This window comes from Choloepus didactylus, chromosome 7 (genome assembly GCF_015220235.1).
Source record: "Choloepus didactylus isolate mChoDid1 chromosome 7, mChoDid1.pri, whole genome shotgun sequence".
Taxonomy (NCBI): Eukaryota; Metazoa; Chordata; class Mammalia; order Pilosa; family Megalonychidae; genus Choloepus; species Choloepus didactylus.
The window spans coordinates 5,690,328-5,762,416 of record NC_051313.1 but is presented as its reverse complement, the minus strand read 5'-3'; the positions used below and the strand labels follow the sequence as shown (position 1 = coordinate 5,762,416).

Here is a 72,089-nt window from a genome sequence, read left to right as displayed (position 1 = left end):
GGATTATAGTTTCACAGTTTCAGTCCTTTCCTTACTGTGAATTATAAGATATATACAGAAAGGTGATAACTTTCAGAGTGCAATTCAATGAGCAGCTATAGAGCAAATTTCAAAGAGTGCTGTGGGTTACAGTTCTACCATTCCAGCCATTTCCCTCTAGCCAATCCAACAGCCTAGCATCCAAATTTATATATTTATATAAAGACTCAGTCTCGATATTTGTAATCCTTTGTTAAATCCTATCTTGTCTGTTTCTACCCCTTGCCCTTGTTTAATCACTTTCTCAATCTTCAGGGATGTCCAGGCAGAGACGACCTTAATCTGTTCATGCTGAAAAGGGGGGTCAACATTGTGGGGTAGGGGGCTGCATCTGGTTGTTGTTCTTCAAGAGGCTTTTGCCTCAGGGTTTTATGACTTGTCTGGCATAGGAACACTCTGGTGGATTTAAGTTTCTGGGAGATAAACTTAGTGAGTGAAATTTACAGAATCTCAGATAGGGACCTAGGTATTTGGGGACTTTTGTTGGTTAGGGCACGGCATACTGTGGCCATTTGGGATGTCTGGCTGGAGCTTGCACAAGAGGAACCTCCAGGATAGCCTCTCGACTCTCTCTGAGATCTCTTAGTCACTCTAACCTTATTTTGTTATCTTTCTTTTCCCCCTTTTTGCTCAAGAAGGCATTTTCAATCCCTCAATGCCAGGACTAGGCTCATTTCTGAGAGTTGTGTCCCTTATCACCAGAGAGACTCACTCCCCTGGTAGTCATGCCCACGTAGGGGGGATGTTTATGAATTTATTTGCAGAGTTGGGCTTAGAGAGAGAAAGTCCAAATAATGAGCAACAAAAGAGGTTCTCAGGAGGTGATTCCTAGGCATAATTAGAGGTGGGCTTAGTCTCCCCTTTACAGCCATAAGTTTCACAAGAGCTAGCCTCAAGATCAAGCACCTGACTTATTAAGTAGAGGGTTCCTAATTTTACATAGCATATATTCTGTCCTAGGTATATAGATAGAGTCTACTCTCATTACTGTTCTTTTTCAAAATTTTCTTTCTATTCTTGTTTATGTCCTCACATCGCCTTTATACTCAGTCTATAAAATTCCCCTCCTCTTCAAAAAGGATGATAGTGAGCAACTCATAAACTGCTGGTAGGAACACAAAATGGAACAAAAAAATATGGAGAGGAAATTGATAACATCCAGTAAAACTGCATACACTTTTAACCTTTGAGCAAGCAATACCACACCTAGGGATCTGTTTCAAACAGTCATCAGCAAAAATATCAAAAAATATATTCACAAGACAGTTCATTTCAGTGCTATTTATAATAGCAAAAAACTGGAAAAACCCAAATGTTTGCCATAGGAGGCTGCTTGAAGAAAATATGACTGTCCACCCAGTGGGTTACAGGCAGCTGTGAAAAAGATTGAGGACACTCTCTATACTCTACTCTGGAGTGGACTGAGTACAGTGGTGTCTTTTTTTTTTTTAATTTCCTTTGTTCTTTTAGTTTTTACCCCTTACTACTTCTTTTTGGTGGATTTTCTCCTTCTCTTTTTGTTCACTAAGTTAGATGATTTATCTATTTTTATTCCTCAAAGAGTTTTCTAGTTTGCTAATGCTGCTGGAATGCAAAACACCAGTGATGTATTGGCTTTTATAAAGGGGCTTTATTTGGTTACAGAGTTACAGTCTTAAGGCCATAAAATGTCCAAGGTAACACATCAGCCATCAGGTGCCTTCACTGGAGGATGGCCAATGGTGTCCGGAAAACCTCTGTTAGCTGGGAAGGCACGTGGCCAGTGTCTGCTACAAAGTTCTGGTTTCAAAATGGCTTTCTCCCAGGATGTTCCTCTCTGGGCTGCAATTCCTCAAAAATGTCACTCTTAGTGGCTCTTCGGGCATTCGTCCTCTCTTGGCTTCTCTGGAGCAGGAGTCTGCTTTCAACGGCCATCTTCAAACTGTCTCTCATCTGCAGCTACTCTCTCAGCTTCTGTGCATTCTTTGAAGTGTCCCTCTTGGCAGTAGCTCCTCTTCAAAATGTCACTCTCAGCTGCACTGAGTTCCTTCTGTTTGTCAGCTCATTTATATGGCTCCAGTGATTTAATTTAGACCCACCCTGAATGGGTGGGGAAACACCTCCATGGAAATTATCCAATCAGAGTCATCACCCACAGTTGGGTGGGGGCGCATCTCCACAGAAACACTCAAAGAATTACAATCTAATCAACACTGATATGTCTGCCCACACAAGATTACATCAAAGATAATAGCATTTGGGGGGCCATAATATATTCAAACCAGCACTTAGAGTAAGGTTGTATATTGATTTAGCCTATAGTTTTTTGGTTTCTATGACATTTTGTCTTCTTTTTATAAATTATGGATTCAGATACTTTTGTTTCCAATCTACTTTCTTGTTCATAAAAATATTTAAGCCTATTTAAACCAACTCCTTTCTCTGGACTTTACTCTGCCTTTAAAAGCCATCTTCAGTTTGAAACTTTTTCTTGCCATCCCAGTCAAGCCCCTCCAGAGAAATTCCATGTAGGGTATGCCACTGATTTGGGCAGTTACCGGATCCCTCCCTGTTTTGTGAATTACTTCCATATGCGAAGATCTATTTTTTTCCACAAATTGAAACTACCAGGAAAATGGCACTTCCTTCTAATTCCACAGACACATACATTTGAGCAACGTTCAGCAGCAGAGAGGAGAGACCTCACTGAGAGTTTGTTTATAGTTGTGAGCAACATTGAGTGAATTGCTTTTCAGTTTACTGGTTTTAGTGCAGTGAGAAAATGAAAATGTGAGAGCCAGAGGAAGAGTCATTTCAAGAGAAACTAATGGAGAGATTTAGTGATGAGCAGAAAGCTCCGGAGCACTTGGAAGCAGAAGCAGACAGGAGGGAAGGAGAGGAGAGTGTGGTGGCTGGGAGCTCCGTACCCCAGAAAAACAGGTTCTTACACTGAGTCTGTTTCTGTGGGTGTGAACCCTTGTAAGTAGGGCCTTTTGGTGGGGTTCCTTCAAGTAAAGTCTGGCCCAGGATGGGTCTTAATCCTATTACTGAGGGCTTTATTAGGGAGGGTTACAGAGAGGGGAACAAACCACAGAGGGAGCAGCCAGAAGCTGAAAGTCAAGGGAACCTGGAAGAGAGTCCAGGAGAGGCCGCCATGTGCATTGTCATGTGACAGAAAAGCCAAGGACCAAGGATCACCGGCAGCCAGCCCCAGCACGCCAGCCCTCTGGAAGAAAGCATCGCCTTGATGGTAGCTTGAATGTGGACGTCTCCTAGCCTCAGAATCGTGAGCCAATAAATTCCCCTTGTTTAAGCCAACCCATTGCATTGTACTTGCTTTAGCAATGAGGAAACTAAAACATGGAGAAATAAAAAATGGTGGGGCAGAGATAACATATTTTCTCTAATTCACATTTTCATTGGGGCAATCTTCTTATGCAAGGTTCAAAACCGTAAGCCATAGGACACCTGATGAATACGTGCACTTATTTTTTTTCTTGATATCTTATGAAAATCTTCAAATATGCAGCAAAGTAAAACAATTTTAGGGCAAACACCAGTATTTCACCTCCTAGATTCCACCACTCCCATTTTACTTATTTTTTTTTTTTATCACATATCAACTCACCTATCCATTTATCAATCTGTCTTATTTTGGGGTGCATTTTTAAGTGAATTGCAGAATCTGTACACTTCAGTTAAGTACTTCAGAATGCTTATTATAAACTAGAACTCAACTTCTTAATGGTTTATTTTCTTTTCATGTAATATTTAGTGTGTAAGATAGTGTTACTTTACAGCTAGACTGGGATAGCTCTAGGCTTGTCTCTGGAGATGCCAGATGACTCAGATCCAGGACAAGAATGAGTGAGCTAACTAAAGATTCACAATGTGCTGTTTAAATTTCAAACTTTAAACTCAAGTCCAGGGCCAACTTGTTCACGGATCACTAACACTAGTGTGACTGGCTGACCAGCCTGGCATGGCTTCCTGACTAAACAGCTAGAAAAGACTCCACTGGAAATCTTCCCTCATGTTCTTCTGAACTTCAGACTCCTCACTCACGTGTCGGAGGCTCATAATCCACAGACGAAGTGCATTCTATGAGATCGAGACAGGTCCCTGCGGCTCCACACCTGGAGACCCTAACCTCTGATCCTTGCCTACATTTTTGCCCTCCTGCTGTGCCCTGCTCTTTGCCTTGACCAAAGCCTGGTGAGTCGTGACCCTTTCCAATACCCAATCCTACATACGATGAAATACACAAATATTAAGTGTATATTTACTGAGTTTTGGCAAAAGGATACACCTGTGCAATCCATACTTCTATTGAAACATAGAATCTTATTCTTACCCCAGAAAGTTTCTCCACATCCCTCCCCAGTCATTCCCTGGCTCACCTCCAGGGCAACAATTGTTCCATTTGTTTTTATGGTTTTATTTCTGTTTCCATCATAGATTGATTGGTCTGTTGTAGGGCTTCATATATACGGAATCATGCAGTTTGTGCTCTTTCATGCTTGGCTTCTTTTACTTGGCATGGTACTTTTGAGGCTCATCCTTGTTGTGGCACCTATCAGTACACTGATCCTTTTTATTGCTGAGTACTATTCCATTGTATTAATATACCACAGATTCTTTATCTATTCTTTTACTGATGCTTGGAATAACTAGGAATAGAGTTATATCAGCATAATTGTAAAGGTCTCATTGTTTTCACTTATTGGGGAATAAGCACCAATAATGAGAAATATTTAACTTTAAAGAAACTGCCAATACTTTTCCCAAAGTGCCAGTTGTGTTTTACATTCCTATTAGTAACGTACAGGAGTTTCATTTACTCTGCAACTTTACTAACATTTGATGCTGTCAGTCTTTTTTAATTTTAGTCATTTGTGGGAGCCCAGGGCCCAGGCCTCTCCCTGAAACTCTGTGAAATCCAAAAAGCACATACCAGCCTGCATGACCTAGGTCAGCTAATGTTTAGGCTGACCTCCCGAAGGAGGAGGGGTGTGCAGATGGTTAACGTAAGCCAGGCACCAGGCTCTCCTCTGCATAGGATGGTAGCTGTGCCTTGCACTTCTCCAGAGTCCTTGGAGTGACACTCTGAAGATCATCTTTCCCCCATGTCACAAAACCCCCTTTCATGTATCTATGTCCTCATGCTCTTTGGAATGTCTTTGTTCTGAGCCCCTTTAACTGGCCATGCTAATTCCAGTTTAATTGTGGAGAACTTTCACACTGACCTCTGAACCAGCTGCCTTCAGAGCAGCTTGACTGACTTCCCGCTTCACTCCTGTTAGTTAAGTTCCCACAATAAAATTTATGTCACACTCCATTCTTAGTGTTTTCTTTGGGCTCCCAGCTGGACCAGCCCCTGCAGGCCAGACACCAATACAGTGGCATATAGTTGTTTTCATTTCCTAGGCTGCACAAGCAAATACCATGCAAAGGAATGACCTAAACCAAGGAAATTTAATGGTTCATGGTTTTGAGGCCAGGCAAAAGTCCAAAACAAGGTGTCATCAAGGCGGTGCTTTCTTCCCAAAGACTGGTGTTCTGGGACTGGCTGTGGTGATCCTTGGTCCTTGGCTCCTCCACCACATGGGCATGCACATGGCAGCCTCTCTTGGCCTCTCAGTTCTCTTCTGGGTCTTCTGAATTTCAGCTTCTTGCTTTCCATAGCTTTCGCTTTTTCTGTCTGAATTTCATTCTAATTATAAAGGACTCCAGTAACAGGATTAAGACCCATGCTGATTGAGGTGGGACACACCTCATCTCAAGTAGCCTCATCAAAAAGTCCTACTTACAATGGTTTCACACCCACAGGAATTGATTAAGTTTAAAAACATATTTTTCTAGGTACATACAGCTCTAAACCATCACACTAGTGGCATCTTATTAGAGTTTTAATTTTTATTTCCCCATTGACTAAAACTATTGAGCACTTTGTTGACATTTGTATAGTTTCTTCCATGAAGTGTCTACCAAAATATACTGCCCATTTTTTATTGGATTGTTTGTCTTTTCATCCTTGACTCATAGGAGTTATTATCTTTTCTGGAAGCTAGTCCTCTGGCAGTTATATGTTTTGCAAATATTATCACCCAGACTAGTGGTTTGCCTATTCATTTTTCTTAATATCTTTTGAAGAACATAGATGTTTAATTTTAAAGAACTCTAACTTATCAATCCATAGAAAATAAAAAAAAATCATTGTTTTAAGCCATGAAATTTGGGGTGGTTTTTTATTCAATAAGAAATAGTGATGTATGCCAACTTCCATAGGCTAAAATTAAAACAAAGAAATTGAGAAAAGGATAGCCCTAAACTCTTCCTCATCTACCCCTAAACACTACTGGGCAGGAACAAAATGGAAAACCTTTGTTAGAATAAATATGGATTGTGACTTCCTGATATATTCCCCCATCCATGTATGATTACTATGGAATTCAAATCCTTTATGCATTATGCAAAATTGACGTTCTTGTAACCTCACAAGAATGGAGCTCCACTTTATCATTTTGATTAGTACTTTTTATAAAAGTGCTGGCTCTTGACAATTTGCTTCACATATCAAACAATACCTCTCCAACTTGAATAATCAGTTGACTAAAATGATGTGAAGTACAAAAAATAATGAGTCTAGAGTTATATAATTATGGTTGTCCTGGTTATAATGTAAAACAATCAATTTAAAAGATTGTTAGAGGGTCTTTTCTCATTCACCCCAGGAGATAATACTTAATGATATGACAGGCTCTTACTGAGGGTATTAACTAACGTCAATGAGGATTGTAATTTTTTTCCCTGAGAAGACAATTGCAAAATATAAATCTTTGCTTGACTCATTTATATTTTAATACAAAGAGATTACCATAATAAAAATGCTTTAGACAGACATTATATTGTTTGTTAAAGCTCTATGCATTTTGGAGGAGAAAAAATTTTAAAAACAGAAGGACAATCTAAATTTCAGGAAAAGGAGGCAAAAGTTTAGTCTCTAGAATAATATCTCTTTAAAATGTGAAATCATTGACTATATATACTCCAATTTTCATATTGTATATTATATTATTATTATAATATGTTATTATTTTATGATGAAGATAAGTTATTAAAGATAATTCTTTCATTCAGGCTAGATTGGTCCTCTGAGACTAGAATAGTCCTTGCTTTTTATCCTGCAAAGATATGCTAGGATCCATGTCCATTCATTCACTCATTCCACAAATATTTATTAGATATCAACTACATGACCGATGTAACTGAAAGCTCTGGAAAGACAGCAATGAGAAAAAGCATAAAAAGTCCTTTCAGTCATGGAGATCAGTGTACAGTGGAAGGAAAGAATTAATAAATAAATGCTATATGTGGCAGGTAGGTGTCCTAGAGAGAAATAAAACAGGGTAAGGAAGGGGCCAGCGGGAGAAAGAAGGAGTGCTATTTTGCTTAGGCTGGCCTAGGAAAGATGAATCTGAAAGATGATGCCTGAGCTGACCCTTGAAGAGACTGAGAGCATGCCGCTTAGCTCGCTGGGTGGAAGGAGAAGCAAGCTCAGAGGCCTTGAGACGGAGATTGCTTCCATCTTAGAGGAATCCAATGAGGCTGAGCAGAGTGACATTAGGGAGAGGGCGCTGGGGCCAAACAACAGAGTGTCTTTTAGGCTGCTGTGTTTTTTTCCTTTTTCTCTGATTGAGTAGGACAGCCATTGGATGGTTTTGAGCAGAGACGTGGCATGATATGACTGCTTGATAATTCACTCTGTCTGCCCCATGGGAAAGCCCACCAACGCTAATAGCTAAAGCAATCACACAAGTTAGGAGACTATCTGGTAACAGCTTCCTTCTGTCCTCCCTTCATTGCTACCCTTTGCTCTTGGTTCTGCTGCCACCTTTCTCGGGTCACTTCTAGGCCTGGTTGGTTACTCCTCGTTGCTGATCTCTGGCACCCTTCTCCAGAAATCAATGCTCAATCCTCCTCTTTTGCCTCTGCCAAACATCCCCTCACCCTTCATGAGACAATTTCAGAACGTTTTCTCTTCATTGTCCAACTGTGTCTTCACTCTATTTGGGAATCTCAATAGTCTTAAGCAGGATATTTAGTTAGAAGCATTTAATTTAATTGTGGGTGTCTACTTTTGCATTCTTTGTAAGAAAACGCTGGGTTACAATCTTACTAACTTTACATCCCAGAAAAGAAAATGTATTTCCTCTTTAGGAAATTTTGAGATCTATCAGATGACCTTTGAGAGTACACATTAGCTTTCCCAATTTTCTAGCCTCTCCTTTCTTACAGTCACCTCTCTGCCTGACCACAGTTTGATTCCTTCACCCTCTTTTTTGACAAGAAGCCCTTCTCTTATAAAGGAATAGGAGTTCACTGTCAAAAAGAAATACTAGAAAGTATAGGAAAAAATAAAAGAAGAAAATTGCTCCAATTCCCACCAGTCAACTCTGCATATTAGATACATTTCTGCATTATATGCAATTTTTTTTTTTTTTTTTTTTTGCAAACAAGAAACTGCACCTAAAATTTGGACTCAAAATGACACAATCACTATTTGCTCATGATAATAGAATGCCAATTGTTTTAAATATTTTATATGATTTCATTGTGAAATATTCCATAGTTGAGTTAATGATTCTCACAATATTAGTCATTGTTTTAGTTTCTCAGCTGCTAAAACAAATACCACACAATGGGGTGGCTTAAACAAAGGGAATTGATTGGCTCCTAGTTTTGACACAAGGAGAAGTCCAACATCGAGGCATTGGCAAGGTGATACATTCTCCTCAAAGACTCCAGCATTTTGGGGTTGGCTGCCCGTGATCCTTAGACTTTGGTTTTTCTGTCACGTCATAACACATAGAACAGCATCTTCTTTCTCTTCCTAGTTGTGCTGACTTCCAGCTCCTGGCTGCTCCCCAGGGCTTCTCTCTTCTGTGTCCAATTTCCTTTTTTTATAAGGACTTTAGTCATATTAGATTAAGGCCACCCTCATTCAGTTTGGGCAAACCTTAACTAATCACATCTTCAAAAACCCTTTTAACAAATGAGTTCCCACCCACAGAACCTGGAGTTGGGACCTGAACCTGCCTTTTTGTGGGGACATAATTCAATCCCAACAATCATTTAGGTAGTCTCTTATTTTTTTTTAATCATTGTAGCAAATGCATTCTAAATTCTTATTTTACAGAGCTTTATCTGCTTATAGGATTATTCCTTGGAGTGTATATCCAGAAACAGAATTTCTGGGTCAAAGTATGAGAATATTGTTAGGCCTTGGCACATGATGACAATTTGCTTCCCCCCTAAATTTTTTTACAATTTATATTTCAACTAGCACTAAGTAGTAGTTGGGGTAATTGTTAGTGTTTTACATCTTTGGTAATTTGGTGAAATGGTATTTTTTGTAATGATTTACCTACTCCTCTTTATTAGGAGAGGGAATTTCTTTCAAATGTAAATTAACCATTTGTTTTTCTGTTTTGGTGAATAGTTTGTCATCTTGTCCAATTAACCGTGGCTTACTTTAGGGTGTTTTCTCTTCTGTGGAGAGACTTAATGTCTTCAAAAATAAAAAATACTAACAATGTCACATTTTATTTCAAAAACATTTCCATGTTTTTCCTTTTAATTCAGATCTTTTTTATTTTATTAAGTGACAGGATTTTACTTTACATGAAATAAGATGTATTGATCATTTGTAAGGGTTTGACCTTATTCAGATTTATGGAGGTTGTCTCCATCCACAAATTAGTTTCTCACCTATATTTTCTGCTATTTTTTTAAGTTGCATTTTTCTACGTTTAGCTGTTTCATCCTTTTATAATTCATTGTGATGAAATGAAGTCAAATCAAAATGGATTTTTTTAACTAGTCCATCAATACTCTCAGCAATACATCTTGAATGATCCATCTCTTTCGCCTGATTCACCAGGATTCATTTATCATGCATTACATTATAGGGTTTGGATCCATGATAGCTACTCTATTCTATTGACCTGCCAGTCCATTTTTCACCTAGTAATTACAGCAGTTTAATCATTTAAATTGCACATTTAATTATTCTAGTTTTATCAAAGATTTTCCTCTCTTGTAAGACTAGTCCCTACTTACTATTCTTCCTTTCCAAAATTTTCAAAATGTTTCACCTCTCTTTATTCTTCCAGATAAGAATAGTGTCCACCATTTTTGCTGCAGTTTTGCACAGTAATTGAGTGTTGGCTGTGAATCCAGTCGACAAGTTTCAAAATCCCAGTTCCATCATATCCTAGCTCTATGACCTTGGCCATGTGATCTGACCTCTCCTTGCCTCAGTTTTGCATCCATAACTTGGGGACAAGAAGAGAAACTACTTAATAGAATTGTGGTGAGGATGGAATGAATGATATAAAGCACCTAGAATTGTGCCAGCTACATAGTAGGCAGTACAGAAATGCTTCTTGTTATTACTTAGTGGCAGCAAATGTATAATGCATCCTGTCATTGAATCCCTGCCCATCCGCGCTGCTGGGACTCTCCCCTTGGAACCTGTGATGATATTGTGAAAACTACTTGAGTTAAAATGCTTTCATATTTTGTCCTGACCAAACAGTCTCAGGGACTTACTTTTCAATTTCTACTTAAATTATTTTCAAAGGTTGCCCTTACCTCATGGCCACTGATTCCCTTGACTTCCCAACCAACAGAATGGGAAGTAAAAGGATAAATGATAGCATGAATGTGTCTGTTTAAAATAATTCATAATTCTTTTATATTGAAACACTGCTTTAGTGTGTGCTTTTTCTTGTGGTTTTATCCAATCTACAAAATAGAATTTCAGGAGTGTCTCTCTGCAGCTTATAATTTGTCCAAAGTACACACTCATATGTCGATGATATTCTGTAGGTTGGTTCTTTCAGATGCAGGCCTTAGAGTTTGGGCCCAACTGTTTTTAATGTCAACAAGATTGAATAAGAAACAGGTTGTAAGTGAAGGTATTTCAGGTAGTTCCAGGAGCAGGTTTTGAGAAATACTGCTCAAGGGAGAGGCACAAAGGGAAGTATCTGGCATTGCCTGTAATTGTGGCTGGTTCCTTATGGAAAGAAGAAAGATGAACTTCTCAGATTAAGAGGGATGGTATCAGATCATAGCACAAAATAGAATGGGTTGGGGATGGAAAAAAAGATGTAGACACACCTTGATATGCTGCTTGTGCTGCAGCAGCAGCTGTTGACACTGATAGCCACACTGAGTGTCCAGCAGGGTCTGGAGATGACTTTTCTTTCTCCAGACTGAGGAATCCCTGCCACAGAGACCAGGTCTCCTTCTTCAATGCTGCGTCTTCTCCAATTTCCAATTCCTCACTCAAAAAGAGCCTCGAGAGACAGTGGGTTAGCAAAAAACCCTATAAAGCTACACTCTCCACCTTGGATGCAGGACCTCAACACATTCCCTGTTTGAGTTGCGTCCTTCCATAAGGCCCCCCCCCAAACTCTGGAGTACAGCTTTTGTGCTCCACCCTCCCATGTCTGACTCCCCAGTGAAGAATGGCCAGCTCAGAGGAAGAAGGGAAGCCATTACTTTTTTCATACTTAGACAAACACATGTGGGCATTCTCTTTCCAAATGCCTCCAAGACATATCCGAATCAAAAATGCAATGATTCTACACTAACTGAGAATTTTAGGCTAGACATGTCATCACCATCTGTTATAAAATATGGATTAAACTGTCCACTTCTCCAGTTGGCCAGCAGGGATGTCTTCTCGTGCACTTTCTACCTCCCTCCATCCCTTCTCCTGTCGCCACCACTTGAGGATAATGAATCCCATAATCAATGGGATCCACCGGTATTTTGAGAACCATTCTAGGGATTACTGTTTCAGCAGATTCAGAAGAGTGCAAAATTGAAGTAAGAATTACAAGAGAAATGAGTTCCAGAGAAGATTAATCATGTTTAACTTGCAATAAGTTAATATTGCATGATTTAACATGCTTCAAGTGTAAGATCAGCTCTTATATGGAGAAAATATTATGCCATTTTCCAAATTGCTTATCACTCATTGAATTTTTCTTAATGGTTTCAATACTTGCTCTAGAGTTTTACAGACCATTCATTGGGTCTGTTAAAAATATTCATCTTTAAATGATGCTTAAGGATAGTAGTTTTAATGTAGTCAGTTACCTGGGCAGTGATGAAAAATACTAGGGTAATAACATCCATCATCCTCGAATCACTGAAGGCAGGTAGTTTCAATGAATGACTTGCAAGTTTCAGTGACCAATTTGCTTCACTTAGGAGAATAACTAAGTAGCAGCATAAAGCCTGTGGAGCAAAACTTAAAAAGTACAGAGTGGGCAAAAACGATGACATGAAACCCATATGAAGAACAAGAAAAAAATAAGTGGGGCTCAGTGATCACTAAAAATAGGAGATGTGAAAGGAATCAGCTCCTGCACAAAAATGAAGCAGAAAGGGACTCTATTTTTCTCAAACCAGTTTTAAGAAGCTTGCATTATGCTAACTATCCTTGGGAATAATTTCCACCATGTCAAATAAACAGAAGTACCATTTAGAGAGCTTCAAACGATTCTTAAATATCCTGTTCCTACAAGCAGGAACCTTTCTTTAAATGCTTGCCATGGCCTGGCCATTCATAGATTCAGTGACCATTTGCTCACAGTGAGCGTGGCTTTGTCTCGCCCCATGGTCTGGCTGAATGCCAGCGGACAGCCTGAGGCCGTGGGACCACTATCCGAGAACCCCAGGGAAACTTTGCTGCCCACACAGGAAGTAGCCCCAGAGTACTGTTCTAAGTGCATTGCCTATATTTATTTAATCTTCACAATAAACTAACCAAAAAAGAGTGAATTTATTTTTCAGTGCCTAAAAGTCCTCTTTTTAAGCAACAAAGAGTATAGAACCTTGGGTTTTGGAAATGCTTTTAAAATAATGTGATGCCTAGTTTTGTACAGCTGTTCCTCTTGCTTCCCTTTAGCTTTCGTTTGTTTTAAGGAAACAGGGCATCACGCAAGCCCAGGTTGTAGGATTCCAGAGCAGGGGCCCAGGTGGCCGGCCGTTTACAAGAGTTGGGGAACGCCTCAGACCATAAACTTTACCCTTGAAAGAGGGGAAAGGTCAGCTGAACTCGATCACAGGATCGTAAATCAAAACAACTTTTCCATAAATCAGTGGGGATTATAAAGGATAAAGGGAATTTTTCTTTACTCGTTCTTGATTTTGCAGAGACTCCAAATCAAGAACTTCTTTTAAAAAAAAAAATTGATGGCTATTATAGTTTTTTCAGATGCTCTGAGCTAGTTGGGAGTATTAAAAGGATCTCATTCTGAGATTTCAAAGAAAGAGGCAGATAAAGACAGGCTCATGGGGAGAGCATTCAGCAGCATTTGGTGACATTTTCACCAAATGTATCTAGTCTCTTTTTTACCTCCCTAAACTTGCAGCTGTTATATAAATGGCTGGCATTCAATTTTATTTTATTTTTTTTTGCTTTAAAGAATGAGAATCTTCATAAATGTTATTGAATCATCTTCCAGCAACAAGCAGTATTTATTTTATTTGTACATTTTGAAACATAATGAGACAAGTATCTCAAAATAGAAATAAGAAATTTGCCAGAATATACAAGGATTTTAGAAATCAACAGACTTTGAAAGGCTTATGTATTGAATTTTCTAACAGGCTAAGGTGACAATGCTGCTTTCTCTCATAATACCTCTTATTTATTCCTATCAGATTCTTCAGTACATGATTCTGTTTGCAAAAGTATAAAGTCCATTTTTAGTTGTTTTTCTTTTTTAATTGAAACATATTAATGCAAAGCCAAGTACCATGCTACTATCTTGTCACTGCCAACATCCCTGCACAAATTAACTTCTGTTCATTAGATAATTAATATTTTAAACTTACAACATTTCTAAATTTACCTACTGTTGCTTAAAGATATCTGGCAGTCATATAGTTTTAAATCATTTTTTTTAGTGAATCATTACTGTGATGTTAAAAATGAAGTGGTTTTTAATCACTTAGATTATTCTGTATGAATATGATGTATAATACTATAATTACTATTTATTTGAAACATACAAGCTAAGAGCCTAAAAAATTATGCTAAATATGATAAAGCTGGTTTATAGTCCACCTTGCTATATTCTGACACAAAATTGTCTTTAAAATCCTCAATTATAAAAATTATAAAAATGACTAATTGCTACTATTGAAAAAGAAATGGGGAACATTGTGAAAGAAAAGTGTTTACGCCTAGGAAGACAAAGGGAAAACAGAGAGACAGCTCCTGGCACATGCAAAGAGACAATGGCAAGAGCTAGAGCTTGGGAAAAGAAAGCATAACCCCAAAGAAAGGAATTGAAAGGGTTTCTGTATTGCCAATGCAAAGAGCTCAAGGTGGAAAGAGATTGAAGAAAGATTAGGGGAAGAATCAGAGCAGAAGGAGCTTTTAGAGACTCTATGAACCACTAAAGGAACTTCATCCTAATCAGTGGTTCTCCTCACATTGGAATCACCTGGAAGGCTTGTCAAGCAGTGCTGGACTCCACCTCTGGAATTTTGGAGGTCTGGCCAGAGCCAGAAAATGTGCATTCCTGGCAGATTCCCTGAAATGATGCTGATCCAAGATTGCACATTGAGATGCTGATCCAAGATTGCACATCTGTTTTAAGGGCAATCTCTGAAGGATTATCAACAGGGAAGAGGCATGCTCTTTAGAAAATCCTCTTTCTGGAGAGTGGAATAGAGAGGAAGACGTGTGGAGGATGGGAAGAAGCTGTTGCTTTAGTACAGGCAAGGCAGCAAGCAGGAAGAAAGCGGCAGTCCAGACCTCTTTATAAAGGTCCAACATTGCTCTAGAGGCTCTGGCGGCAACACCTGGGGGGACGGTGGTGTCATTTTCTGCAGTGAGTAACTGGAGAGGGAGCCGCTTTCAGGGAGAGGAGAGGAGAGTGCTGGACAGTTGTGACTGAGGGGCTGTGGTGCTCTGATAAGGATTTCACCACCTGCTCTTTGGGGGACACGCGTGGTTTGTAGTGCTTGCCAATTTACATGGTGTAAATACTCCCACCATGACTGATTTTGAAATGCCAGTGTGACGTCACAGCGGAGGGAAGTGGTGTGTCGCAACACACCATCATGTAGTGCTTTTACCATAGATACAAGCCAAGCTCTGGGATATGGGGGGTTGCTGTGTAGGAGCAGTTGGGAGCAGGTAGGCACCACGGGAGAGGCAGATACAGGTGTAAGGTCCGAGCAGACAAGCAAAACATAGGCAAGGATCTATTGTGACTCCAGATCACGGTCTAGAGGGCCCATGGTTAACCAAGGAGGCGTATAGATCCCAAGAGATGGGGGGTGGTGGCATCGTCCTGGAGAACAGGTCATTGCAGCAGGTAGAGTAGAGGTCAGTAATCAGATAGCGGTTCTCAGCAACCCAGCTGCAGTCCAAGGCCAGGATTCTTGTCTCCCCAGAAGAGCAGAAGCTGGAGCAAAGCAGTGGCTTATAATTAAGGATCAGGGATATTAGAGGGCCTGAACAAGGATGCTAGGATGAGGCAGGGACCCAGGTAACGGCAGAAAGACACTGGGTTGGGAGTAGGACTCAAGGTGAGTCAGAAACCTAGTTACCCACACTCCTCCAAGGCCAGAGGTGCACCCCCGGCAGGGATGGGCACGGCGAGCTGTAGGACACTGGGGTAGATCCTCACCTTGGGTCATGACAGGTCGTGGGGTTATGTTTACAGGGATCCTATCCCAGGCGAAGAGACAGAAGGGGTTTGGCGGCTCCTCAAGCAGGGTACAATAGTTATGCAGCCTCCTTGAACTCGTCCCTCTGGGCTACCCTGCCCCAATCCTAGATTTCTCTCCTCAGGAATCATCACCATCTGTGGGCATACAAGTGTTTGCTCCCAAGAGAGAAAAGAAAAGGTGCTTTCTTTAAATGCAGTTGTTGTATGTGTCATTTATGCTCATGAGTCAGTAGATTCCATGGAAATTTAAAAGGTAATAACACATAGGCCCTATCAAGTCCTAAATAAAAAGAGCTGGGTGGATGCTGCAGAGGCGGCTGAGCTTTGTGAAGCTATGGCTTGGAGTTGCCAAAAACCTGCCTGGTGGATCAGATGGTACATAAATTTGATGGAAACAATCACAAAGTTATCTGATTAGTAACATTTTGAGGAGAAGAAAGCAGGATAATTTTGTTTTCTATACCCATCACTGTTTTAGACTCTTCCTACATTGAAATACTTTATTTAATACCCAATTTAATACTCAATTAAAAAAGCATGGAAAACACTCCAGTATATTTCTTGAATTGAAACAAATCATTTTCTGTTTCCTACTTGTGTATTTATTGCATTTCAACAATATAAATTAATTTAATTTGTTTTGGTATGATATTGCATCCAGAAAGCTAAAGCAATGGAGATTTCAAAAACCAATTTGAGAACAGTTTTGTAAAAGAAAAAGAAAAAAAAAGAATGAACGAGAGGAAAGAGAAAAGAGAGGAAGGGAGGGAGGGGAAGGGAAAGCAAAGAAGAAAGGGAAAAAGAAGTTATCCAAAGAACTTATAATGGGTAAGGATTTCAGAATACTGCCGTAAGGGAAAAGAGAAACTGCTTTGTTTCCCCTAGCACTTTTTTTTCTAGCACTCTTTGTTGTTTTTGCCTGTTTTTAAGGCTGTTTCTTAAAAAAAAAAAAAAAAAAAAAAAAAAAAATTAGTCATTCCGTTTGGTTTCTATAGTAACAAAAACTAATTCCTGGGCTTCTCCCTGAGCTATGATTCTGTTGAAACCAAAGAGGACTCATGGGTCTTGCAAAATTCATAAAGTCCTGAACAAATAGGGCTGCCATCTTCTGGCATTTTTCTGAAATGACAGATAATTGCATCAGTTCTGCATTCTTACTGTGAGGACTCCCCCTCTTATTTCCCCGTTTCTAACATAGCGTCACGGCCTGGCACATGCCCAGTAGGTTCTTGGTGACCTCATCAAGTTGCAAATAAGCCTTTTGTCCCTAAGGGAATGTGAAGCAGTGAGGATGTCTGAATACAAAGGTTAACTCCAAAAATTTGGAAGATAAATACAGTGGGTCATGAGAGGATCAAAATCTTTCCATTCCTTTCTAAGGTGCTTTTTTAATTGTTTCAGGATCAAAACAATTCATGGCATAAGCCCAGGGGTTCAAAGGGAAATGTCACCAGTGATTACTTGACAGAGCCCCTCGCTCCTCGGAGAGAATGGAAGGAGCCCGAGCGGCAGAGGGCGTGTAGGATCTGGGGGCCTCCTCCCACCCTTCCAGCTGACAGCTGCGAGTTATGAGGTGTTACAAGTAAAACAGAGTTACCGTAAGAGCTGTCCAAATAACGTATGGCATTGAATCACAACACCATCTTCGGGAGATAACTCACGTCACCAGTGAGTGTTCAGTAATATGGATTTTCTCCAAAATACCATATTTAACAGCCAACACCATTGAGAGGTGAATTTAATGGCAAAGTGAATTATTTAATGGATTCAACTGTTCTCCAACATGGAACAAGAGCTGATTAAAATCTATGCATCATTGATAAAGTCATTGAAATTAAATACTGGATGTAGGTAGCAAAAATAATCAGTCCAAAATGTTAAGATGCCAGCCAAATCAAAGATTAAAGAGAATAAAAATAACCTAATTAGGATTTAAATGTATTTCAACATTGCTTTTTTATTATTACAGACATAATAGTAAATCAAACTTTAAATTTATAAGGTAGATATTTATTCTACCAGGAGGCTTATTTGTTGCAATATCTACTCTTTATAAAATTAGGCACAATAAGTAATTACTGGAATAAATGAAGTACTTATCCTAATTTGTGATGTGAGCATCCCTAAAAGAATATATTCTCCATGATTAAGATTTAATTCATTTGTGGTGTTTCAGACTCACAAAGTAAAAATGATTCCATAAAAGCTTCCATTAATGAATGAAAACCAGAGACCCTGTATACACTGTCCCCAAATATGAGCTAGAATCTGCTCATCCCTAAGAGACCAAATTGAGACAATTATGCAGTTGTGGTAGCATTTGAACAATATCACTATTTCCTTCTAGTAAAACTGGCCTGTGAAGAGCACAATGGGACTTTATAGCCCTTACCCCCAGAGAGTGCTCCTATGAGAAGAGCTGGGGTATTATGATCGGCTCTGTCATCAGTGTGACAGTCTGTCCCAGTGGGAGTCCCCAACTATGATGCATTTCTGGTTGCATGTGGTCAGCTCGCGCTGTGTTGCTAAGGACAATTCTCTGCAGCTGCTGGTGAAAACAGTGCGTTTCTCTGCACTCTGCAGACTTCGAGTCTCTCGCTCTTAAATTTGAGTCTTGGTCAGAGTTGTCCTTTGCTCTTGATCTTTTCTGGATCAAGTAATTTTCCGGTTCACAGGTTCTCAAGTAAAATAAAAGAGCTAGTTGTAACATCCAGAAGCTGTATATGAGGCAATTATGAAAGTAAAGAATAAGAACCTCACACCATTCTAAGTACTCTGTAGAATTGCCTGTGTACCTGACTTGTCTTTAAATTATTTCTTGCTGTGACTCACCTCCTTTCTCTCCCCAGTTCCAGTACCCTAGTTCAGTTTCTCATAATTTCTCACATGCACTAGTTCAGGCAATAATCCCCAACTTATTTTCCTAACAATTTCTCCCCTCTGCAGGCCATCCTATCTCCATTTAGTTGCCCCTGAAGGAATAACCCCAAGCCACTCTTTTTCTCAAAGTCAAGAATTTTTGCCCTACCCCTGCAAAATAGAATCCATTCTTAGCACAACTGTCAAATTTTGCATAGTTTGGCACCAAATCACCTTCCTAACTATCGCTCTCATAATTCCATTTGTGAAGTTTATGCTCCAACGAAAATAGGCCCACCGCCATTCCCAAGACTGCCTGTCACACACTGCTCCTCTGACTCCGTATTACTCACCCCAGAGCTCCACTTTGCAAAATCCTAACTATCCTGCAAGGCCCTGCCTAAATGCTACCTGCTCTTCAAGCTTCCTTTGATAATGCAACATGAAGGAACCTTCAATATCTGAACCCCCATTATTGGTATATCTCTTAGGGTTTCTAATACATTTCTCAAAATATTATAATTACCTGTGCTTGTATTTATCTCCTCCCACAAGATGAAACTGTTGTGGTAACTACCATATCAATTCCTCATTCAATTCTGTATTAATGAATTCTGTAGGGATTTGTCAAGGACCTGTTGCATCCCAGTTCCCTGGCAGGCACGGGGAGAAGAGTTACATACATGCCGAGGAAGATCCTCCCCACACAGAGCTCATGTTCCAGTGGGAAGGCGGAGAGTGCACAAGGCAATAGGTAAAGAAACAAGAAGGCTGCATAATGGGACAAATCCCGTAAACAAAGTAAATATGGCAATGTAAATGTGAGAGGTCATTTTACCTAGAGCATTGGAGAAGCATACCCCAGAAAGAAGACATTTGAGGGGAAACCTGAAAAACAAGAAGAAGGCAGCTCCGGAAGCACTGAGGTTGGTCATTCTAGATGGAGAGACTGCAAGGGCAAAGTCCCGGATGTTGGAAAGGGTTGAGCGTCTTCTAAAAAGTCTGGGAGGAGAGTGTCAGTAAGAGAGGATGCGGTGAAGTAGGAGGGCTTGTTAGATCATGCTGACTGGGCAGGCCACGGTAAAAAGCTTGGGTTTTGTTTTAGGAGCAAAGGGAAGACAATGACGTTTGTTTATAATGGTACCTATTTATTTATTCAACAAATATTTATCAGGAATAATGTTATTGAGAATTTACATTGAACAATGCATTTTCTCTCCTTCAACAGAGAGAGGCATTCAAACAAATCACATAGTCACTGTGCCATTCAGGAGAGCCGGATGCTAAAGAACGTGGCAGAGGAAGCAAAAAATTCATCAGCGACCACATCGCCCTTGTTCATCCCCCTTCCATGTGGCAAAAGAAAACTATTCTGCCTGCAGCTTCAACTCACCATAAGGACCTGGAGATAGTCTCAGGCAAGGGTGATTGCCTTTTCAATGCTATGGCCAATTTTTGGTTTTTAGAGTCCTAGAGAAAAATCTGGAGAAAGCCAAGGGAAGTCTGGTGGTATCCTGTTATCAGGCTGATAGCTAAAGTGAAGCTCCAGCGTTTCCTCATTCATCAGAGGACAGACTTTGTGTCACAGTGGAATCGGCTGATGGCTGTAGGACACAAGGAAGGATGTGACACCCACACAAGCTCAAGTGCATCACCGTGATGGCCATGTCATAGGGGTGACTCATCTCTCGGTTCCTGCTCTTCCTGCATCTGTGTCATTCCCTGAAATGGAAGACAATGAATCAGGCCAGGCTGGATGGAGCTTATGGGTTGTTACTTCATCGCTCCTCTGAAACGTGAATGAAGTGTTTGTCGTAATTCTTCCTGTTGGTTTTGTTTGTAGTAGTGAAAAAATACTGGTGTCAAAGCCTTCGAGTCTAAGACCCCTGGAACAATGCTCCAACTGAACAAGTTGGGTTTTTACTTGTTTTACGTCATGGAGGTCTGCAGGGCATCTCAGTAAAAGGGTGTTGAAAATGACTCATGATAGGATCTGGGCTTGCGTTACACGATGTTAGGGAAGGATTTAAGGAGGTGGAACTTTGCTTTGGGTTGGATGCTGTCAGGAAGCAAGAGTGATTCTATGATTGGGTATCAGGATACATCTTGTCTAGAGGAGGGGAAACTAGATGAATGCTAAAGCTATCAGTGGTAAAGAAGCAACAATGAGCCACATTAGCCATTACAGGGGACTATTGGGTCATGTTTGGAGCTTGGACAATGTTCATGTTTTTTCTATTTTCAGACGTGATTGCACTTGGTCTTGCTTCTTTTTCATCCATCATGGCCCCAGAGTGGCCTTGTTGGAGATAGGTATATCAGCAGGAGGAGATGGTGGTAGCCCAGCTATGAGAGCCAGGTGGTTCCTGGAAGTCAGGAGCTGTTTTTTTGTCTTCTCACGGGTGATTCTGCTTAATGATTGTCATGGCTCTGTGTGTCTGTTTGCTTGTTGTTGGTAGGCACAGTAAGATTTCCCACCACATCACTCCAGATGACAACTGCTGCCCCAGGTAGAGGTAGGCCCATGCTCCAGGCTTCAGACACGAAGACATGATTGATCACCGCTGCCAGCACACTCAAGAAAGGCTATCAGAGTCCCTTTCAGGACTCAACATGTGGATTGTAGATGAGGAAATATCTCTTTCTTTCCTCTGATGATGTTAACCTGGGGCTGCCAGAGGTCATGTTCCCTGGCCTTTGAAGAAAGGAGAGCAACACATGTTTTAAAAACGACAGAAACTGAAATCAGAGATGGGCATAAAGTCCAGAATCATCTAGTGATTTAGACACAGTTTTGTCTAAAACCTTAATCCACCTTTAGATTGCCCAGTTATATGACCTATTAAATTTTTTTCTTAATCCAAATTGAATTAGAGTTCTGTCATTTGCAGTCTAATGAGTCTGGAATAATATTTAAATATCATGCACATAAGTAAAAGTTCCCCACTCAAGAACTGAAGTTTCCTATATTAAAACCAGTATGGAATCCATCAACACGGATTTGCATCTTGCACCCTTATATCTTACGTTTGACTGCTTTTCTCATCTGCATTGACTCATAAAACACATGGCTGTCATTTTCATTTGCACTATAGCAATAGGCTTCTTACCTGTCTCCCTACTTCTCTCTAATCTATTCTCCACACTGCAGCCAAAATAGTCTGCAATAAATATAAATTGGCTTATACTACCACCTTGGTAAAAACTCTTTAAAACTTCCAGTTTCACTTCAAGTCAATTACAAAGTCTTGCATGACCTGACCACTCCAAAACTTCCAAATCCAATCTCGTTTTACCCTCACCCTCTCACCCTCTCCTTCAGCCACACTGGCTGTCAAATATATCCTGCTTTTTTCTTCCTTCAAGACTTTACATGTGCCTGAAAATCTCTCCTAAAAACCCTGCCCCCATCCCAACCCCTAAACCCCTCTCGGCATCAGTCAAGTCTCTTTCAGGAATAAATGATGCAATAATAATGGTAACAAAATAATTTAGACAAGCACACTGAGAGAGAGACAGAGAGACAGAGAGGAGAATGTATTGGCTTGCATAGCTGAAGCACCAGCTCTGGGCATAGCTGTTTTCTTCACGCTCCATCTCCAAGCTCTGACTTCTTCTCTGTTGGCTTCAGTCTTAGGCAGCCTCTCCCAGCGTGTAGAGAGATGGGCAGTAGTGATGCCCAACTTACATTTTATCACTGCTGACCTCTGGGGGAAGTGAGGCTTTGTTTCCCAGGAAGACTCACAGGCTCAGAGCTTCTGAACATGTGTCACAGGCCCTCCTCTCACCATCGTGGTGCCAGGGAGGTCTGATATTCTCCTGGGTGACTTCTGAACCACCCAGTGCTGGTTCACGGCCCAGGGTCAGAGCCCTAAACCACCAGGACTGAGAGGGAGGGAGGGGCAGTCACCAAAGGAAAATCAGAGTATCAGTGTAGAGGGAAAATGGTTGCTGGGCAGATATTCTAAAAACAGATATTGATATTTAGTCTCCCATACAATTCATAAATGTGCTTACTGTTGTAATTTACTTACACTGTGCGTTACAAGGTAACATCAGTCATTGCACTGAGATCCAGTCCTCCGTATGTGGCTCATGTACAGACCTCTCTTGATTAAGAGGCCAACCTGAAGCCAAATGACATATTTGATCACATAGGAGTGATTTATTCAATCATAATAGAAATGCCACCAATTAAAACTTCGGAGAAAAGGAAAAGAGAGAACAGAATATAATGTCCCCAGCCAATAGCATGTAGCATGCCCACTGGACACAGAATAAGGACTCCCTTCCCTAGTGATAACTGTGAGTTCTTGGTCAACCAAATCTGATCACCCTCATTCTGCACTTTGGACTTCACACCAACTTGACTCAAATACCCTCCATGTTTTAGGGTCTAGCACCCAAAATGCTCCAATTCCAAGTTCTAATGTCTGTGATTAGGAAGATTAGTGTCTTCACAATTATTATGATGTTCAGCAATAATTTAAAGCGAGGCGTGTGGCTTACCTCCCTCTGCTTTCAGGCATGGCTGGTCCTGTTTCCCACACACACTGACACTGTCGTTATAGTATCTCCCTCTCTTGGCCCCACTATTCTCTGCATCAATTTAACTTCAACCTCAAGTTGGACCCCCTCAAGTGCTCCTCCATGTCCGCCAGCAACTCTATATCTGCATCCCACCAGCACAACATCTCGAGTGAAAAGTCTGTTTCTCCTTCTTAATCATTTGAGAAAAAAATTCCAAGGACTTGTTTTCACTGGGCCATACACTTACCTCCAAGTCAATCCATCACTGGGTTCAGATGGATGTGGAAGTCTCATCGGCCATGCCTGGGGTAGTTCCCCACTCTACAGGGGGTTGTGGAAGTCGGTGTTTGGGGCAGGGCAGAGCCATGCCACACCCTCCGTATTTCTCGTGGCAGGCTTCTGCTCATGCTTCCAGTCTCAGCTTAAACATCAAAGGTCCGGCCCCCAGACCACCCACACCTTAGTAGTCACTATTTCAGCACTCCACTTCCTGGACAGCACTAGCATCACATTGCAAATATATGTTGATGTTTTCTGTTTCCTTGGTTATTGTCTCTCTCCCCCACTAGCGTATAAACTTCATGATGACAGGAGACTTAGCTAGTTGATTATCCAGCATCAATATTTTTTCCTGGTCATGTTTCTTGCCTGGTCTTCCAGCTTCCATTTATTCTGGGAATTCTCAATACCCTACCCCAAGATTTTCCTTCTGCTTTAGTTAGCCAGTGTCTTGCAAACAGTGATTCTGACCATGTCTTTTTTACCCTACATACCCATTGTCTAAAAAAGCATCCAGTATATACTTGTTGCTCCATAAATATTTGTTGAAATGAAATGTTCAGTGATTTCATGTAGAATATACAAGCCTGAAAACAGTTGCCACCAAAAAATACAACTATCTAGTAATCAAATCAACATAGGCTAATGCATGTTACAAGTTGAGGCAAAGAGAGAACTAGAAATCCAGGAGACTGATGATTTCGCATTTGGTCAGGGCACCAAACATCTGGGGATTTGGTGGTTAAAATCAACACCATTTTAAACAGTCATAGTAGACCACTGTACAGTCAAGATTGGCTTATCAGAGCTTCATAGACTTAAATTGAACAGTGTATTCTTTCTTTACTCTTTGGGGCTGTTGAAAAGTTTTAAAAATGAAGTGCAAAAATATTGTCTTGGAAAATGTAACTTTGAGGTTCCAAAAAAAAAAAAAAAATTCATTTCCAAAGTGAACCATAACAAAAGGAAGAGAGGATGAACTATAAAGGGAAACATTCTGACACTGAAGCTTCATACAACTGTTTCCCATGAAGACTCTAAAGATGAGATACTACAGAATCTCTTCCTTGTGGCTTAGCTATCATCTTAGAGCCAGATAAAGTTTTGGCACAGATTATGATTCTGGTGATCTATGGTTGCTAAGAAGCTAAGACAATGAATCTATAAGAAAACACCATGCTTAAAATTGCTCAACAAATCTGTGGTGTAAATCCCCCTTTACCATGCAAGATTTAGGGATAGAAAGAGATTCAGAACCTACCTTAGACCAGCAAAGGGCAGTCACTAGATATCCTGGTGTTGATTTATCCCAATGTTGCTCAGTTCTTCCTTACTAGTATTTTATCAATGCCTGCATGTAGACAACTTTACTTTTTAATTTCATTAGTAAGCCTAGTACGCAATAGTAAACATAAGAAGCCGGTACCAGACTTGTTTATCTTCAGCTAAATGTTCTGTGATTTAATGAAACAGTCTCTCTTTAGATCAAGAAAACATCCAGACCCAGTGGGAAAGAGAATAAGAACCTAGTTCTGCTTCCTCAGTGTCATTATTCTACTGCATCACAGCCTTCGTCGGCAACATGCAGCCCAGTGGGTAAAAGAAACAAATTTTGATGAGTGAGAGGGTGGCAAATCATATTAAGTATGGAATTTATAGCATTTAGAATTTCAAATTTGTCAATACAAGAAGTAGACCAGATAACCAAGTATTCACAATAGCAAAACTCTGTGGCTGACATAAAGTAAGCCCCTGGCCTTCATGTTCTAAGCAAACAACTGCATCCAACCACAACCATTTGGCCTGGGAAATATTTTACTGCAATTTTCATAAATTTTACACATTATTTTAGAAAGCTGATTCAGCAGTTATTTAATAATCTCTAAGATTGTATTTATTCTTCTCACTCAGCAGAACCAACAGACAGAACAGAGTACAGTCAGTTTTTAATTATAAGTCCCCAAAAGGGATGCCTTAGTGCAGATGCACGGGAGTCAGAGGATTATCTCCCAGCCCCAGTGGGATCACAGTTCCACATCTATGGTGGCTGCTTCAACCTACAAAACAGATTCTCAGGATGCACAAAAAGTTGTTTCCTGATGAGCAGCTCTGAGCTCTCTTCCCACTCTAAACCCCAACATATTTATGAATAAGCCAAATCCAAAGGTGTGAATTCCCCACGTAGCAAACACACAGGGAAAGTGTTACAGGTATACTTTACACCCTTAGCACCTCCCGTGGGAAATACCCCCTAAAGAATGTTTTGTAAGAAACTCCAAGCTTTGGGACACCCAACGTACAAATCTGTAAAACACCATGGCTGCCTCGCATGGGGACATCCACATTGGTCTCCATAGATTAGGACAGAAGATATAGGCAGGGTATAACATAACGATAAACCCAATATGCCACAGACTTGGATTGATTACCATCTAATTTCTGTTCAAATTAAGAGCTTCTACTGATTTCAGTTAAGAAAGGAAGGCAGAGGATGCTCCCTTGAAACATTGCATGCAAAATTCCACCATAATTCCCAGGAGCCTCTGCAACCCCCAGCGCAGCTCCATTCAGTCATTCATTTGTCCAGGCTACAATTACTTGATCAGCACCAACTACATCAAACTACATTCAGGAACTGTTTCAAGCCCAAGGGTTATCATAAAATCAACAGAGACAAGTTCCAGCTTTTATAGGGATTATATTCAAGATGAAGGAGAAAGACCATCCAAGCAAGCAAAAAAAATAAAAAAGACAAGTGCTATGAAAAATTAATCAGGGCCAGATAAGAGAAGGGAATGATTTGAGAGTCACTACTATAAATAATCTGATGATGAACAGCCCCCCTGGTAGGAAAGAGTCAGCCATGTGAATTGCGTGAAGATCAGAGTTCTAAACACAAGGCACGAGAGCCTCACACCTGTTTGTGTGTGGCTGATGTTCAATGAACTAATTAGGAAATGAATTTGGAAAAGCAGTCAGGGACAAGATTATGCAGACTAAGTAAGAAGTTTTTATTTAATTCCAAGTGAATTGGGAGGAAGGTTATGGTGTGATAGGACAGATTTAACGTGATTTCTGTTCGAGTGTGGAGAATGGATTTCATTTGGGACAAGCACAAAAACAGGGAGACTAGTTAAGAGTTCACTGCAAGAGAATCAGTGGCTGAGAGTATGTGGTAACTGTGGAAATGGCAAGATAGTGCAAGACTTGAGATACACTTTGGAAGAAGAGTCAACAGGACTTGCTGATGGTATCAGTGTAGGAGAGAAGAGAATGTGGAATTATGAATTATAACACTGGGTTTGTTTCCCTTCATTAAATGGGGAAGGCATGACATTTGTCAAGAGCTGAACAGAGCTGAGCTGACGGAGCTGAGCTGCCAGGTATCAGAATAGCCGATTAAGAGAACAAGCCAAAATAAAAGTAACAACCACATCTTTAATCACTTACTGTGATGGTACAAGCAAGAGGTTAACCTGCAGAAAGTGCCAGCTCCCCCCGTGTTGCATTTCCCCCATGGAAGAGGATCACTGGGCTGGAGGCAGACAGATGGGCATAGACATGGGGGACGGGGGATGTCTCGCTGCTGAGACAGTCCTGAACAAATGGCTTCTGCTGTTTTATGGATCTGGGAAGCCAGCGAGGAGAGAAAGAGGGAAGACTTAAGAGTGGAATCTCACTGAGTACTGAGTCAGAGTGGAAAAACATGTCTTCAAGTCTTTTGTCTCTTCTGCCCGACAAGAAGATTCCAGCGGGGTCCTGAGGAAGGTCTTGGTGTCAAGGCTTCGAAACAGAGGTGCCTGGGCTAGGAATGCAGATATGGATAAGATGTTCGTCCACAGGGCCCTAAGTCCTTGACCGGAACCCCCTTCCTGGATGGCAGGGCACCGGCTGTGCACCACGTCTGCGGCGGAGGGCAGCTCTCCCCTGTGAGGCCTGGCAGGAGACGCCTCTTTAACGGCCTTTGGTTGGAACTGAACATGTAGGGTTTGGGTCAGTATCCAGACTACACAACATTTGCCAAAATGTGGAAGACCTGGGAGAACCAAGTTTGGGGATGATGAATTAGCTGCAGACATGTTAACGTTGAGATGTCTTTGAAATATCCAGAGCAGGTGATTGTGTGGATGTTTTGTTTTCACTCCAGATGTTTGGCACTCTGTCAAAACAATATTGCTTTTTAAGTCTCCAGGAAATGAGGATGCCATCCGAGCATAACAGATGTGCACAAAAAAAAACAAATGAAAGGCACTCTTTAAAGACCAATTTTAGTATCAGGATTCCAGACCATGGCACTCTCACTTTGCCGTGCACAACCATTTGAAAATTTGAGTTAAGGGCTCTTTTTTTCATGTGTCATGACTTTTTCACACCTCTATAAGAGGAGATTGAAGGTTCCAATGCTAAAGTGCATTAAAACCTATAATACAGTTCTCAAGAATATGCTCCAAAAATACTTTCCCCAACAGTAGTTCTAATTATTACAAAAGACTGTTACATCAACTGAAAACCATGCAAGACATTCATATATTCGCCAAACCTCATACAGTTTAACATTAAATTGCAAAGGAGAAAAGACCCCTCAAACACTGAAGTTTGACTGAAGTAAAGACTCTCTCAAAAAGTGTACTGAGAGGGACAATTTTCTGTTTTGTTAGAGTATGTGGTTAAAATTAGACCCAACTTTTCTTCAGTCAAAACATCTGTGTCCAAAAAGAGCAACGTGAGCCTTTTTCCATTTATCTCTAATCCTCATAGGTTTCACATTCTGCAATATGCCTTTCTCCTCTTTGTAAGCACCTACTGATTTTATACATTTGCCTTCTCTTTTATATGTTTTCCTCAGATCATGGCCCTCAAAATGGAGTTTGATGAATTCATGTTATTACCCAAAAAGATTTAAGTTATTCATGACACACTAAGCTTTTTAATTAAATCAAATAATACAAAAAATAATTACACTTGCTTTAAAGAGATAGAATAATTGCAGTCAATGACCTCTGATGATATTATCAAGGAGCAGTTCATTCACTAAAAGTGACACAATATTCAAAGTAAACAGTCATTCAACAAGGCCACGATGCTAAGGAAAAAAAGCTCAGATTGGAAATGATTCTAATTTGACTTGAATTAAATTCATTATCCTTTAAAATAAGGGGAAGCCATACTGTTATAGGTTGAATTATATCCCCAAAAAGGAGGTGTTGAAGTCCCAATCCCCAGGAGCTCTGCATGGGACCTTATTTGGAATTAGAGCCATTGCAGACGGAGTCAGTGAAGATGACCGGGGAGGGCCTGATCCAATGTGACTTGGGCACAGAGTCCCCTGCAGGGAGAAGCAGCCGTGTGAAAGCAGAGGCAGCAAGGGGAGTGATGCGGCCACCAGCCAGGAGCACCAAGGGTGACCGGCCTCCAGCAGGAGCCGGGAGGGGCAGGAAGTCTCCTCCCCTGCACGGTTCAGAGGGAGCACAACCCTGCTGACACCTTGATTTCAGACATCTGGCCCCCAGAGCTGTGAGATAATACAATGCATTTCTGTTGTTTTAATCCACCCAGTTGTGGTACTTTAATATAGCAGCCCCACAAAACTAAGACACTAATATAGGACATGGGATTTTTCATTCCACAAACCAGCATGTTCCCACAAGCTATATGTTGCCAAATCATAACTGAGGGGTTTAAAGCAAACTACCATCAAATCCCTCATTCTGAGCATTTAATTCTGCAAGGCTTCCTTTAATATGATGAATATCAATTAATGATGAGTACTTTTAAAATTTTGAGAATCTCAAGTATGAGTTTAGTTATTATTTTGGATATTATTTTTCATGAAAATAGTTCAAGCTGGCATCCACCACCATCAACAGGGCAAGCACAGAAGAAAAGAAAATCCTCTCTTAGAGCCAAAAGTCCAAAGTCATAGACAAATTTTTGTTATAAGAAAAAAATGCATCTTAGAAATCTAAATGGCACATTCTGATTGAGACAATCACACTAATGCCCTAAATAACTCTAGGATTGATGGGTAGATCCCTGTTTGCTTTTCCTCACTGCTAAATCAACTACCTTGCAATGGGTTGGCTTAAGCAGCGGGAGTCCATTGGCGCATGGTGTTGAGGCTAGGAGAAGTCCAAGTCAAAGTGTCATCAAGGCAACAGTTTCTCCCCAAAGACTGGATTCTGGGGCCAGCTGGTGGCAATCCTTGGTTCTGGGCTCCTCTGTCACGTAGCCGTGCACATGGCGGCTTCTCCTGGGATCTCCCTTCTCTCCAAGGTTCCACTGACTTTCAGCTCTGGAGGCTCCCTCTGTGGCTTTCTCTCTCTCCCTGGGTCAGAATTTCATTCTCCTTATAAAGGACTCTAGTAGTAAGATTAAGACCCACCCTGACTGATGTGGACCACACCTTAACTGAAGTTACCTTGTCAAAAGGTCCTACTGACAATGAGTTCATACCCACAGGAAAGGATTAGGTTTATGAGCATGTTTTTCTGGGGTAGATAGCTCCAAATCACCACAGTAAATAAGAATACATGCAATTTTGCAAACCTCAAAATCATCATTGTTGTCTAATAAAAGAAAAATGTGCATTGTCATTGAAGCCAGGAAAGAGAAAAGTGGGCTTGCAGGTAGTGAAACTGGGTCATTTGTGTCTTTATTACTAGCTTGATTTTTAATAAAATTATTGCAGAGGGGAAATAAAATGTTCCTTACAAGTACTTAGCAGGACACTGGTCTTGACAAAAATAATTGTGTAATTATCATCATAATAGGAAATGATATTTACTGTGATATTTAGGTTTTGAATGATTTGAGGAAATGTTAGCAAAAAGATATACTTACAAAATAATTTAAATATAAGTTTCCCGAATTGACACCGAGTTAGAAGATTGTAAAACTGCATTCCCGAACTTCGTCATTTCGTCTTCAAAGAAATCTTTCCCACCTTGATTTCACAAAGTAATATTTTGTTAATTAAAAAGAAGCCACTGTTGCATTCAATATAAAATGAAGAACTAAAAGTCACAACGTTCAAACATTTATCTTTGTTTTCTATCCTTGATTTCATTCTCTAATAATAAATTCTCCTGAAAGAAAATGTATCCTCCTGTCTGTGCAGTGAGATATGCCAAATCATTTTATTCAAACAGTGCTACGTCCCATTAATATGCTTCTTGGCAAACTGCCTGGAGATGAAAGGCAAGTCTAATTTTTAAATGTTCTAGACAGCTTATTACAGCTTCGGCTGGTAGAAAAACGAGACGCAGCTCGCACCTGAGATCCCGCGTGCACTCTGACACGGCTCTCATCAATTCCAAGAGATTTATTTGATTAAACACATAGGCAAAAATAACAGTGCTGTGGGTAATTTGCTATTTGGATAAATTTATGTTTTTAAAGTAAGTTAGAAACGTGCACTAAATTCGATTAGTCATTGAATTTTATCGTGTCTTCAAGAGAGCACGGCTCTGCTCCACCAAGTTCCTCCTGCTTGGCCGTCTGGGCGACACCGACAAGCCGGAACCCCCGAGGAAGACTGAGTCTGACGACGGGGGCTTGTGACAAGGCTTTGCGGGCGTTTCCTCTACTTCTCTCCTCTCCTGGGAACATGCCTACCGGCTCTCAGTTCTTTGCACACGTACGCATAAAGAAACGCATGAAATGTGCATTCTACTCTGAGGTTTACCCTTTTTCACTTGAAGAAAGTGGCAGAGTACCAGAGAATCAAAGCAAATGGATTTCTAACATTCAGCAGAAAATGTAAAGTTTTAAGTATAAATTGATGTTTCCCAATTAAGCTTCTGTACTATGGGAAAACAATACTTGAACATTGTTGCAATTCATGTCCAGATTTGATTACCTGCTATGCCAAAATATCACAAATGATTACAGGTTTCCCATTGCAAATAGTTCTATTAAGTGCCATTAACTATTTTGTAAAATACTTTTTAGAACCCTCAGAGGTTTTAATTTCTTTTATTTTTCTACTATCCGGGATAATGGTTAATTAGTATCTGTTTGTTACTCAAGAGGAGAGTTAGTTCCCAGAAATGAAATCTTGGTTAGGTTTTCTTATACACCACTTCAGATACAAAGTACCCACCACAATTTAGATTGGCTCTGCATAGAAGAAAATTTCTTGCCTGAAATTTTGGTGAAAGACACAACATATGAAAAAAACAGAGCACTTGGAATAACTCTGCAAAATAATTTAGGAAAAGAAATTGTGTAAAATTCTGTAACCACAGCATTTAAGTAACACTCCCTCCAATGATCATAAGGGATGTGGTTATAACCATAGTTTCTTTAGCTCTCTTCTTTTACAACTTTCCAAAGCATGACTTTTTCCACCAAATCTAACCATATTTACTCACTCCTTGCCCTACCCTCATTTTTCTTAATTCTGCAGAAAACATGTTATTTTATTTGATGTTGAAATACATTTGCTTATTCTATTTTCATAGAAGCCTGGCAATCAAAACATCTCATTTCTCAGAAACTCAGTGGAAATATTTCCTGAGTGAGTAGTGAAGTCAGAAATAAAATATTAGTAAATGGAAAAATTACACTTGGTCAAAATCCATTAATTATTTTACAACTCTGTAGGATCGTATAAACATCTAAGACATATTCTAACAAACAAGTACTCAAATAAAATAAATGTTTGGGTACCAAAAATGTTTTATTCCTCTCTCCTTTTTTATCTAGTATGGCAGTTTGGATATATTATGTTCCCCCAAAAGCCATATTCTTTAATGCAATCTTGTAGGGGCAGATTTATTACTCTTTTTGATTAGGGTGACCTCTTGATTGAATGTTCCATGGAGATTTGACCCCTCCCACTCAGGGTAGGCCTTGATTAGTCCACTGGAATATTTAAGAGAGAAGCTAAGGGCCGACACAGACCTAGATGCTTGCTGATGAGAAGAGATGCTTAGAGATGCTTGGAGTTGGAGGCAGAAGGATGTTTGAAGATGCTCAGCTAAGAGATGAAACCCAGAGTTTGGGAGCAAAGGACCAGCAGACGCCAGCCACGTGCCTTCCCAGCTGACAGAGGGGTTCCAGATGCCATCAGTCACTCTTCAGTGAAGGTATCCTCTTGTTGATGCCTTGGTTTGCACATTTTTATGGTCTTAGGACTCCAAATTTGTAACCAAATAAACCCCCTTTATAAAAGTCAATCCATTTCTGGTATTTTGCATAATGGCAGCATTAGCAAGTCAGAATATATAGCATGCACAACATGGAGAAACAAATTTGTGGGCAGAAATGCGCTACATTTTTATGTATGAAATTCAAATTTATGAAGGTATTTAAATGAGGGACCCACAATTAAAGCCATTGACTTTACCCTAGGAATGATGGATAAACTCAGAGAACTATCCTTCTTGTCTTCCATCTTTAAATAACCTCCATATTCCAGGGAGAAAAATATTGACAAGTTTATTTCTATCTTCCAAGGAATTATCTGATCTCCGGATTCCTGCACTGACTATGGTATTGACTGTAGACTGAGTATATGACTTCAAAGTCAAGTAGACAAGAGCTCAACAACTAGTTCTTGCAACATCATCTCTACTGTTTATTTAAACTGAGCCCCAGTTGCCTCCTCACACCATGGGAATCCAAAATACGCCTGCCTTATGAGCTAATTATGATGCATTGCTGTAAAGGATATAGGGCAGGATGTAGCACATAGTAAATGTTTAATAAATTTTATTATTCTTGTATTACACAAGGAAAGATACTCTAAAACATGATGAAGGATCTGCCTTTGTTGAGCATGTGTGATTACCCCAGCATTGGGTGAGTACTTTGCTGACATTGCTTAATTTCACCCTTGCAATGTTGTTAACCCATTTTACAGATGAAACCTTAAAGGGAGCATTCTCTGGTTCCAAGGATCCTACCCTTTTTTTAATTTCTTTAAACTACTATTGGTTTAAAGAGAAGACTCACATAAAAAAGACATATCCTGTATCTACATTAAAAATAATAACAATTTGGTGAAATTTCTCTACATTGTGGCTGTTACCACATTTGATACAGCGTTTTCCTGAAATATTTCCTTAAATTAAGAGACTGCTAATGGCATTGTATGCATCAGGAAATTATTACCTTTCCAAAAGTTGATTTGTTTCTATACATTTTTAACACATTGGAATTTCAGGGTTTTGTTCACCTTCTGGCTAATATGTATCATTAGATTGGTTTCCTTGAATAGTGTAATTTACAGATAAATTTGTGTTTTTTTCCTTTTAACTTTGTTCTTTAATAATAATAACTATTAAAATCACCAAATCCCCAGAGATTAATATAAATTTTTCTAAAGATAAATATATAAAATAAGTAAATATAAATTAAACATAAATAAAATACAATAAACACCAAAGTGTAAGTGCTAAATTTGATGTGCAGCCAGTATCATGTGTGTGTGAGTGTGTGCATGTGTAAGGCATGAAGTTTGCTTCATTTGGAAAATCTGTGATGAAAGCAAATGTTAAATACTATAACTAGTAGGATCATATATCACGGCATCTGTACTATTACAGTAACTCTCGGCTAGCTATTCCAAAGAGAGGGCATGTTTGAGAAGATGGTGCAATACACAGAACTTCTTGACAACAAGAAATCCTAACAGTTAATGAGTGAATTAGAATTGTAACCAAGCAGTAGAGTACAATAGCCAGGTTAAAAAAAACTGCTTTTACAGATAATCCTCAACCTGCTTAATTTATGAACAGATAAAGGGGAGGCCTCAACACTGAGAGAAATTCTAGCATTGTCTTGGCTTGCCAGGGCTGCTGTGACAATTACCACACCCTGGGTGGCTTGAACAACTTCTCGGCTCGCAGTTTGGAGGTGAGAAGCCCAAAAGGAAGATGTTGGCACCGCCAGGCTTTCCCTGAAGTCTGTAGATTCCGGGGCTGGTTTGCTGGCATGCAAAGCAATCTCCACCTCTGCCCCCTGGCCGTCTGTCTTCTGTCTCCTCCTGGCTGTCTGTCTTTTACTGACTGACTCCATCTAAATTTCCCCTGTGGATGAAGATCCAGTTATGTTGGATTCAGGCCCACTCTGATTTTGTTTGGCCTTACCAGCTCCAAATACCCTATTTACAAATGAGTTCACACCCATGGGATTTGGGTTTAAGATTTTTGTGGGGGACATGATTCCATCTACCATAAACATAAATAGCAACATAAAGAGCAATCAGCAAGAAAATAAGAAATATTTAGCCAGAAGGGACATGCAAATAGCCAATCTTGAAAATATTCAGATGGGTAGCTATTGTTAAAATTCTTTTCTTACAAAAGGAAAACTGAAATTTATAGCACCCCTATTACTCAATTAGCTTCGTTACAAAAAATTACTTTTAACAATATATGCATAAGTGAAAGTTTTCTAAAATATTTAATGAAAAATTTGTTCTTCATTCTTGAAAAACAAATCAGATATCAGATTATGTAGCAACATTATACTCAACTTTAAATTATCAGGAATTTATGCTTGTGACGTACATATATCCTGTTTCCTATAGATGTATTTTTCATATACATATTTATGTATATCTTGTATCTATGTATATTTACAAGATATAAATATAAATATGAAACTATATATATCTATATATGAAACTAAAAAGAACTTGCAAGATATATATGCATATATATTGCAAACTTTAATATATACATATATATGCAGTGTGTGTGTGTGTGTGTGTGTGTGTGTGTGTGTGTGTATACAGCAGCAAGGAGAAAGATTTTGCATCGACCAAGCATTCTTACCCTGCGGCTCATCACTCTTTAGGGTACCATAGATGGGCCTTAAAAAGTTTCTAAAATACCCAAAGTCAAAATAAAATTTGTGTGGGTGATTTGCTTGTGCAGTTTTCTGATGAGAGGACCTACAGCTTTCCACAGCAGGTTAGGAACGCTATTTGAGGTGGAAGAAAGCCACAACTGAGCAGTGGTGGAACGGGGGATTCCACACCCTGGTGAGGTGTCTGGTTTTGAGATCCGAGCTCTTCCGCAAGGCTGTGTAACTGTAAGTGACTTCATATCTCTAAGCCTCAATCTCCTAATCTACGCCGTAAAGATCATAGCAAGGTCTTCTTCAGAGGTGGCCTCACCAGGGCGTTCAGGAAGACTAAGTCGGGGGCCTGGAAATGTGTTCACATGATGAGCTGCTTTTGTAAACTTTGCAAAACTGTGTCTACTTTTCAATAAAAAGATTGTCCCAATTGTGCAACTTCATGCCCTGCCAAATTGATCCTTCTCTTGTTCACCTCAGGGGTTATACTGAGGATTAAATTAGATAGTACTTGCAAAGCTCTAGGATTATGCTTAGAATGTATAAAACACTTGATTAATGTTATTATTATTACTATTATATTAGCTATCATAGTAAATTGGTTGCATCTATATTTTCCATTGCTGTTTAAGCTTGAATATTTCATATCTTAACTTGTATAGGTTAGGGGAGTTAAGGAAGAACTTAACATAACTTACTAATTAGGTTTACAATTTACTTCTACTCAGCAAATTTGGAAAGAGAAATAGTATGAAATATATTGAATCATTATTAGATTTATTGATACACCCTTAAGAGGGGGTAGCTTGTAGCATTTATTCAAGACCAGGTTTACATATTAGTGAACTAAGCCCAGCGATACAGGGAAAGCTCTGAATTCATGCAGAGAAGAAGTTCCTAAGTGACACCCACACAATTGTCAGACAGCTGTTGTAAGAGATGACGAGTAGATGGTTGAATGCACCAGAATTACACAAATCTCATCATATCTATACAGAATCATCCAAAAGTCAGGGATTCAGCAACATTAACAAAGTTAGCCATGCTAATTTCTGAGTCATAGTTTTGCTATTTGGACACATGATACCCATTTTATATTTATTTACACTTGCCATTCATAATACAAATGCCATCAAAGCTTTTAGTCACGGACCTAGAAGTTACTAATGTAAACTATTTCTATAAATTTTGATTAATCATGCAAAGAATCTCATTCAGTATTACTGATTTTTGATTATGCTCCACTTTCTATAACTGTATTAAAATGACAGAGGTAAGCACATGTACCACCCATGAATAAAAGTCACCCAGGAAATACGACTTATCTTTCAAATAATAGGAGTTCGAATATTACCCTTATTAAACAGTTGAGTCAATACATGAACTTATTTCCTGTGTCAAGATCAAACGATTTTAAGATAAACATGCTGGAGTTGGCTCTAGCAATAGCCTAAATCCTGAAGCAATATTGACTGATTGGAACTGCCTTTCAAATAGCTTTTAATGTGAGCAATATATGTTTTTTACGGTAATTTAAAGACGTGCTCTGAGAAAAAATACTAGTCATATTTGTCTTGGTTTTTCTAAGTCAACTGGGAAATCCTCCAACGAATGAGCTGAGCAATAGTAAGAATGGTGAGGAGTGTCTCGTTCCACCCTGCTCGACAGGGATAGGAAAGCTGCTTTCCAGGCGGGAGCTGCCCGGCGGGCTTCACGGCGCCCTCTCCTGCCTGGTGCTGGGCCCGTTTAGCACAGCGGGGTCGGCCACCACGTTCTTGGCGTGGCTTTTCAGGGACGTGGTGCGCACGGCGGAAGAGCTGAGGAAGCTTCTGGCTGAGCCCCCTCGGGAGGACGCCCCCCCACAGCAGAGCTGGCTGTTGAAATGCCTCCTGAAGCTCTCGCTGAGCAGGTACAGGGCAAAAGGGTTGACACAAGAATTGCAAAAGCTCAGAATCCGGGCAACCAAGGTGACAATCATGTGTCCTAGTGACAGATCTATCTCCTTATAGTTGAAAGACCGATACAGGTAGAGGATGTGATTTGGAAACCAGCAGAAGACGAAACAGCCCACAAAGACCAGCACAATCTTAGCCAGGCGTCTCCGTGTTTCCATCTGAAAATGCAAGAAAACATGCCCATTGGTTCAAATGAAAACGGAGTCACCGCATCCGTAATTGATCATGGCCAAAAAGGAGTAAAACTTATCATAGCATGAAAATGAATCCAAAGATGCAAAAACGATTTCATTTCCTCAGCAGATTGATGATTTTTAACAGTTCAAGGGAACCTATTTTGGTCACTACACTAATTTCACCTTAAAATATTTGACAGCTTATGCAAGGCTAGATAACTTATGGATAAATGGCTATAGTTTCATTTGAAAAGCATGATCTTAAACAAATGTTCTCTTATTTTTAACTGTTTTCATCTTTTCTTAAAGTCTCATTGTGTTCACTATAAATATAAATCATTTCTTTTTGCATTATATCTGCTGAATTAATAAGCCATAGAATATATTCAAGCTTAAGTACTTTTCAAACATTAGTCATTTTAGATAGGAAAAAAATGCTCTGTTAAACAGGGCATGACTTTTCTAACCCTTATCCAGAAAAAAGAACCTGATATGTAAACTCCTGACTCATGCAAATCAAAAGCAAACAACATAACTGTCAATCCCGTAAGCATTATGATGTTAGGTTACCTTTAAAAATATAAAGGTGTTTTCTTTCTTTTCATAAAATGTGCAAACAGTGTTTACTACTTTATAGATAGGTTTCAAGAATGTGATAATTGGACAAATTTCAAAAATTGGACATTAATCTTTTATTTAATCTAAAAACCATTCCCTAACATCTAGAGTCCAAAGTTTAGCTCATAGCTGTCCAATTTATTTAAGTATTTAAATAAGGCAATGTGAACATGAACCATAATTTATCCAAAGACACCGATAGTAGGCAATATAATATTTTCTGAGCTAAAACAGCCTTTAGTCAACTGGAATATGCTGGAGAAGCCTGGAAGGGGTCAGATTAGGGAACAGACTGCATTCCTCCACGTGTGTCCCTGGGGCGAGGAGGCCACCGTGAAATGCGTCTTCCTTGGCAGCGCCCTCCCTGGCAGGTGGTGCTTGGGCTCAGCAGCTCCACCACAATGTAGGCTTGGAGATGTGCATGTTGAGATGGTCTCTGGGCACGTCGAGACCCAGGCACCCAGCCTGAGTTTATAGGTTCCACAAGAAAAACTCTCAAATACGAGGCAGAACCAAGTCCATTTTCAAAATAAAAAAGAGGGTGGAAATTATTGCTGATTCTCTCACAAACATTAAGGACTGCCAATTTGGTGGGCCAAGCCCTCAGTCTGGGGGGTCTCCCTTGTGAGGCTGGTTGCTGCAAAGGAGAGGCTAAGCCCACTTATAATTGTGCCTAGGAGTCCCCCCTAGAGAGCCTCTTTGTTGCTCAGATGTGGCCTCTCTCTCTAAGCCCACTCAGCAGTTGAACTCACTGCCCTCCCCCCTATGTGGGACATGACTCCAGGGGTGTAAACCCCCTGGAAACATGGGAAATGACTCTTGGAGATAAGCTTGGACCCAGCACTGTGGGATTGAGAGGCTCTTCTTGACCAAAACGGGGAAGAGTGATGAAACAAAATAAGGTTCCAGTGGCTGAGAGATTTCAAATGGAGTCGAGGGATCACTCTGGAGGGTATTCTTATGAGCTACAGGGATGTCACCTTTTAGTTGTTAGTGTGTTGGAATGGCTACAGGGAAATACCTGAAGCTGTTGAACTGCAACCTAGTGACCCTGATTCTTGAAGATGATTGCATAACTAGTAGCTTGCACAGTGCGACTGTCTGATTGTGAAAACTTTGTGGTTTGCACTCCCTTTATCCAGTGTATGGATGGATGAGTGGAAAAATGGGGAAAGAGTTAGAGGAGGAATAGTGTGGGATGGAGGGGATGGAAAGTTTTGGGTGTTCTTTTTCACTGTTATTTTTATTTTGGAGTAAGGAAAAGGTTCAAAAATTGATTCTGGTGATGAACGCACCACTGTATGATGGTGCTGTGAATAAGTGTACACACTGTAGGGTGTGTGAATATATCTCAATTAAACTGTATGTTAGAAAAGTAAATGAATAATGGGGGGAAGAGGGGCATGTGATGTTTTGGATGTTCTTTTTTATTTTAATTTTTATTTTATTTTTTGGAGTAATGAAAATGTTCAAAGATTAATTGTGATGATGAAAGTACAACTATTTGATGATACTGTGAACAACTGACTGTACAGTTTGAATGATTGTATGTTATGTGATTATATCACAATAAAATTGCATTAAAAAAAAAAAAGAGGGGGGAGAGCAAGGGAAGATCTCAACTTTAGAAACCAAAACAAAAAGTCAAACACCGAAATTGAGACACAAATTGGATCACAGGTATCTGAATAAAAGAACTGAACATAAAGGAAAAAGTGTAGTCTATGCACTAAATATTTTGCTTTGATTAATCTATTGTTTTATCTAACAGTCACTTTAATAATTGGTTGAGTTTTTAGCCTTTTTAAAAGCAGATGTGGATCTCTGATGTAGATGGTCCTCAACAAATGGAGGTGACCTGCCATGCAAGAAGCTTCCACCTGGTTCTGCTGTTGATAAAGGGCCTGGTATGTGTTTCCACCTTCAGTGACTTGTAAACATCTGGAATTAATAGTTTCACCCTCAAACTAGGGGATGGGCACGCATGATCTCCATGCACCTACAGAAGCCCTTAGAAGAAGGTCATCTCTAGGATGCTCAGACAAACCACTGAAACTCTGCCCTGCCTGGGCAGTATTTCACTCACTTGGTGGAGTAGCACCATAGGTTCTATCTGACACTCCTTCCGCATCTCCTTCAGTGAAGCGTAGGGAAGGAGGCAGTGGTGGTGGACAATCCTTGCAGGGAAGGTTTGCTTTACACCCAGGATGGCTCTTCTACCACCCCCTCCCTCTCTGTTCCCAGCCTCCTCTCCCACCCCCCACCCAAGCCATCCCCAGACCCCGGGCAGGGCTGACAGTCTTTTCTTGGGTATCTCTCCTCCAGACCCCTGTCCTCCTGTTTGGGCTAATGGGAGAAGAACCAATAGTTAAGCACATTTGTACTTAAAAATGTGAAAGATTCTGATTTATTGTGCTGTTCTCTACATGAATATTTGCACTTGAAGAAAAGCCTTCAAAGATGGTGGAATTTCAGGCTGCTCCGGCAGGTGGGACTCTGGGGAGCTCTGAGATGACCCGCGAGGGGATCCCTAACGTCCCTCTCGATAAAGCCAGTCAGCCCATGAGAGAGGACGGACAGCAGTGTCTCACCACGTGCACACCTGCCCGGCTTACCTGCGACGGACAGCAGTGTCTCACGACGCGCCCACCTGCCGGCTTACCTGCTTTTGGGTGTGCCCGTTGGATTCTCCGGGGAGATTGTGAGCACTCTTAATCAGGGTCTTTGCGATGTGGTAATAATACACGCTGATGACAGCCAGCGGGACGAGGAAATAGACCAAGAAGAGGAGCACGGAGTGGACCTTGGGGTGCAGCTCGTCCGCCTGCGGGTAGGGGATGCAGGCCGCGAAGCTGCCGTTGTCCAGGCCGGCGACGGGGGCCACCTGGGCGAACACGGCCTCGGGGACGGACAGCAGCACCGAGACCACCCAGATGCCGCCCACCTTGGCACAGGTGCACAGCAGCGCCCCTGATGCCTGCACGTCCATGGGGTTCACGATGGCTCGGTACCTGGAGGACACAGCGGCTCACATGACTCCTCTTCACAAAATCCTACTTGGCTACGAGAAGGGGCCGCCACCCCATTTCCGCTGGCTGTTTCCCAGCCCCCGGGGCTCCCTGGCTCCAGCCATCCCACTGCCCAGTGGCCAGGGAGAGAGAGGACATCTCACTCGGCATTTCCCAAGTGTGTGATCTCCTTACCCGGCACCAGTTTTTCCAGATCTAGCATCTCCACTATAATTGTTAGAGACAGGAAATAACCATAAAATATACAACTTCCACAAAATATTTCTAAATTCACCTGTTCTCTTCTACAGTTTCTGAGCCTGAGACCTTCGCTTTTTTTCTAAGGACATTAATCCTTAGAAAATAATGACTAATTGGAGACTTTGATTAGAGACGAATCCAGACTGGATTTTGCCCATAGTCCAACCATGAAGACTGAAAGAACTGAAAATGGGACAATATTCTCTTTATAGTTCAGGCTTATTTAATGCCATGTCCCCACCAAATCCTCTCTTTTCCCAACCACCACTCTCCTAGAAGCAAACAAAATATTCCAGCAAACAAACCATATTCCGGCACAAAAACTTTCTATACTACCTCAATCATACACAGTAAGTAAGGTAATAACAATGCAAGAACCCAAAATGGTATGGAAACCTCAAATTATTTATATTTGTCTTTACAAGTCTTTCAGGTTATAGTATACCTGGGAGGTAGCAATAAGTAATAAAGAGATTTTATTCAGACATATCTGATTGGTTGCCCCTTTGAAAAATCACATGAGGTCTGGCTTTTTCCATCTGTAAATTGGGAATAAAAGTACCTCCTGCAAAGTTTTGTGATTAGGAAAAAAATTAGAAAGCACCTACAACAGTGCCTGGATATTAGCAGTTCAGAAACACACCAGTGTCCTGTACTTCTCTATATTCACATTCGAATTAGCCTGATGTTCTAAAACTTCTGAATAATTCAAGCTGTCTAAGAAATAGCTAAGGTCTGCTGTTGGGACTTCCCACCCAGCGCAGGGATAGCTGCCTTCCCAGCTGTGCTGGAGCCTGTCTCTTCTGCTGGATCGTGTCCAGTGTCGTTCTCAGAACCTTGGTGCACAGGGGAAAGGAAGTACATGTTTCAATCTAAACGATTTTCCCTGTGAAACAAGAGACAAAGGACCTGGACAACCAAATAAATAAGGTATCTGGCACCGAGCATTCCACCCTGTGTTTTTAGGAGACTGAAAGATTTGTAACCAGGTACTAGAATTTGTTATTTTTTTCTGTTTTTAAAAATTTTTTTTATCAGATTAATACATAAAAAGATTTATTTTAAAAATCAGAGAACACTGATCTTTAATAATTCTAACTGGTGCTTTATTTTCTCACACTCAGCAAGTTCTTAAAATTTTTAGTCCTTATTTAATGATTTGATTACTTAGTACAAATTATTTGGTACAAATTAATACGGACAAATTTCATCATGCTTCCTTCAAATGTTCATGGAAAATGTGAGGATAAAGCGGTCCCTCATAATAAAAAACATTCTCATTTAATATGGTATATGAGTAAACAGTATGTGAAAAGTTATGTTTTCTCTTATAAAGAGCCTTAGAAGATATCCCTAAATGAAAACTGAAAATTAGAGAAAAATCAATAAAGAATCAAAGAGAACATAATCACCATTTGAAAATTACACATTAATAAATAGATATGCTTCTTCATTAATACCTGTTGTGAATCTTGCTCATCATATCTGTGTTAAATCTAAATTTAATGTAAATAGATAATCAAATTTAATCATAATGCAAAATACTTAATGAAAATTAGATCACTTTTTTAACTTATATAAAGTTGTTACAACTCCTCAAAATCACCTCCTTATTTCCACAAGCCTTTCTAGCTACATAACGCAGAATTGTATTGTTTTTTTCTTCCTTACTGAACTGTCATTTAACCTGAGGCAGGTCAGTGAGGAGCCTATGGGTGAACATCTGAGAAACAGAAGGAGAGAAGGTATTGGGGGGTGGGGGAAGAGAGAATTGAACAGAGGAACGTGCAGCCTCTTGTACCAAATACTCCCCAATAGTAAAGAACAAAGACCCTTGAAACTGCCTGTCTCAGCCATGCTGCATGTGACACAATGCCTGGCCCCCGTAAGAATTTGTAAAATTAATAAGGACAACATGGGCTGAGCTAAAGGAGATCTTCGTTAGGAGCAGTTCTGGCAGCCTGGGTGGTGGTAGCTGGCTACGAGGCTGGGGTGGGAAGGGAGGTGAAGCGGGACACGGTTTCCTCTCATGACATCCACACTGGATCAACCTCCACAAGCACCTGAAATACTGAATAAAGATAGAGCATTCAGTTCACCCCAGATCCACCGAAGTGCCAAATGGGACTCTGCATTTTCGTGGGATTTCCAGGTGCCTGTGACGTGCAGCCAGGTTTGGAAACCACCTCTGGAGACAGCCAGCTGAGGCAGCGAGTGCCCTTCCAGAAGCCTCCCTCCTGCTGGGGGTGGGGGGGGTCTCGGCAGCAAGGGGTCTGGGAGCCAGCAGAAGCTCAGTGTCTGGATGAGAGGCCTGCCCTTTCCAATATGGCACTTCATTTTTTTAAGTATTGATATTTTTTAGCAGCAAAACATTCTGAATGAAATTGATAAATTTATAAGTTAAGAAATATCTATGCATTATCACATGATAGAATGTCTAAAAGTATAAATGACATTAAAAAAAATAACATAACACGTGGCGTGCCACTTTGAAAAGGTGAGAACTACCTGGGAAACACCTTCTCTTACTTAAATGACAGTGAGTTTCCTGGGGAAGAGTGACAGTAGGTCACCTGGTGAAGGCAGCGGGTCACAGCCAGCCAGTCTGTGACGAAGGGCACTGAGGACAGGCTATGGTGGGCGGAGACACCATCTTCATTAATTTTACAACAGGATAAATTTGCTTCCCACGTCAATGCCTATTTCTAATTACTGAGTGCATCTGTGATTAGATGTATTAGTGAGTCAGTGTCACACTGACACATAGATGATATAGCAGTAGTTCTGCAGAAATCCACAGCTAAAAATGTTTTCATGTTAATTATTTCATTTCATATAATTAATCTTACGTGATAAAAGTGGTTAGTTCCCCATTTTACAGGAAAGCTAATAGAGATAAAGTGTTTTCGTTTCCTCCTTGATAAAGCAAAGCAACCACGCAATGGGTCAGCTTAAACAATGGGGATTTATTGGCTCATGGTTTTGAGGCTAGGAGAAATCCAAATCAAGGCATCAAAAGGTCCTACTTACAATGGGTTCACACCCAGAGGAATGGATTAAATTTAAGAACATGTTTTTCTGGGGTACCACCTCACTAAGGGCTTCAATGATGTTCAAATAATGGCAGAGCCAGTAAACAGATGACTCAGGATGAAGGCCATGCATCTTGTGAATCCAAATTTTATTTTTCAACTATAGCACACTGCAGAGAATGCAATGAAAGATTAAAGGTTTTATGTATTCTGTCAATTTTTAAACATTGGATCTCGTTGTCCTTTTAAAATCAGCGGTATATTTAATTGGGAAGATTTAACTTTTGTCTGTAATTATGTTTCCTCAATTGAAAAATCTTTTTTTTTTTGCAGGGAAGAAACTAAACCTTCAAAGTACTAGCATGTAATTTTTCATATTCTTTTAAAATATCTGTAAAACCTACATTTTCATATATTCTGTATAAAAATCTGCAATCACCTTTAAATTGAGCTTTCATAATCTAAAATTGGTTTCTAATACGATTTTAAGGTGTGGATCTCTCAGAAAAAAATGTGGTTCTTTTTAAAAAATCAATTTGACTTAAATTACAACCATTGAAACAATGTTAATTTTCAAAATATTCCCTCAAATTTCCACAAACAATAAAGGAATGTAAAGAAAAAGTTCATTAAAATCTGAAAAACATTCGCAATGAAGATTTGCATAAGAAAAAAATGAAGATAATGTAATGACAGATAGGTGGCTCAAAGGGAATTCCATGAATGAATAACTGTTTAATGTTTATTTCTGCTCTCCCTGAAGACCTATTGATAATTGCTCTCCTTGAAGACCTATTGATAACTGAAAATAGAATGTCTTGCCCAGAACTTCAGTAAATCAGCAATTTGCACAAGGAGTAGCCTATAGGCCAAGCAGCATTGAATATTTTGTATCAATAACTAGAATAAGTAGAGACATCTCATTAAATTTGAAGCTAGCAATACTAAACTGGATCATTACTTTGGAGCAGGAAATGGAACTGAAAATAACCTTGGTCATATGGAAACAAAAAAAGAATACTAATAAAGGAAATTTAATTAAGGCATGTTTATAGAAAATACACAAATGAACTTTCCAAATAACAGGTTGTCAATGTATCTGGGTTGGGGTGGGGATTCTACAAGGAGCTAAAAATAATCTTACCAGCTTCCCCACAAAATAATGGACCAATCCTTTCCAGAAGATAGCACCCACTGCCCTCAACTTCAAGGGAATAAAAAATACGAGTAGAACTTGGGTGAGCTTTAAAGGAACTACAAAATGATTGATAAAGTACTGTCAGGACAGAACAAGGATACTGAATTATTTAGCCCAGGGAGTGGAAATTTGGAGAGTGGAGTCTAGGTGTACGATACTTCTCCCACGCACAGAGAGAGCTGCTCCTTCCTTCGTAATCCCATGGAACTTTGTTCCTTCTTCCACAATCACACATTCCAGGTTTCACTGTAATACATCAGCCTCCGCTGCTGAGATATGAACTGACTAATGTCATTAATTCCACTTTGTTTTATTCACCTTTGAATCACTGCACATAGTCGACAATCAATTAGTGTTGGAAGGGAGGGAGGGAGGGAGGAACAAAGAAAGTGATTATAATAGAAGAAGCACAGAAAAGAAAAGAAAAGCCCATTTCCATGGAAAGCTAAATCAGAGGAAACCAACTTCATGGTCAGCTGAAGGTAGTTAACTTACATAAGAAGAGTTTCCTAAAGTGAGAAATGAGGACTAGAATTGCGGTCATGAGTTGGCTGTACAATCGATCTCCTGAGATGTGTACAAAGAGGAGAGAGGTCTACTAATCTAGGCCAGTTTGGAGGTGATCCTGCTTGCCTGGCTGGAGAGAACTTAACCCATCTTCCTCTCTCTTCTCTTTCTCAGCCTATTTCCTTTCTATCCTCCTCCTTTAACCTTTCTTCCACCTTCTTTTTCCAACTACCTTCTAGTATTTATCCTGAGTATACAACATTAAAGAAATTGAGATCTCCATTGAAATCCTTTCTCATTAACCTTAGATATCATATAAATGGGAGAGAAGTACTAAACAATTATTTTAGATCATGGATTCATTTTTATTTTTTTTCTTTTCTATGCTTTTTGAGTTTTTCATTTTTATTTTCCCATAAGCCTCTTTTTAAAATGTGGAAATACGTCAAGTTAAAACAAAATGTTTGCATAATTTAAAATTTTTTAGATGAAAAAATCTCATATCAGCATCAACGTTTTCAGAAATACGATAAACAAATCATTAAATAAGGACTAAAAATTTTAAGTAAGAACTTGCTGAGTATGAGAAAATAAAGCACCAGTTAGAATTATTAAAGATCTTGGAAACTGATCATGTCTCCTGAACAATCAGCAATTGGGAGGACCAAGGTGACTTGTCATTTTTGTTTTTGGTTTTCGAACCACACAAATAGGTCCTGCACTGCTGGTGGCAGCGAGCAATAAGGAGAGACTGCTCACCTTGGCCCTCGTGGCTCGGCCAAAACAGATGGCCCCTTCTCCAAATTCATCCCTTCAGGCAGGAGACTGAGAGGTACACCTCGGTGGCCCTTTCTTTCCACTGAGAGGTGGGGCAGAACAAAAGGAGCGTAAACTGTGAGGACATGGAAGGGTGTGAAGGGTGTGAAGGGTGGGTGACCTCCAGGTGCCCCCTCTGCTACCACCGTCCATCTCCTCTGGGGCCTCTCTCCCCTCAGTACTGAAAAGGGAGGAAGGAGGAGCCACCGGCTCTGCAGGTGGAGATACTGTTCTTATTTTGCAAGTGAGGAAAATGCTGCCTTATGGACTTGGGTTGCGTCTTATTTTATCCTTTCCTCCAAGTAAAATGGTTGTCCATTAGCAGATGCTGGGCTAGTCCCCGGATGCCAATAAGCCCACCCGGTGCATCCCCTCCTTACCTAGAGCAAGCCCAGGTATCAGATGAAGGTAGAAAAGTGCTCTTCAAAACCTATAAAGCACTATATAAATTATGGCAATATTATGAATATTGTGAGACTGATACACGTTTCTAATCCAATGTGCATGATTTCTTCTAAAGAGAAGGGAAAAGGAAATGAGCTAGAAATATCTGCAATCAATGATGAAAAGATATCTAATTATTGGAGTCAAATTTCACAAAGGCTACTTAATAATAAATCACGTGAATTCAAATCGAAATCTAATAAAACAAGCACAGAAATCATAATGCATGCATCCTGTTTCTTCGGTTATATAAAAATAACAACTCAGCACTACAATGGAAAACAAATTATCCTTTTTGTATGGGCAGCCAGAAAGCTCACAGGAAAACTTATCACTCACACTCTGCAAAAGCAGGGGTCGTCTTATGTTTTTTCGTTTATCCGTTAGACTCACCTATTGTCCGACACCTGATTGTCCTCCCTTTTTCATCCCTGCTACATGTACCTTTATTTTTAAGCTGCCTTACATTCTTTTGGAACAGGTTGAAAATAAATAAACCATCACTCTGGTTGCTTGTGTTATCTCTCGGGTCTGTGTGGCCAGGGGGATTCTGGAAAAAGAGTTTGGAAATTCGCTCTGAGCACCAATTTCAGCCCGAGCAGGGAGGTGGGGGCTTCCCCTGGGGGCTGTCCGGGACTCTGAGCTGCAGGGGAGGCCACCTTCACTCGGGAGCAGCTGCTTACCCAGGACCTGAACTTCAGTCGGGGTTTTGGTGAGAACCAGAAGCAGATGACACGCTAGGGACAGGCTGAGGAAGAGGCTGTCAGGCCCTGGGACTGGGTCATGGGCCGTGGGGCCTGTATGCAGTCTCTCTCCATATTTGAACAAATAATTCCTGAAGAGCATCTCTATTTGCATTGGCATAATATCCAAATAATATTAGTGATTCAAGGCTCTGTCTACCAGTTCAGCTACGGAATTAAATCTGATTGTCTTAACCAGCAAACAAAAGCTTGAACTTTTAATACATCTGCACTTTAATCAGATTTGATGCAATCATATCTGCATTAAAACCAACATCGAATACTTAGTATCAATAGCAAAACAACATTAAGTAATATTAATCTCATTTTTATTGTTTTATAGTTTGGGTTCTTTTTAATTTAATTTATGAATGCATTTCAGTTAGCAGTTATATAAGTTACTAGAATAAGGAGTCAATATTTAGCTTTATATGTTTAAATAACTTAAGTTTGTAATTTAACACTCAGCATCTGTAGGAATTATTTTTTTTCTATAAAGGGAAAAAGGGGAACAAATTTCTAAGGGTTATTTGCATTTTAACAATGGGCCTTTAAAGGCCAAAGTTCTTCAAGAGCTAAAGAAATGACATTCTAAGTTGGAAATGCAGCTGCTGTAAGAGGCAGCAAGACAGGGCACCACCAAGCCCCGCTGCAGACATGCGTGCCAGTGTCCCGTGGTGTGTGTGTGTGTGTGTGTGTGTGTGTGCCTGCACACACAAAACTGACATCAGTGATGCATCAATCATATTCAAGTCTCCTCTCCACATCAGGGTGAGTTTTTTTTTTAATTTACCTCTCCTCCTTTTTTTCTTTGCTTGCAATGCTGTGGTCTGTGACTTCTTAGACTCTCTATCTTTATTTCCTTAGGCAAAGACACAGCAGTTAAGCCAACATATGATGATAGGATATTTGGTCGAACAATTTAGCTTCTTTTGAAAAAAAATCTATGTCCTTGTAACTTACTAAGTTTTAAGTTTTTTCCCTTTATTTTCTAATTGCTACAACTACTAATTTTTATATTTGTTTCCTCTTTTAATTTATATTTTATGATAATCTTTCACCCTAATGAATAAGTTTTGCATCCTGCTTTTTAAAAATCTAGGGTGTTTTGTTTTAAATGTATCTTTTCAAACTGCTGTTAAATAGGCAAGACCAGTAATAATTTCCTAAACCTGGGAAAGTAATAACTGAGTTCAAATCCTGGCTCCATTGCTTACTAGCTATGATATCATGAAAATGTTGCTTAATGTCAAGCCTCAGTTTTCTTAACTTTAAAATAGCAATAGTAACAGTGCCTTGTTCACAAAATGTTGTGCCTAGTATCAAGAGCAATTGGCCTTACAATGGTTTCCAAAACCAAAACAACAGGTGAAATAAAGTATAAGGAGATCAAATACTAATGAATATGTGATTACCACATACCAGAAGAAAAATAGAAGTGTTGACAACATATAAAAAGCCGTTTCCAAACCATTTCAAGGGAATATTGGAATCTGCTCTGTAATTTTGTCACCAGTGACTCAGGTTCCCTGTTTTACACCTCCAAAACACACACGGAGAGGCACGAGCAGCCAGTGAGCCAAGTGGCAGAGGCAGCCCGCCTTTTATTTATCATTGTTATGATTTATGTCTCCATGCTGTATTCACAAAGGACACGATACACATATGAAACAATGAAATTCCATAAAAACAGGAGGACTTACATTTTTTCTGACCTTGGTCAGGACAGTTCTACCTGGCTCTCCATGACAATAGATTGAGAAAATTGGTGTGAAATAGACTCAGGGATCTGGGTCTTGGTACTAATGCTACTTTTTAAGAATGAAAGAATAATGATAGTAATTTTAACTTTTACGGTGATAGCTATTCATTAGGCTTGATTCTAATCATTAAATAGAACTATGTTAACTTTCTTATCAAAATGGGTCCCTTCAAGAAGGGCAACTAAACTAAAATGCCCCCTTTCAGTTATGGAAATCGAAGGAAACTGGTTTAAAAAGGTAATACAAATGGTGTCAGATAAATAAAATGCAGTGTATAATTTTCACAAAATGCACCCAATTTTACAGGAATGTAGATTTTTAGAGAGTATATTACAGAAATTTGAAAAGTCAATGATATCCAGTTAAAAAAGATAGTATCTCTCAACTTTTCACCCAGTATTGTGTTTTCTTCAATGAAGATTAACTTTTCAATACCAAAGTGACATGAAGAAATTATTGCAATTACCAGGAAATGCAATTTATTAATAATTTAGTACATAAACTAAAGAGGAGGAGAGTGGGCACCCCATAATTATCTGAGTTAAATGGTTTTCCTGAATGGTTAAATTTAATCCCACCGCAGGGGGATGAGACCACCCCCTCCATGCAAATGATGCTTCCCAGTCCACTTTGCCACCCCAGCCCACACCAGACAGTCCCTCCTCTTTTGTTCAAGCTCTGCCTTACATGCCCCAAAGCCTGGATAGAGGGGAGGGTGGGGGCGCTGGGCCGAGCCTCAGGGGGCCCTGACTCCCCTCCCAGCTCTCCAGGGGGATTTACAGGCCCTGGACCTCAGTGTCCACCCCTGGAAAAGACTGAACTAGTGGATCCACATGGTAAACATGATGGACACTCCACACCCTTAGAGCATGTGAAAAGCAGAGCTGGTATCAGAGAGGTTTTTACAGCATTGTTGTAAGATCCTAAAATTTGGTTCCTACCTGTTTAAGAAAACAGCCTATTGCTTGACTTCAGGAATCAAACAAGAAGAATATATAAAGTCATCTGTCTGAAGAAGATATATTTTGTTGAAGAAGATATAATTTAGTTAATAAGGATATATGATGCTTTCTCTTATTTGGAAACAAATCTATGATTTCCTCCATACTAAAGCAGACATTCTTACACGTCAGGTTCTTGTCCTACCGGGACAGGAAAGTGCACTTTTCAGGTTGTGGGCACACACTCAGCTTCTATAAGAGAGATGCACTGTTGCACGTTTATCCTACAGCTTTTCTGTGCAACAGAGTGAGGATGCTAATAAAGATTCCTAACGTAGAAAACAACAACAACAACAACAAAAACCCTAGGATATGCGATTTAAAAGCTACTTTCAAACTAAAACCATTTTAATTGTTTTTTTAAAAATGCTTTTCTCATCATAGTTTGTTCAAGCTTCACATTTCACTCTGTTTTTGCACCACTGACATTCATCCTAGACACTCTCTCCCTCCCGGCCCCTCCCAGCCTCCCTGTCCTTCTCCCCTCTCTTGTCCAGGTGTGCCCCCCCCCCGCCGCCCCGCCCTCCCCCACCGCTACCTGTGTCTCACCTGTCGGCGCTGAGCGCCGTGAGCGTGAACACCGACACCCCCACGGAGGTGAGCTGGATGGCCGGGATCAGCTTGCAGCCCACCTGGCCAAACACCCACTCGTCGAAGAGGTAGCGCGAGGCGTCCACCGGCACGCAGGTGAGCAGCAGCAGCACGTCCCCGGCGGCCAGGTTGGAGATGAAGATGTTGGGGACGCTCCTCAAGGCGCCGGTGGCGACGAAGGTCTTCAGCAGCAGCACGTTGCCCAGCACGCCCACCGTGACGATGAGCAGGTACAGGGACGGGATCGCGCAGCGCAGCGCCAGCTCCGCGGGGGGCCCGTCGGGGGCGCCCAGGAAATCCCGCTCCGACACCCCCGGAACTAAGCCGCCGGGACCGGCGTCCGCGCTCAGGGACAGGTTGGAGAGGATCTGCGGAGGCATGGTCCCTTTTCCCGGAGGGCCCGTGGAGTTCCCACGCGCCCGGGCGCACCCTTGGGGGACGCGTCCCGCCCTAGCGAGGCGGAGAGGACGGAGCCCGGGTGCCCACTGCTAGAAGGGGCGCGCTGGCGCCTGCTGGCTCCCAACTGAAAAAAAAAAGAAAAGAGAAGAAAAGAAAAACGCCAAGCAATCGCGTCTTTGCTCCCATCTTCAGTGGTTTTCTCCCGCTGTCCCGGAGACCCCCCCCTTCGGTGAACGCGGACGGTCCCCCTGGCCTCGCGGACGGCACCTGGCGCTCGCTCCGCGCTCCCGGGGCTCCGCGGCCCGAGCCCACCCGGCGCCCGCAGGGCCTCCTCCTCCCGCGGCTCCTGCGCCCTGCGCGAGCTGGAGAGGAGCGGCGGGTCCCCCGTCGCACACCGCGGCCCTCCACGCACCCGCCCCTACCCACCTCCCCGCGGGAGGAGCCGCGGCAAGAAGTTTGCGGACCTGGGAGGATTTGGGGGGGTGAGCTGGCAAATCCCTGGGGAGGGAGCCCCGATTTTAGGGAAGAGAACCAGCGACATGTGGACATGTGATGAAGGGACCGAATGCGCTCCCCTCCCCACACTTGTGTCACCCACCTTCTTCACCCCAAATGTAGACACTCTTTCCCTCAGCTGGCACATGATTTTCACACTTACCTTCTACTGCAATAGAAGAAGCAATAAGAGCACAATTCTGAAGGGCTCAGCTTAATTTAATCACCATCCACAACCAACAATCCGACCCACTCTTCCGCCGTTTATCGTCTTAGGTTAGCTGACCTGCTCCTGAGATTTCACACCACATCAGTGACAGCCACCCGTGCTTTTGCCGGAAACACTTTTTCATTACTGTGTGGTATTCCATTGTGTGTGATACCACCAGTTATTTATCCATTCTGCTCTGGATGACACTTAGATTCTTTACAGTATAAGGTAATTTGAATAATGCTCCTCCGAACGTTTTTGTACATGTCTTCTGATGTACATTTGGTCACAGTGATGGATTATGTTCAGCTTTAGCAGCACTGTCACTGTTTCAAAGTGAGTTACCAACATGTGTTTTTGTTTCACTGTTTTTCCTTCAGAAACTTCCCTTGCAGAATCTACTCAGACTGAATGTATTTATCAAGCAATGCCACTCCTAGGTATACACCCAATAAATACCTGATGCACTCTTTTAAATACGATGTCCCTAAGAGTAAAATAATTCTCAAATCAGCACCATTTTGGTTTAATATGAACTGTTCAGAAATGATGGTTCACCTCTGGAGTTATCCACATAATACTTTTCATTAAGAAAAATGTTTGGCAATTTCTTCATTAGTAACGGATAAAATTGTGTGGTGGAGGTTAAGGAAATTCTCACCTAGTACCTGCAATTGTCTGACCATAAACCCATAGAATCTGTACATGTGCAAGGCTTTTGTAATATTTAGACTTTTTTTTCAAATTTTTCAGGCCAAGAGCAGTGTTAAATTATCTTAGTCAAATTAGGCAATGTAAACATTTTTGTTGCAATCAATGTCATGTTTTCTAATTCAATTACTAGTCCTTAGTGTAATTTTCTTGAATTACACTACTTAGGATGTTCATATATACTTATTTGACACAAGGGAGAATTAAAATATGTATGTACATATGTAACATTAATATATATAATTATTCTCCCTTGATTCAAACTTATATGTAATATTAATTAGCTTGGAATATATAGCCTGAGGCAATTAATATTATATACAAGTTGAGAAACGTCTCCAGGAGTTTCAGCTTCAGTTTTCTTCTCTAACATCCAATCCATTTTGCAAAGTAAATGAACTACTAAAGCAATTTTCTAAATTTTGAAATCTCTCAAACTGCAACTATTACATTTCAATCTATTTTATATGAAAATATATTGAAGCCTAAATTACTGTATGAGTTTCTGTATTCTCCTTGGATTGTGTCTTTATGATGCTAAACATTTAAAAAGTTTAGTCCAAAAACTAGATTACACAAATATCCAATTGCCTGACATTGTTTAAATAAGACATCTGGATTATTTAATGTTTGTCCAGTTCAAGTGAATCAGGTACATGGATATGGAGAGGATAATTAATATTTTAATAATGGTGATATCATTTAATAATGATATTTATTAAAATATGCTCTTAAATTTACTATAAATGACTATGTGCTATTTAGATTCATCACAAAATTACGTATAGGCACATGAGCAATGTATGATTTTTATAAAATCAGTAGACATCAGAAATAAACACCTACCCAAGGAACAAACTTTTTTAATGGTAATTTCTGTGCCATCCACCATGTCAGATTCCTTAGAATCAGATCTCATTTAATGTTTATAACTCTTCTGTGAAGTAGGTATTTGAGTCTTGATTATACTTATGAGACAACTGAGATTCATAGGAGGCAAGAAAACTTAATTTCATAAAGATCTTAGGAACACTGCATCATGAAGGTGATTATATTTTATTTCAAAGTCTATTCTATCACATTGTTCCCAAAGGGGAAAAAACACTGCCTGGAAAACGTGGTTTCCTTATAATTCAAGGACACACTTTTTATCCTGAGGTATTCAATGTTTATAAAATTCACATTAGCATTTCATTGCACTTGTACAAAAAGTATTCAAAACTAGTGATTGTGTAAGTGTAAATGGGCAATTTTGAAAGTCAAACCTATTTCAGAATCCTCCACCTGCCCCAAATGTACCAATCCTGCCAAGTATGATGAAGAAACGTCAATATTATTCTCATGGAGTTTATAGACATTTCCTGTAGATCATTAACAAGACCAGGATATCCACTAGTATCATAGCTATTTAACACAGTAAAGGATATTCCCACCAATACTATAAAGAAAGATAAGGAGCTTTGGGTGTCTGTGTGGTGCCTGGGACTCGGAGCCAGAGTTTGGCAGCTGTGGGTGTCAGCATTACCCCATGCAGCAACTGTTAAAGAGGCTGAAAAGGAGATCAGACTTAGATTGGAGATATGAATGAAATGGACTTGGTTGAGATTGGGGTAGATTAGACAAAAGGGTAGAGGATGATATTAACTGTGTTTTAAAACTTCGGCTTTTGTGTGGAACCAAAGGAAGAGATATTTATTTGGTGCAAAATCTATAGTTTCTGTAGCACACTATATAATTTAACTTGTATGGTCAGTTTAATCAAATATCATAATTACATGGAAGCTTGACTAGGGAGTGAGATCTGGTAGATTTGTTCACGTTAGCATGAAGCCCTGATACATCCCAGAGAAATTTGGGCAGAGAATACCAAGTATTTGCAAAGCCTCCTTGAGGGACTGGGGAAAAAATGTGAAAATATTAACGTTCCCCACCTGGGGAATTCCTGATATTCTCACAAGCATTGGGGAATACCAATTTAGTAGGCCAAGCCCTCAATCTTGGGGCTTGCCCTTATGAAGCTCATTATTGCAAAGGAGAGGCTAAACCTACTCATAATTGTGCCTGAGAGTCACCCCCAGAGAACCTCTTTTGTTGCTCAGATGTGGCCTCTCTCTCTAAGCCAACTCGGCAGGTAAACTCACTGCCCTCCCCCCTACATGGGACATGACTCCAGGGGTGTAAATGTCCCTGGCAATACGGGACATGACTCCCAGGGATAAGCCTGGACCTGGTCTCGTGGGATTGAGAAAGCCTTCTTGGACCAAAAGGGGGAAGAGAAAGGAAACAAAATATTTGAGAGATCTCAAATAGAGTTGAGAGGTCATTCTGGAGGGTATTCTTATGCATTATATAGATATCCCTTTTTAGTTTTTATGTATTCTTGAGCTTTGTTCTGCAATATTATTAAGTCTCTTGGAACTAGTTTCATATTTCAAATGCATGATTTTAAGCTTGGACGACAAGGCCATAGAACCTTTAGTTGATGGATACTTATTCCCAATTGTGGAGGCAATACCTTCCTGCTTAATTTGCTTGAAACATTGGGCATTACAAGCCGAAATATGCCGGCCATACAAAAGAGACTTTAAATGTAAAAACCAAAATAGGTTAAAAGAAAATGGATGGAGAAACCCAACCAGGATTGTGAGAAAATGGCAGAATATGAAACTCCAGAAATCAATCCTTCCAGCAAAACATCTATTGAACTGACAAGAACTGTCTAAATCAAAAATTTGGAAACTCTGGAATCTAGTGGAACACTGTACAATATCCAGGGAGGAGCAGGAGGAAGAGGCTGGTAAATTGTGATAAATACTGGTGAGCTCCACCTTCCCCACAGCAGCTACCATCCTCCATCACCAGCTTAGTGGCCAGCAGCAGTGGATGCATCAGCTTGGACTCCTGGTGCAGCTTGCTGTTGCTAGGATGGAACATAAAACCTGTTCCTCCAAACTCCAAGGGTACATGGTCTGATCACAGAGCTCTACTTTTGATCAGCTACTTCAGGTCACTGGGAGCTGGCTCTGAGGGTGGCCATGGTTCCAGCACCACCTCTGTTAGGCAAAGATGGCAGAGGAATCTTAAAAACTGATCTCAAAACTACAGAAATCAGTTAAGGGGCTGCATTAACTGGGAAGGTGCTGAATCAGGAAAATACAGATTCAAAAGCCATAAAATGAGCTCTTGGCACCAGTTCTGGCCATTTCCTCCAACCCCTCCACAATGCAGAGTAGAGCCAGCCTGCACTCCCATTGTGGGTCCTAGGCCCTGCTCCAGAGGGAGCAGAGTGACCCTGATATGCTTATACTGGAGTGCATACATGTTAGGGTCAATCTATTGGGTGGAAGACAGAGAGAATGAGACAGGGAATCTGTCTAAGGTTTGCCCTTCCAGAATTTGTACTGTGGGCAGAGAAGCAGCTTGCAGACATCTGGGACAGGGTGAGAAACAATTAAGTTGCAATGGACTGGAGCAAAGGACTACCTGTGTTAAGTCACTCAAGAGAGTACCCAGGAAGGGTGACTGTCAATTTCAGAGAAAAGAGAAGGGCATTCATGCAAACACCTGTAATCTGTAAACAGGGATTTCTTAAGACCAAGAGCAAGTACACCTCCAGGAAAATAAGCAAGGGCCAAGACTCCCTACAGGCTCACATAAGACCCAGAGGACCCAGCACTTTGCATTTGCCTCAGGCTGATCTTCTTGATGGGAAGGTTAAATTCTGGAGACCAACAGCAAAATCAGAGCCAATTTGCAAAGACAGTGAAATGTGCTTTTTGCTTTGGTTTGTTTGTTTTGTTTAGCTCTAGGCATTCAAGAAAATCCATGTGCTATCACTAGCATGATACAAACTTAAAGAACAGAGAGCTCAGGGACTCATCCCAGTGTTAACACTTAAAAATACAAAAATGTACAGTGTGCAAAAAAATCAATTACAAGGCAAATGAACAAGCAGGAAATGATGGTCCACCCAAAGGAGCAATTAAAAATCCAAACCATCAGTGAAGACGACCACACTCTGGACCTACTGGACAGAGATTAAAAAAAAAATTATCCCCAATATGCTCAAGGAGATAAAGGAAAACATGGAGAAAGAATAAAAGGATAGGAGTAAAACAATGTATGAATAATATGAGAATCTCTATGAGATTCTCAAAAGGAACAAAACAGAAATACTAGAGTTGAAGAACGTAATAACTGAAATGGAAAATTCCCTAGACAGTTTCACTGGCAAGTTGCAGGTGGCAGAAGAAAGAATCAGTGATCTCAAAGATCTCAAAGATCTTCAAATGATTCAGGCTGAAGAGCAGAAAGATAAAAGAATTAAAAAGAATAAACAGAGATTTAGAGACCCCAATAATATGCATATGGGAATCCCAGAGGAGAAGAAAGAGAGAAAGGAAGAGAAGAAATATTCAAAGAAATAATGGCATAAAACTACCCAAATTTAATGAAAGACATGAGTATGCTCATTCAAGAAGCCCACTGAACCCCAAACAGGATAATCCCAAAGAGAACAGTGCCCAGTCACCCAGTAATCAAACTGTCCAACGCCAAACATAAAGAGAGAGTTCTGAAAGCTGGAAGAGAAAAGCAATGAATTATGAACAAGGTAACTTCAATAACATCGAGTGTTGATTTCTCAAGAGAAACCATGGAGGCAAGAGGCAGCGGTATGAAATATTTAAAGTGCTGAAAAGAAATAATTGCTAACAAAGAATGTTATATCCAGCAAGACTTTCTTTCAAAAATGAGGGAGAGATTAAGACTTTCCCAGATACCACTACCATTAGACCAACCCTACAAGCAATGCTGAAGGAAGGTTTTTTGACTGAAAGAAAAGGACCCTAGGCAGTGGTATAAAGAAATAAAGATCTACAGTAACAATAACCGTATGGCACTTACAATGCAAGCAGTATTGTATTTTTGTATTCTTACTACAGGTGCTAAAATGCAAATGCATAAAAAGAAATTTGGGACCACATTGTACAAAGATACCTTGCAACAAGTACATAAAAAGGTGGGTGCCCAGAAAGATAGAGGAATAGTGTATGTGTATGCTATTGAACATAAGTTGGTATCAAATCAAATATGATTGTTAGAGATTTAGGATGTTAAATTTTTAAACCCCTGACAACAACAAAGAAAGTACATGAAAAATACATTCAGAAAGAAATAAGAAGGAATTCAAAATGGTAAAATATACTTAAAAAAATAAATAAATATAGAAATAGGCATTAACAGAAAATTTGAAGGTCAATGAAAGTATGACTTTTAAAGACAAAATAGCAAAATAGCAGAAGAAAGCACTGCATTATCAGTAGTTACTTTAAATGTAAATGAATTAAACGTTCCAGTCAAAAGGCAGAGATTGGCAGAATGGATAAAATAAAAAAGCATGACCCAATCATATTCTGTTTACAAGAGATTCATCTTAAATTCAAAGACATAAGTAGGTTGAAAGTAAATGAATGGAAAAAATATACCATGCAGGTAGTAACCAAAAGAGAGGAGTAGCCATATGTGGTAATTTGTACCCCAGAAAAGGTCATTTTTAAAACCCATTCCTGGGGGTGCAGACCTACTGTAAGCAACCATTTGATTAGGTTATTTCAATTGATATCTCACCCACCCTGTTCAAGGTAGGTCTTAATTTCCTTACTGTAGTGCTTTACAAGAGGATAAAACACATATAGAAGCTAAGAGATAAAATTCAGAGAAGCATTCAAAGCTGGCAGATGGAGCAGCCAGAAGCTGAAAGCAACAAAACTTGGAGAGAAAGACTGGCAGATGCTGGTCATGTGACTTGCTACCTGACAGAAGTGTCTCAGATGCCGGCAGCCTGTCTTCAGAGTCCAGATATTTTATCAGATAAAATAGACTTTAAGTGAAAACCTGTTATGAGAGACAGAGAAGTTCACCACAACCTGATAAAAGGGTCAATTTAACAAGAAGATATGGTAAATATAAATATATATGCACCTAATAGCAGAGCCCCAAAACATAGGAAGCAAATATTGACAGATTTGAAGGGAGAAATAGGTGGTCCTACATTCATAGTGGGATATTTCAATACACCAGTTTCAAAAATGGATAAAGAAGTGCAACAGGTCTTCCTTTAATCAGAAATAGCTTCCGGGGTCATGTGGCCTGCATCCTGACAACTGCAGGTCACCAGGCCACAGTGTCCTGAAGTAAGGGAGGCTCTCTGTTGAATTCATGTCTCTGTTTCAAAGGGAAACTGCCCTACATTACACTTAAGCACTTAAGAGTGTACCAGCGATAAGATCCAAGATGGAGGCATAGAGAGGAGTGGAAGCTAAGTAGTCGCCCTGGAACAACTAAGAAAAAAAACAGAATAACTGCAGGGGGACAAACGTGACCGTCCACTCATCATACACTAACCTGAATTGGGAGGATTGCCTGAGATCACAGCATAAAATCTGTAAGTAAGAACTGTGGATCTAAATCGGGAGACCCCTCCCCCACAGCCTGAGCTACAAAGCCTCCTGGTGCCAGAGAGAAGCTCTCTCCCAGCAAGCGAATATAGCTCAGTTGAGCTCCAACTGGGGTTTTAATTAGCGAGTGTGAACTGCTCACTACAAGGTACGAATCCCCAACAAGTAGACAGAGGCTTTGGGTGATGACTGACCTTGGAAAGCCAGAAGGTTGTCTCGTACTAGCTCTGTTCCTTTTTTGACTCAGTGGAGAAAGCCTCAGCCATTTTCAGTTCCCAGTTCTGTGACCCAGACAGGGGTGTGGCAGAGGCAGAGAGAAACCATTGAAATGCTAATGACCTCCCCCTAAGGCATCTATCTTCTCTAAGAGGAAAGGGATGGGGCCCAGCTCTACTACCTGCCTTTCATTCAGAACTTACACCAGTCAAGAATTATATGCTAATCTTTGCATCAGGCTGAGAGCACCCCTGCATGGCCTGGCAGCCCAGGGCTTTCCTTGAGGGATGGCGTGCACTAGTGACGTAGCACAGGATATAAAAGACATGAAGAAGACCATGGAACAGGATAAAAGGGACATAAAGAAGACCCTAGAAGAGCATAAAGAAGAAATTGCAAGATTAAATAAAAAAAAGAAGATCTTATGGAAATAAAAGAAATTATTGGCCAAATTGAAAAGACTCTGGATACTCATAATAGAAAATTAGAGGAAGCTGAACAACGACTCAGTGTCCTAGAGGTCCGCAGAACAGAAAATGAAACAACGAAAGAAAAGAATGGAGAAAAAAATCAAAAAATCGATAAGGATCTCAAGGATATGATAGATAAAATAAAATGTCCAAATTTAAGACTCATTGGTGTCCCAGAAGGGGAAGAGAAGGGTAAAGGTCTAGAAAGAGTATTCAAAGAAATTGTTGGGGAAAACTTCCCCAACCTTCTACACAATATAAATACACAAAGCATAAATGCCCAGCGAACTCCAAATAGAATAAATCCAAATAAACCCACTCCAAGACATATTCTGATCAGACTCTCAAATACTGAAGAGAAGGAGCAAATTCTGAAAGCAGCAAGAGAAAAGCAATTCACCACATACAATGGAAACAACAGAAAACTAAGTTGTGACTACTCAGCAGCCACCCTGGAGGCAAGAAGACAGTGGCATGACATATTTAAAATTCTGAGAGAGGAAAATTTCCAACCAAGAATACTTTATCCAGCAAAACTCTCCTTCAAATTTGAGGGAGAGCTTAAATTTTTCACAGACAAACAAATGCTGAGAGAGTTTGCCAATAAAAGACCTGCCCTACTTCAGATACTAAAGGGAGCCCTACCGACAGAGAAACAAAGAAAGGAGAAAGTGATATGGAGAATTTTAACAGACATATATAGAACCTTACATCCCAAATCACCAGGACACACATTTTTCTCTAGTGATCATGGATCTTTCTCCAGAATGGACCATATGCTGGGACATAAAACAAGCCTCAGTAAATTAAAAAAAAAAAAAAAAAAAAAAAAAAAAAAAAATTGAACATATTCAAAACACATTCTTTGACCACAGTGGAATACAAATAGAAGTCAATAATTTTTGAATTGTAACTCCACTCTTTACTTCCTACATGATATAAAATACACAAACTCTAATGACAAATCAGTGGTTTTGAACGCAATGTAAAATATGTAATTTCTGACAAGAACTGTGTAAATGTGGGGGAATGGAGGAGTATAGGTACATAGTTCATGTGTCCTATTGAAATTAAGTTGGTATCAAAAAAAAACAAGATTGTTATGGATTTAAGAGTTTAATTTTAAGCCCCACAGTAAACACAAAGAAATTTTCAGAGACTATGACCATAGAGATGAAAAGTAGGGTATGGGTTAAGAGAAATGGGGAAGGGGCAATGGGGAGTTAAGAAATGAGTGTAGGGTTGCTGTCTGAGGTGAAGGGAAATTTCTAGTAATGGATGATGGGAAGGTGATAGCATTACAACATTCTAAATGTGATTAATCCCACTAATGGAATGCTAGGGAAGGGGTGGAATGGGAAGATTTAGGCTGTATATATGTTTCCACAATTGAGAGGAAAAAAAAAAAAAAAGACAGTCTAAATAGATGACAATTGAATGCCAAGAATGACCCTGGATGGGATCTGAGGATGGAGGACAGGGGCTCAAAGGGACACAGTTGAGACATAAGGAAAAGGAAATATAGAATGTAAGCCTTGTATCATTGTTGAATCTCTTGTACTTCTTAGCTGCGCTTAATGAGCTTGCATAAAAGAATGTTCTTGTTCATGGGAATTGTACATACAAATTATAGTGTTTGTTCAAGGATATGTGCAGCTAGCTCTCATATGTTCAGAACACAAAGCAATAGATGATGGATGATAGATAGGGAAAGAGGGAGGGAGGGAAGGAAAGAAATAGCAATGTGACAACATGTTAAAGTTAGTGGATTGAGGTATCGGGGTAGTCAGGGAATGCTGGAGTTCTGTGTATGGGGTTTGTATTGTTTTTGCAACTGTTCCTATAACTTTGAATTTATTTCAAAATAAAATGTAAAAAAAAAAAAAATGGATAGAGGTTAGTCATCTAGAGCAACTAGTAAATAACCAGGAACTACTAGTAAATATTCTGGAAGAATTGTTGGGGGACATCTCTGACCAGACACACATCATACACCAGGCTGGAATGCGTGAAATGTCTGAGATCACAGCATAGAACTGTAAGTAAAGTGCCCCAAACTGTGGAGCTGGCAGCCCTCCCCCACTGGCATTGCAGGCTGAGTTGGAACTCCCCCCTGTGAGAAAAAGAAGTGATCTCTGCTGGGAGCAAAGAATGCAGCTCAATCAAGCTCCAGTTGTGGTTTTAAGTAACAAATTTAGACTGCTGAATACAAGCTATGAACGCAGATAAACCTGGAGCAAGCAGGAAAGGAACCCTGAAGTCTCTTCTGGCAGAGAGGTGTCAGGGCTGATGGTAAAAAAAAAAAAAAAAAAAAAAAAAAAAACCAATAATGAATAATAACAGAGGCTTTTGGATGCAGCTAAGCTCAGAATATGGGAAAAGGGCTGTGTCCCAAGAAAAGGGGCACATAGAACTGGGTACCAACTCAGGTCAACCAGCGAACTGGGGTGCTGGAGACTGGCTCTGAAAAGGGGATTTCTTTCTGTTTTCTTTTTATTTCTCTCATTCAAAGTAGCTCATTAGAGAAAGCCTCAGGAATTTTCAATTTTCAGCCCTGACCAGTCAAGGGTGGAGTTAAGAGAATCAGAGAAACAAAGGAAGAAGTCAAGTGAAGGAGATAATTCTCTAAAGGACATATCTTCCCTTATAAAGGGGGCAGGGACCAGCTAAAGTGGTGACCCTCCCTCAGAGAATTCAGATTCCAGGGCCTGGGGAACAAAAATCAGAAACAGCTTAAGCTTGACTTCTGACTCACCCTTGGTCCCTAGCATGGACACGATCTGCTAAGAACAAAAGGGATTGCACCTCTTTACACCAGTGGTGAGCTGCAGGCTGACAAGTGCCACCTGCTAGGCAGGATAGGAAAAGCACAGAGTCTAGAGGCCTCACAGGAAAGTCTGACAACCTGCTGGGTCTCTTGGGAAACTTGATCTTGATTACACCCTCCTCCTGAGACCTAGGCCCATCTGGTCTTGGAAAATCTGATTGGGTAATCAAAGAAACCAGACACTAGACAACAAAAAATTATGATCACACTAAGAAAAACTAAAATATAGCCCAGTCAAATGAACAAACTTACACGTCAAATGAGATACAAGAGTTGAAACAACTAATTAAAGATGTTCCATAAATCTTCTAAATCAAATCAATAAGCTGAAGGAAAATGTGGCAAAAAAGATGAAGGATATGAAGAAGACACTGGGTGACCATAAAGAAGAATTCGTAAGCTTGAAAAAACAAACAGCAAAAATTATGGGAATGAAAGGCACAATAGAAGAGATGAAAAATGCAGTGGAGACTTACAACAGCAGATTTGAAGAAGCAGAAGAAAGGATTCATGAACTGGAGGACAGGCCATCTGAAATCCTATGCAAAAAAGAAGAGATAGGGAAAAGAATGGAAAAATATGAGCAGGGCCTCAGGAAATTGAATAACAGCACGAAGCACACAAATCTATGTGTCATGGGTGTACCAGAAGGAGAAGAGGAGAGAAAAGTGGCAGAAACAGTAATGGGGGAAATAATCACTGAAAATTCCCCATCTTTTATGAAAGACATAAAATTACAGATCCAAGAAGTGCAGCATACCCCAAGCATAATAGATCTGAATAGATATAATCCAAGACACTTAATAATCATATTATCAAATGTCAAAGACAGAGAATTCTGAAAGCAGCAAGATAAAAGTGATCTAGCACATACAAGGGAAGCTGATAAGACTATGTGCAGATTTCTCAGCAGAAACCAAAGAGGCAAGAAGGCAGTGGTATGATGTGTTTAAGATATTGAAAGAGAAAAACTGCCAACCAAGAATTCTATATCCTGCAAAACTATCCTTCAAAAATGAGGGAGAATTTAAAATATCTTCAGACAGACACTGAGAGAGTTTGTGAACAAAATGCCTGCTCTACAAAAAAATACTAAAGAGAGCACTAAAGGCAGATAGGAAAAGATAGGAGAGAGAGGTTTGGAGAAGACTGTAGAAATGGAGACCATCCGTAAGGGTAAAAAGAGGGAGAGAGAAAAAGTAAAAATAAAATAAGATGTGAGACATATAAAATCCAAAAGACAAAATGGTAGACAGTAGATATTACATTGAGTGAAATTAGCCAGAAACAAAAGGATAAATACTATATGGTCTCACTAATATGAACTAACATTAATAAGCAAACCTTGAAAGTTAAAGCTGAGAACACAGGTTATCAGGTGATAGAAAGAGGGTAGAGATCAGACATTTGATGCTGAAGGAGTACAGAATGTTCAACAAGATTGACTGTATAGATTCAGAAATAGATAGCACAAAACTGTGTGATGGCAGCACAATATTGTAAATACTCTGAACAAAGATGAGTGTGAGTATGGTTGAAAAAGGAAGGCTAGGGGCATGTGTGACACCAGAAACAAAGGTAGAAGATAAAGACTGGGACTGTATCACTTAGTGAAACCCAGAGTGATCAATGATGGTGATTAAATGTACTAATACAAGAAAATTTTTACATGAGGGAGAACAGATGAATGTCAACATTGCGAAGTACTGAAAATTGCATGGTACAGGGGAAAAATACAATTAATGCAAACTAGAGTCTACAGTTAAAAGTAACATTATAATATAATATGCTTCCATTAATTGTAACAGAGGCCATATACTAAAGCTACATGTCCATAAGAGGGGGATATAAGGGAGTGGTAAGGGATTATTTGTGGTGGTGTTGTTTTATGACCTTTTCATTTTATTTTATTTTATTTTTTATTATACTTTATTTTATTTTATTTTATTTTATTCTTCTATCTTTTTTTTAACTCTTCATTGTGTTTCTTCTCTTCCTCTTTCATTGCAGAAGAAATGGAAATGTCCTCATACAGATTGGGGTGGTAAATGCATAACAATGTGATTGTAGATTGTACCAGGAATCATTGATTATCTACTTAGGATGAATTGTACAGTGTGTGAACAAAATTGTTTAAAAAATAAACAGAGGGATACAAGTGCTGGAGAAAATGTGGAGAAAGCGCTGTACCTATTCCCTGTTGGTGGGGAGATAAAATGGCAGCCCAGCTGGAGAGTAACGTGGTGGTTCCACAGGAAGCTAAGTATGGAGTTGCCATATGGTCCTGCAACCCTGTTATTTGTTGTATACTTGGAGGAACTGAAAACAGGGACACATATAGAAATTTGCCCAGTGGGTTTTATGGTGGCAGTATTCAAGATCTGCAACAGATGGAGGTGGTCTGAGGGTACATCAACTGATAAACAGAATGGTGAATGGTATTGTATACTACAATGGAATATTGAGTGGCAGCAAGAAGGAATGAAGTTGTGAGGTGTGCAACTAGGTGAATGGACCTTGAAGATAGCAGGTTGAGTGAAATAAGGCAGAAAAAAAAGACAAACATTATAATGCCTGACTAATATGGACTAACAATAATGTGCAAACACTGAGAATTGAATCTGGGAGCATGGGTTATCAGGAGAAGGCTTATTGTAAAGGTTCCTAGTTGTAAGCTCTTACAGCAGTCACCTTTATTCATGAGTTGTAATGGCTATTTCTAAATTCGGAGGTGCTGAGCTGTTTATGCATGACCTGGTCATCCCTGGAGCTTTGGGTGTCTGTGTGGGGCCTGGGACTCGGAACCCGAGTTCGGCAGCTGTGAGTGTCAGCATTACCCCATGCAGCAACTGTTAAAGAGGCTGAAAAGGAGATCAGACTTAGATTGGAGATATGAATGAAATGGACTTGGTTGAGATTGGGGTAGATTAGACTAAAGGGTAGAGGATGATATTAACTGTGTTTTAAAACTTCAGCTTCTCTTGTTGCTGCAAGAAGAGGCTAAACTTGCTTATAATTGTGCCTACGAGTCTCCCCCTGAGTGCCTCTTTGTTGCTTAGGTGTGGCCCTCTCTCTCTAACTAAGCCACCTCAGCGGGTGAACTCACTGCTCTGCTCCCTACGTGGGACCTGACTCCCAGGGGTGTAAATCTCCCTGGCAATGCAGGATATGACTCCCGGGGATGAATCTAGACCCGGCATCGTGGGATTGAGAACATCTTCTTGACCAAAAGGGGGATGCAAAATGAAACAAAATAAAGCTTCAGTGGCTGAAAGATTTCAAATGGAGTCAAGAGGTCACTCTGGTGGACATTGTTATGCACTATATAGATAACACTTTTTAGATTCTAATATATTGGAATAGCTAGAAGTAAATACCTGAAACTATCAAATTCCAACCCAATAGCCTTGACTTTTGAAGACAATTGTATAACAATGTAGCTTACAAGGGGTGATAGTGTAATTGTGAAAACCCTGTGGATCTCACTCCCTTTATCCAGTGTATGGATGAATGAGTAGAAAAAATGGGTACAAAACCCAAATGAAAAATAGGGTGGGATGGGGGGTGATTTGGGTGTTCTTTTTTTATTTTATTTTTTATTCTGATTCTGATTCTTTCTGGTGTAAGGAAAATGTTCAAAAGTAGATGGAGTGATGAATGCACAACTGTAAGATGGTTCTGTGAACAGTTGATTGTACACCATGGATGATTGTATGGTATGTGAATATATCTCAATAAAACTGAATAAAAAATAAAAAATAAAAACTTTGGCTTCTGTGTGCGACCAAAGGAAGAGATGTTTATTTGGTGCAAAATCTATAGTTTCTGTAGCACACTATATAATTTAACTTGTATGGTCAGTTTACTCAAATATCATAATTATATGGAACCTTGAATAGAGAGTGAGATCTGGTAGGTTTTTATAGGTTAGCATGAAGCCCTAATGCATCCCAGAGCAATCTGGGCAGAGAATACCAAGTATTTGCAAAGCCTCCTCATGGGATTGGGGAAAAAACTTGGAAATATTAAATTTCCCCACCTGGGGAATTCCTGATGTTCTCACAAGCATTGGGGAATACCAGTTTAGTAGGTCAAGCCCTTGATTTTGGGGCTTTCCCTTATGAGGCTTATTGCTGCAAAGGAGAGGCTAAGTTTACTTATTATTGTACCTGAGAGTCACCCCCAAAGAGCCTCTTTTGTTGCTCAGATGTGGCATCTCTCTCTAAGCCAACTCAGCAGGTAAATTCACTGCCTCCCCCACCCCACATGGGACATGACTCCCAGGAGTGTAACTCTCCATGGCAACATGGGCTATGACTCCCAGGGATGAGCTTCAATCTGCTTTGTAGGATTGAGAAAGCCTTCTGGACCAAAAGGGGGAAGATAAATGAAACAAAGTTTCTGTGGCTGAGAGATTTCAAATGGAGTCGAGGTCATTCTGGAGGTTACCCTTATGCATTCTGGAGATATCTCTTTTTAATTTTTAGTTTATTAGAACAGCTAGAAGGAAGCATCTGAAGCTGTTGAACTGTAATCCAGTATCCTTGATTCTTGAAGACAATCGTATAACTATATAGCTTATATCTTGTGACCATGTGATTGTGAAAATCTTATGGCTCACAATCTCTTTATCCAGTGTATGGACAAATGAGTAGAAAATTGGAGACAGAAAGTAAATGAATAATGGGGGGGGCAGGTTATGGAATGTTTTGGGTGTTCTTTTTTACTTTTATTTTTCTTATTCTTATTTTTATTTTTTGGAGAAGTGAAAATGTTTAAAAATTTATTGTGGTGATGAATAAACAGCTACATATATGATGATACTATAAACAATTGTTGTACACTTTGGATGATTGTATAGTATGTGAATATATTTCAATAAAATTGCATTAAAAATGAACAGAACATCTAGAGACATAATCAATAAGGAAATAGAAGATTTGAGCAAAACTCCAGGCCAGCTGGACTGAACAGGCATTTATGAAACACATCACTCAACAGCAGCAGAACCCATGCAAGTCTCTAGTGCACATGGATCATTCTCCAGAATAGACCATATGTTAGGTCACAAAACAAGTCTTGATAAGTTCAAAAATACCAATATCATACAATATATTTTCTCTGACCACAATGGAAGGAAGATAGAAATCAATAACAGCAGGAAAAGTGGAAAACTCAAATACATGGAAATTAAAGTATTCTTAAACAACAAAATGTATCAAAGAATAAATCATAAGGGAAATAAAGAAATATCTTAAGACAAATGAAAATGAAAACACAACACATCAAAACTTACGAAATGCAGCAAACTCAATGCCTAGAGGGAAGTTTATAGCTCTAAACACTTACATTGAAAAAGAAGAAATATCTCAAGTCAGAGACTTGACCTCAAAACTGGAGGATCTAAAAAGAAAGAAGAGCAAATTAACCCAAAATGAGCAGAAGCAAGGTGTGCTAGTTTGTATATATTATGTCCCCCATAAAAGGCCATATTCTTTGATGCAATCTTGTGGAGACAGATGTATTAGTGTTAATTAGGTTGGAACCTTTTGGTTCAGGGTTTCTGTGGAGATGTGACTCAATTAACTGTGGGCAAGACCTTTCAATGGATTATTTCCATGGAGATGTTGCCCCATCCATTCAGGGTGGGTCTTTATTGGATCACTGGGGTACTTTTAAAAGAACCACACAGGCTCAGACGCAGAGCAGCTGCAGCTAAGAGAGGATAAAACACCCCAAGAGCAACACTTTGGGGAACACCATTTTGAAATGCAACCTGGGAGCAAGCAGATGCCAACCATGTGCCTTCCCAGCCAACAGAGGTTTTCCAGATTCCAATGGCCTTTCTCCAGTGAAGGGACCCTTTGTTGATGCCTTACCTTGGACACTTTATGGCCTTAAGACTGTGTAACTTTCTAACCAAATATACCCCCTTTATAAAAGCCAATCCATTTCTGGTGTTTTGCAAAAGGGCAGCATTAGCAAACTGGAACAGAAGGGAATCATAAGGATTAGAGCAGAGATAAATAAAACAGAGAATTTTTAAGAAACAACAGAGAGAATCAACCAACTCAAAAGTTGGTTCTTTAAAAAAAGATCAATAAAATCAACTAAACTTTTGCTAGACTGGCAGAAAAAGAGAGGGCATAAATAACTAAAATCAGAAATGAAAAGTGGAATATTACTAATGACCCAACAGATATAAAAAAGACAATAAAAGGATACCATGAATAAATGCACTCCATCAAATTAGATAACCTAAATGAAATGGACAAAAACCTAGAAACAAACCACTTACAGTGACTCAAGAAGAAACAGAATATCCTAGCAAACCAATAACAATTGACATTGAATCAGTCATCAAAAACTTCCCAACAAGAAAAGCCCAGGACTAGGTGGCTTCACAGGTGAATTTTACCAAACATTCCAAGAGGAATTAACACCCATCCTGCCAAAATATTCCAAACAATTGAAGAGGAGTGAACACTCCCAAATCCATTCTGTGAGGCAAACATCATCCTCATTCCAAAGCTTGATAAAGATATCACAAGGAAAGAAAATTACAGACCAATATCTCTTATGAGTATAGATGTAAAAACACTCAACAAAATACTAGCAAATCAAGTCCAACAGCACATTAAAAGAATTATATACCAGGATCAAGTGGGATTTATCCCAGGTATGCAAGGGTGGTTCAACATAAGGAAATCAATTAATGTAATATGCCACATTAACAGAATGAAGAAAGAAAACCTACGTGATCACTGTAATTGATGCAGAAAAGGCATTTGAAAAATTCCAGCACCACTTCTTGACAAAAACAAACAAACAAACAAAAATACTTAGAACACTAGGAATAGAAGGAAACTTTCTCAACATGATAAAGGACATATATGAAAAACCCTCAGTTAACATTCTACTTAATGCTAGAAGACTGAAAGCTTTCTGTCTAAGATCAGGAACAAGACAAGGATGCCCAATGTCACCCACCACTGTTAATTAACATTTTACTGTAAGTTCTGACTAGAACAATAAGACAAGACAGAGAAATAAAAGACATGCAAATCAGAAAGTATGCCAGTGACTTTCTTCAGAGAAGGTATCATCCTGTTGATGCCTTAATTGGGACATTTCCATGGCCTTAAACTGTAAATTTGTAAACAATAAATCCCCATTGTAAAAGCGAACCAATTTCTGGTATATTGCATTCTGGCAGCTTTAGCAAACCAAAACACTGACTCAATACAACCCCAATCAAAATTCCAACAGTCTTCTTTACAGAAATGGAGAAGCCAATCCTCAAATTTATATGAAATTGGAAGGGGCCCTGAATAGCCAAAACCATCTTGAAAAAGAAGAACAGAGTGAAGGACTCACACTTCTCAATCTTAAAATTTATTACAAAATTTATTACAAACTTTGGTTGTACAATCAAAATAGCATGGTACTGGCACTAAGACAGACATATAGACCAATGGAATCAAATGGAGAGTACATAAATCAACCAACTTGTTTATGGCCAACTCATTTTTGACAAGGGTAAATCTACCTAATTTCAAAAGAGTAGCCTCTTCAATAAAATGGTGCTGGGAAAACTGAATCTCCATTTTTAAAAGAATTAAGGAGGACCATTACATTTCACCATATACAAATATCAATCATACAAAATCATATCAGAGGCCCAAATATAAGAGCCACAACTATCAAACTCCTAGAAGAAAATGTAGGGAAGCATCTTCAGGATCTTATATGTTGGGCAATGGTTTCTTAGACTTTACACCCAAAGTACAAGCAACCAAAGAAAAATTGATAAAATGGGACCTCATCAAAATTAAAAAATTTTGTTCCTCAAAGGACTTTATCATGAAATAAAAATGACAACCTACACAGTGGGAGAAAATATTTGGAAACTACAAATCCAATAAACAATTAGTATCCAGAATATTAAAGAAATCCTATAAGTCAACAACCAAAGGACAAACAACCCAATTTAAAAATGGGCAAAAGACTTGAATAGACATTTCTTCAAAGAAGACATACAAATGGACATAAATCATTGAAACAGTGCTCAACATCATTAGCTATTAAGGAAATGCAAATAAAAACCACAAGCAGATGCCACTTCACAGTCACTAGAATGGCTATTAATGTTAAAAAAAAAAAAAAAAAAAAAAGCTGTTGGTGGGGATGTGGAGAAACAGGAACACTCCTTCATTGTCGGTGGGAATATAAAACAATGTGGCTGCCGTGGAAGACAGTTTGGAGGTTACTCAGAAATTTAAGTATAGAATCACTGTATGAACTGGCAATTCCACTGGTAGGTATATACCCAAAAATTTGAAAGCAGAGACTTGAACAAATATTTGCACATGGATGTTCATAGCAACATTATTCACACTTGCCAAAGGATGGAAGCAACCCAAGAATCCATCAATCAATTAATGGATAAATAAAATGTGATATATACACACAATGGAATATTATTCACCTGTGAAAAGGGATGACATTCTGATACATGCAACCACATGGATGAACTTTGAAGACATTATATTGAGTGTAATAAGCCAGAAACAAAGGATGAATACTGTATGATCTCACTGATATGAAATAATTAAAATAAGCAAATTCATAGAGTCAGAAACTACAATATAGGTTACCAGGGGCTAGGGTGGGGGTAGGTAATGGAGAGTTAGAGTTTCTATATAGGGTTTCTATTTGAGGTGATGTAAAAGTTTTGGTAATGGATAGTGCTGATGGTAACACAACATTGTGAAAATAATCAGCAGCATTGAATTATATATTTAAATGTGGCTAAAAGGGCAAATTTTAGGTTGTATATATGTTATTAGAATAAAGATTTTTAAAAAATTACTGTACAACACAGTGAACTCTGATGTAAACTATGGACTATAGTTATTAGTACAATTA

At 39.8% G+C, this 72,089-nt stretch overlaps 1 protein-coding gene across 1 annotated transcript; it reads right to left on the bottom strand.

Annotated features, from left to right (window-relative positions):
• Positions 1–36,184: 36,184 nt before the first annotated feature.
• On the bottom strand, positions 36,185–51,754 carry NMBR (neuromedin B receptor). The gene is made up of 3 exons (XM_037844275.1): positions 51,333–51,754; positions 40,673–41,021; positions 36,185–37,374 (listed from the first exon to the last, which is right to left on the bottom strand). The coding sequence occupies exons 1-3, from the start codon at positions 51,752–51,754 to the stop codon at positions 36,973–36,975; spliced, it is 1,173 nt and encodes a 390-aa protein (XP_037700203.1). The 3' UTR covers positions 36,185–36,972.
• Positions 51,755–72,089: the final 20,335 nt, after the last annotated feature.

What these genes read in the sequence shown, in the direction of transcription:
- NMBR (XM_037844275.1), bottom strand. Translation starts at nt 51,754, where the DNA reads ATGCCTCCGCAGATCCTCTCCAACCTGTCCCTGAGCGCGGACGCCGGT. An exon ending in ACGGCGCTCAGCGCCGACAG is followed by an intron (nt 41,022 to 51,332) that starts GTGAGACACAGG and finishes TGTGTCCTCCAG; the next exon opens with GTACCGAGCCATCGTGAACC. An exon ending in ACGGGCACACCCAAAAGCAG is followed by an intron (nt 37,375 to 40,672) that starts GTAAGCCGGCAG and finishes TTGCATTTTCAG; the next exon opens with ATGGAAACACGGAGACGCCT.